We start from the raw sequence: 72,089 nt of genomic DNA on the forward strand, positions 1-72,089 counted from the left end.
TATTGCTATTTTATGAAATAAAACATTTTATCACTTTTCTTTTAAGAGGAACTGTCACTTGCCAGGTTTTTAATACTATGTTTACTTATCCCTATATTTAACAAATATGTATTTGTGAGGTGTAAAAAATAACATTAATTGTAGACAAGCACACCCCTTTTTCTTGCAACTGTGTGCCTCAATTTTAGCTCCCTGTCTATTATTATATTACGCTCTGTTCTTTGAACCTGGCGGTCAGCATAGAGAAAACATACGGAAAAGAGGAGAAATTAAATAATGTTTCTATTTCTCTTCTTCATTTGTAATGCTTGCAAAGAGAATAGAAGCAAGCAGTTGAAGAAGACATACGTGCCCTGTAGAGGGTCCAGAAATTATTTACATTTCCTCTAGTGTAGACTTGGCCATATGAGATAGTTGTTCAAAATGTGATACAGATGCTCCTCGCTTACCTACCGGGTTCCATTCTTACGACCCAGTCGTAACACGAATTGGTCAGTAAGTGAGGTGCATGCGCAGCATTGCAGGTCTATGTTCAGGGGAAATTTCCATGAGCGTAGACATACGCATCAGAGCAGGGAATCCTTCAAATCTATGTTCGGGGAAAATTCCCCGAACATGGACCAGCTCTTTAACGTGGGGAATCCGTTGAATCCCCATGCTAGAGAGCTGGTTGTAAGTGTGAGTCGTAGGTTGCAAAGTGAGGAACATCTGTATGATATACAATTTTGCTGATTTGACATTCTTCTTCTTGTGTTTGTTGTTTTTGGATTATTATTTTCATATTGACCCAAATCTAACATCAAGTGTTGTTTTCATTGTCTTGATTTAATATACATTTGTTATAATTATTTTTCAATTACTGTGATTATACCCATATTTTGTGTAACCTAACATATCCAATACCCCTTAAAGCAAACACAGTACTCCTCCATTAGTAAATACACCGAGGATGCAATAAAAGGCAGCTCTTGGTCATATATTAAACATGAGCGTACTCTGGAGTCCCTTTTAGACAAATAGAAACCGATCTGAGATGGTATAAGTCTAACAGACCAGCAGTTGGAAAACACAGCTCCATATTATTGTTACTGGAGTCTTCAAGACACAGTATCCAAGATCACCGTTGGTGACCTATCATAAGCGGCTTTCAAAATGCCATGCAGCACTTTATACATCCAGCCGTAGTAGTGCAAGGGTCATCGTTACCAGATAAGACATCCTATTCTTAGCTTAGTTAACTGATTACCTGAGGTTACCATAGTATAAACTAATAGAATAGACCGGGAAAAAAGGGCAGAGTGTGTATTCTGATAGATGTGCATATTTCACAGTCTCGTGTCTCCCTAAGTTGGCTTGTGGTGGGTTTTCTAAACCAGTTTCTCGACATGTCGTATGGGTTCCCCATGAAATGTTTCTGCAGAATTTCAATTCATGTTGAAATCCAGAAATGAACAAGATTTGGTTGGACATAATGTCATTAGGAGTTAAAAGCTGAATGAAGGTGGGCACTGCTTAGTTAAAAACAAAACAAAACAAGCCTCTATCCTTCAGTTAGAAAAGTTGCGAAACAATATTCTAGGTCTAGGATGTCCTCCAGTAACAGACATTGTGTACAGAATGTAGATGCCTGCTGTGTGATACAAAAAGGACAGGTCATTTGATTGAAAAGTATCCACAGAAAGATAAAACAAATACCTACTGAGAAATGCACTAATGTCAGCAGTCAAACATGGCAGAAGACAGGTCAAGATAGGGACACAATGACAGTTACAAACAACAAATACTACAGTGACAAGGGCTCACAAATGTAACTTAGAAAGTAACAAGCTGCAGTAAATGACTCCAGTGAATGAGACATATCAAAATACTTTCCTAATTCCCCACTCTGAAATTGTATTTATTTATTTAGAAATCTAGAAATTAAAGAAAAGATAACTAAATAATTGGACTCAGTTAGTCTGCTTGCCTTCTGTTGAAAAAAGCTCAGACTTTAGTCATTTTGTTCATTCATTTGCTACTTACGATAACCTTGTGTCTCCAGTTCTCCTTAAATGTATTCTTAGAATGCATCCTTATAAACGTTACAGGCATCCTCCATATTTGTGGAGATAAATATTATTTCCTAGCTTTGCCTCTAAGAACTACTACCAAATTTGCAGCAGTCTTGCAATGCTATTTAATAAACTTAAATATGTTTGAATATATCCCATCTTTTATTATGCATAGTTTGATTACACACTGATATGGATATTCACTAAAGCGAGAATCCAAAGGGAATTTCTCATTTAAATGACCACTAAATCATCTAAATTAAGTGGTCAGGGTGCAATGGTTCGTCATTTTAATCCTTTTTAAACTGCTATGCTTACATTGCAGGGTTAAATCCACGTCAAGTGGCTGTCTTTCTGATAGGCACTAGAGGTGCGTCCTCCTCCAGAACCCAGTGAAATTCGGTCTTAAAAATAATTGCTGCTGATAGCAACATTTGATTGGAGGTGTGCAATGTTTGGACGCACATTCAATGGATTGGAGGAGATCTCAGATGATGTCAGCTTGGATGCTGACATCCGCAGAGGAGGAGCTGAAGGTAGCAGCGGTGGAGTCAGGGGGTTGGAATGCAGGTGAGTAACAATTATTTACCTATATTTTTTTAATGCCAAAGTTGATTGGACAGAAGGGAACCTATAGTCCTAAAATAATAATTGTTACTTTTTTTGGTTCCCTTTAAGGTCAATAAAGCTGAACAGAAAACAAGCCAGCTATGCAGTGATAAGCTGAATGCAGAGTTCAGAGAATTCAACAACTGACCCACAAGCAGGATGTGGTCCAGTCACTTACCTATCTCCACCCCTCTAACCACCCATGGGAATCCCTGTAACGTGGCAGAGCTGTCAGTGTTCTGTGCGATGCTGTGTGCACATACTGACATCCTACACAAACAGAAATACTGATATATACAAATTCTGACATTGCTCACACAAACACACACATTCATCACAAGTTTCTCACAGGTTTGCTGAACGCACAGTAGGAATGGCATCAGGTGGATCAGGCACACGGCCAATGAAGCCACTTCAGCCACTCCTCCAGTCCACGTCACGTATGTAGGCCAGCGATTTCACATACACAATGCATATACCTACCTGAATTTGAACTTTATGGACGACACCGCAATAGACAAAGTTATTTAAGCATTTTTCACCCCATCTGCATCCTTTCATTCAATGTCATATGCAAATCTATGAATGAGGTACTCTTTGACCCACATGTATACATGACATGACTCACGTAATACTTCATTAGCCATAGTGTCTGCTTGCTGTGTTTCATTCTGGATATAGTGTGATTATACAGGTTTTTTGTGTGCACTTTTTTTCCTAGGTTCACCTTATGGTTCATCCTGCTTTGATTTAATCTATGTACTATTCATTCAGTAAATATATAAATAAAATACTGAGTGCCACACTCAACTAATGAAGCTTATGGAATCAAATGCACTGCGTCGTTTTTCACCTGAAGAAAAGTGATTAGTAAGCCAAAAGATCAAGGTACATTAAAGAACTATGACCTTCACTCACAGCGGGAAATGTTAGGGAAGAAGGGCCTCAAATGATGCATTATACAAAGGGGAGGTTAATTATGGCAACAAGGTGAATTATGACATGGGTGAAATACATTTCTAAATTGTGGGAGTCAGAAACATGAGTACTCAAATATACCTCAATGCATTGTCAGAAGGCCTACCCGCACTTCCCTACCTAGACTGATACTTGCCAAGAAATGATAGGCATTGTGTATTGTGAAGATAATGAATAGACAGACAAAAAATAAATAAATATATATATATATATATTTTAAATTTTTATAATTCTTTATTTATATCTTTAGACATATTATTGAGGCATGAGTTGGACATAAAAATGTGCCATTATGTTCCTATCGTCTAATTGTAACATTCCAACTCAGGGTCAAATCTGCAGAGTAATGGCTGTCAAACATTAATAATTATTTTCTCTTTCCTCTGCGCTGTACCTTACAACTAGTCACCAATTCAACAAGCATGTCAACATCTCTTCTATTAGTAATTAAAATGAAACTAGCACATAGTCAAATAGAAGCCTATAAAAAGCAAAGACTCTTATCATGTATTGGCCAGTCCGCAGGTAAGGGAAACAATACACCTTTAAGTGACTTGAGTGGTTATCAGATTGCCATCGGGACACAGCAATCATGCTGTTTAATTTCTATAGCACATGTGAGCAGAGCAAGGTGTACAGTACCAGCCTGTGCTAAAGGCTGCTCTTGTCTCCTTCTGTTTGACCAAATTGTTGACTTAGGGCGGAGTTACGGAGTATGAGATGTGTGTAACTTGTTGCCGCAGTTCCTGATAGCCATAAATCATAACTTTTGTTACTGGCCTCTTTGTTTCCGTCTTTTTTTATTTTATTTTTTTTGTGCCTGTGTCCAGGTGTTACTTTTATAACCATTTTTCTATATTGGATTATTCATTAGTTAACAAGTCATTACCGGAGAAGTAGGGTGTAAAACTCACCAATTTTATAAGACAGTCAGAGAACTAACCTTTCAACTTGTTAAGTGAAAGCACCAAACATATATTTTTCAATTCTTTATTATTATTAAATCCAGGGCAGATTTACTATAGTTTTCTGCAATAAATAGTGAGTTGCTGTGAACTGAGTTTATTACAATTTTAAACATAATAGGTATGTTGGGATGATCTTTCTAGTTCAGGGGGAAATCTAAATCATTAATGTAAAATAAAATGTACATTATACGATGGTTTGAGTATTGAACACACAACAACAAGTGAATTTACAACGACAAGCAAGACATAAATATATATAACTAGATGTTTGAGGCAGGGGGTATTACATTTTGGAATAACTGAGTAAAATACAAAACACCAAACAATGGTACAGTTCAAAATTACAGTCTGATTACATTTTTACTTATGATAGTCACTCACAATATTAAGAGACCTTAAACTTGGCTCTTGACATATACTTTGGTGCCCCTAAAGGAAACAACCATCATCCCTAGTTTGCATTAATTCTTCACTTATTAGAAATGCAGGAGAGATGTGAAGGAGACAAAACCAACAGTGTGTCTCTTCAAAATATTATTACATTTTCCCACTCACATTTTTAAGAGCGGTAATTGTGGCTCTGGAGAGAATCCTAATATACAAATATAATACTACGAATGTAATAGTCATACAGGGAGGTACAGTCCCTTGGTGTTACCATCCAATCAAGTGTTGTGGATGTTTTAGGTTTAATGGCTTTAAACCAGGGGTACCCAAAAGGTAGATCTCCAGATGTTGTAAAACTACAACTCCCATGATGCATTGCATGACTGATACTTTAAAATGACAAAGCATCATGGAAGCTGCAGTTCTACAATATCAGGGGGTCTACCTTTGGGCACCCCTGCTCTAAACATTGAGAGAGCCCATTTATATACACAAGACAATCAAACTGTTCTTTGAACTTACTACACCAGGAGTATTCAGCCTTTGGCACTCCAGATGTTCTTGACTACATCTCCCATAATGTATTGTACAGCAACAATGCTGGTAAAGCACGAAGGGAGATGTAGTTTCTAACATCTCGAGTGCCTAAGGTTGCCTACCGCTGATCTTACCATTATTTGCTCTGTGTCTTAGATTTTATTTTCTCACTGTCATTGATACATATAGGGACATAACTTTACTATATTTATTTTATTTCATTGTTGGTCATACTGCCAGATTGTTATCCCATGGTATTTTGTATATCCTAAAAAATACTAGATGAACAATAATATGGAAAAAAAAATCTACCCATATCAATGACAATACAATTTTTACTAAAGAGAGAATTGTTGGGAATTCACATTGAATTCAAATTAACTTTAGGACCAAAATAGCCAAACTGGAAACATAGCTGATATGGAGATTTTTTTTTAGTTCAGGTTTTTGGCCGTAAATGTAAAAATTTCATTTTAATGAATAACCCTGTATGTCTCCAAACAAATTGTGCAAAATCTTTGTTTTTTGTTTGTTTCTGACATTCAGTGAAAAATTTCACATTTAGGTTTGTAGGAAATGTCATTGTAAACTATCAATCTATTCACTGTGAGCAATTGTAGAGAAATTCCTCTCCCCCTTCTTTTATTGTTGATCTTAGTGCACATCCTGAATTTTTGGTTTCTGGACCAGAGAAAATTTAAACAGGCACATTAGACAACAATCCAAAAGATCGGACCCAGAGAGAGACGCTGTCATTTGAAAAAGAGGAAGAACAGGATAGACAAAAGCAAACAAACAAAAAAACAGAACGGTGAGAACAGTGTATGATGACAGATCACAAAATGACCACCCACATAAATATCCAACAGGATGTCTATCACCAATCACTTCCCAGTTCATTTTACTGGAAATCTTGCAATAAGCCAATAAGCTTTTCCTGTTTAACATCACTCAGAATTTTTATTCTGGAGGAGGCAGTTCGGGTTGAGACAAAATTTAAGGGAATTTGAGTTGAGGTTTGGAAAATGTTGTAAAAATTAAAAAAATGTCTCAACAATACTGCCTGGGTTACTAACAATTAATGAGTACTAGGAATTATCAAGACATGATTTGCAGGCAGATGGAGAATCGTGGCATGTACCGGAAATAAATGAGAAGAGCTTTGAGCATTAGCAATATGGGGTCAGTTGCTGGAAGCGAGGCTTAAGTAGTTTACAGTATGAGGAGTGGCAATCAGTTTGAAAAGAAGACTGAGGTTAAAGAAGCACTTTGAAAGGTTGCTAAATGAGGTCTGGTTACTATAATAGGATGGGTTTGTTGTTAAAGGGTTACTCCAACCACCATGACTACTTCTGTGATTTGAAGAGGTCATGGTAGTAGGAGTCTGTATGTGCAGCGTTTCGGCTTGAAACATTGTATATTCAGAGAACTCTGTTCCGGACTACCAAATTACACTTCTGTGTATATTTTACATGTCGTCACCGCACACTGTACGATGGCAACAGACACAATAATCTTCTTCCTTACAGGCAGGAACGCTTGCACGGGGTAGATCGCTTTCGCCTGCGCTCACTCCACTACTTATATAGCTTCATTATATATATTTTTTCAATCCTTCCCTTCCTGCATTCCCTCCCCCTCGCCTTTGCTGGATCAGAGCTGGCAAAACGATCCAATCACACGATTGTTTATGAGAAGCCTGTGAGTAGACCAGTGCTGATGGCAAAGAAAAGAGTGAGTTTGGCACCAGGAGGTTCGCCTGGCACTGGATTACACTTTTATTATATGTATTAAGGGGGAAACTATTGCCAATGGTTAGTTGGGCATTGTAATACTGATAACTTAATCTGACCTAAAGGATTGGAGTAACCCTCTTTAAAAAGTATAGGTTTAAGTTGCTGAAAATCAAGGAATACGGGAGAGTGGTACAAATAATCAGAGATGATGGCAGACATGCGGGAATCGGTACTGTGCCATGGATCAGAAAGTAGATAACTGTGCAGAGGAATGGCTGGAGATGGATAAAATGCATCTGGTGTAAATTAGAGGGAGGAATTCAATCAAATTAAGATTAATAGAAACAGATATTGTAAATGCTTGCTGAATGTTATTACTCTTAACACTAAGAAAGCGGCTGAATAAATTATCCATTTTTTACACATTGAATTGTGATTTCCAGAATTATACTTTGACTAAGCACTATTATGCCTGCAAGTAGTGAAACATACGGTATCTTGTAGCTGATTTATGAGAAATTGTCAGCTAGCCTGAACCTAGTGCTTGTGCGTTCAGTGTATTAACACTTCAGAGATGAAATCTATCATATCTGTATAAAACATTGGGATATCCTTTGTTAGTGAGAGGAATGAATTAGTAGGTATCGGTGTATTTACTACTACTGAGTTGTCTGGGACAACAAAACACTCCAACAACTGGTAGTTATTCTTCACGTCAAATGTTCTTTTCACACACACAATAGACACAGTGAATGACATGCTTCTTTGTTCTTTGAGGCTTCCTTTACAGTGTGGGAGAAGGGGGCTGTCATTTTCATCCAGTTTGCAATCGTTCACAATGGATCTTTCGTGGCGTATAAGGAAGTTATGTGGAAGTTTACTGACTAAATATAGTTTACGCTGCTTTACACTACAAAACAAAAGTCAAAATACGTATACATCATTTTGATATAAGGACCTTGAAAATAAACTGCACTGCAAAGAATAATAATCCGAGAGATCTCTAATCCCACTAATACTTCTCTTATGTTCATATATCTATTAGTTAGAACAAAGTAGCCATGCTGCTGAGATGTTACTTTTATTTATCAGTTGACTCCCACTTTTTATTATAAAATATAAATATCTTCAATCTACAACTAACTATTCAAGGGCTGGTTACAGGAACACTCCATGAGTCAGAACTACTATAACACACTATAGTGGTTATGGTGCCAGAGGTGTCCTACCAACCCCACCCACCCTTGTAAACAGCCACTGCAGCCGGAAACTCTCAGCTTTAAACTTAGCCCAACGGTACAGGGCTTAGCTAATTGGGATCATGGGCTGATCCTAAACTGTAGGCCAAGTAAAAATTCAATCTTCACTAATATGCTATATGGACTCTCAAGGCTTGCAGTGGCAAGTAACTTTTAAGGCCCGACTAGTAGTGTAGCACACATTTTAAGCCCTGCATAAACTTACTATAACACTTTCAATTTGACTAATGGGTAGTCAAGATGTATTAAATGTAGGTAGTTTTTTCTTTTTACCTTGCTTTTGTGACCTGCCAGTATCAATCACCTTGACTCTAAGCATGTTGAGAGGCGGTCAACAAAGCGTCAACAAAGCATGCTAAAATGAAAGTACATAGGAAAACGTCCAACCTGTTTATGCTGTTTACTGGATCTTGACGCACACCAGCCCTGATAATCATTCTACATGACTCAACCATCAGAAAATTCCAGTTTCCTAATTTTTATTGTGTCTAACATAAAATGTACTGAGCTGAAGTGCTGAGAGAAACGATTAAACAGAAAAAAGGTCAGTAAGTTAAAATAACATAAGCTGGCAATGAAATGTTATATCAAAACATGACAAAAGACAAAGCCCTTCTCAGCTCTCAACGGAGTGTCTCGCTAAACCTCAGTATAATACACTTGCAGGAGCAATTGGCAGCAAATAGGTGTAACAAGAGGTAATAAAAGATGTATTGTATTGTTTACCATCGCATTAGCGGCTCAGAATCAGTTGCACCTTTAATAATACTAATGTCAACATATAAATGCCAAAATAAAATAAAAAATAAACAGGTGTTATATGTATTTTAAAAAAGAAATAAAGTTGTTCTAGAGTAGAAAAAAAATCAGATATTCATTAATGATATATTTGATCACTTAATATCCATTTTTCTTACAATAAGATTTATTTTTTCATACATAACTTTTCCCCCAAGGTGAATCAATGATCTCAGCGCAAAGGCTCTTGATCTTTTTTTGCCAAGGATCCTTCCAATCTTAAAACATTAAGCTGAGTTCTTCTAGTGCAAGTTAATTCGTAGTAAAATAAATGTTATCAAACACATTTATGAGCCTATTCTCAGTATCACAGGGCTTGCAGTGTCGCAATGCCACTGTAGAAACCAATTTGCTTGGAGCCTAATCATTATGATGAGCCTGTAGCAACTAACAGGGATCCATTTTTGAGACCGTAACTAGTAGCTATGACAGTTTGGCTTAGAACTTACTCCTAACTTTACCAAAATCATTAGTTGATAAATAGATTATTTTTTTTACCCATATAAATAATTAAATAGTGTATGAAATGGATAAAATGTTTTGGGTCTAAAGAGATTCTACTTCTAAAAAAAGTTGAGATCCTCATTTGAAAAAAATGTCTTCTATATGTAGTGAATTACAACAGAATTGTCCAGATTTCTAAATCAATGCCTTTTTAAAAAAAATATTAAAAAAATGCTTATTTTGTCTTTTGGGGAGTGATGATAATTGCAGGGCCTATAAGCATTGGTTAAAAAAAATAAAACGAAATGCAGGTACAAACTGCATCTAAAAGTTAAACACCCCTGAATAAAACAATGAAGATCAGCTCAAATCAAAATGGACATGCTGGACATCATGCTAGTGAACTATTAGTTCTATACCCATTCAACAGCAGATTAATACAGGGACAATACTAAATATAAAGTGAGATTGCAAGCCCTTTTGAGCTGGGCCTTATTCACCTCTTGTCTCTGTTATATTGCATATGTAAATTACTTGTTGTTAACTATCCCCATTTTATAAATTTAAAAATTGCTGCGGAATACGTAAGCGCTATTTAAATGCTAATAATTATAATACTAAAGCACTTGATGTTATCTGAATACTTTTTTTTTTACAATTCTTTATTTTCGAAGTGCAGATTATATCAAACATTGCTCATAATGCCACAACAGCGAATATAGGCTGATCATCACATATGCCAACATGACATAGCTTAATTGTACAATTTAATTTTTATAACATGTTAAAACAGAATATGCCGGGGGCGGGGCCAAGCCAGCAAGCAGAGCGGACGCACAAAGATGAGCTCCCGACGCACAGACCCGATTCACCATGATTACTCGCCAAAATCGAAACAATTTCCCAACCGGGTTCCGATACCTGAATCAAGGAGGACCTGGTGACAAGCCCGACACCTTACACGAGTATCCAGGAAATCGGGAACCCAAGATGGCAAGCCGTGGCTTAAAGGCAGCGGGGGACGGGAGAGACGGCCGCTTTCCCGGCCACCGCACTGGAGACCCACGAGCACCTTGCTCCCCCCCCCCGGACCGGTGGGGGTTATCCCGGTCCAGCCATGAGAGGGCACACACGAACGGAAAACCAACTGGAAAAAACATGCGAGCAGCGAGACGAGGCGCGGACCCGCAAAATGGCCGCCGCCACGTGTACTCAAGCCAATGCACTGCCTAGTCTCGAAGACAGGCTGGAAGCTATACTGAATGCCTTCTGGAAGAAACTGGCGCAGACCCAAACAGCCAAAAAGGCCCCTCGCCAGCCAGTCATCCACTAGCCCCGACAGGCACTGAGGAGCCGCTGGACGGAACAAAGCGAGGGAGGAGAGCGAGAACTACCCCCCAACTTCTGAGCCGTAGACCACGCATCGAAGGCCGCCCACCTGGTTCCCGACGCAGGCGAAGAGCCCACGCACATGGCCCTCTATGGTCCGTGCCTAAAGGACACTACAAGGGGGTCCATGCACGGCACACAACCAGCAGGGCTAAGTTGGTCACTCAGCGCCCCACCCACCGACACGCTAACGAAGCTGCTACAAGTGCCCTGACGGGCTTCGACTCGGGGCCTCGGGGAAACAACCAAACATCAACCAACCAAACCAACCAAACATCAGGTCGGCGCACCGACGAAATCATACGCCCACCACACAAGGTACCCACGACAAGCTGGAGAGTTGCTACGGAGCCCACCTGACCCCCTTGCCTGACAGCGGTGCCGGAATCTCACTGAGCCAGGACTGTGGAATTGGCTGAGGTCTTGCCCATAGACTCTGAGCCCAATATTTGCTCAACTGACTCACGAGGCTGTCCTGTAGTGCCTCACATTCGCATACCCTCTCACTGACATTTCTAAACCTTATAATCTACTAATAAGTTTTACATTTTGAAATCCATAGGAGTACTCTAACTAAACGCTTAATCCTTCCTCTCACGTGTACCCTATTTCCAAATGTTTTAGCCTGTATAACTTAGTAACAATGCACGGGTTTATAGTTAATCTATAATCTATAACCCTACTGCAGCACACACAACCGCACTAATAATAACCAATGCTTGATTGTTTATAAGTGACTACATACCATCTCTCCAGTTAAAATGTTTAAATGTTTCATTGTTAGGCATCCGCATGGTATTTTCTTAATACTTAAAAGCATTATTGTTATCGTTTTTTTTTATTTTTTTTATTTTATTATGCCTAAGTGACTACTCCTAGTACGGACCTGGGCATTACCTAGCCTACCTACCTGCCCGCATATGTATAGCCATTAGCAGTAAGAGGCAGGGAAATCCCAGTGGAATCTATAAAGCAGAGGCTAGCTACTAGAAATCAGCTGGTTTACATTTAAGCGACTACACCAAAGTTTACTTTGCATTACTTATTGTTTTGTTTTATTCATGCTTTTACTCGACATAACTTTATTGCAAGACTCAGGGCCTAGGATGTGACGCAGGCAAGAATTAGGGCAAATATCATTGTCAGACACCTGAGCTTGTACATGCCTGTAATTATTATTTTTTTTTTTTTTAATGTCAGTTTGCATATCCGCTCCTGTCTACTTTTCTACGCTGCATGTTGCGTGTTCACTGACATAGCTATTACTTCGCCTGAAACCAAGCTTGTATGTTAAAGATAAAAAATTGTGCAGTTGTAACTTATGTTTGCTATACCAGAACCGCCGGCACCTGCTGTTGTGGCAGTACCGGCAAGTTTGTAATTTCTATGCACACCAAAATAAAGAATTTAAAAAACAAACAAAAAAAAACAGAATATGCCACGTTGGAAAAGAGTGACTGTTGCATTGTAGTGACATATCGATGCTAAGTAGGGGGTTTAAAATCGGGTGTGGGGATCTCAGTGCTGGGTATGAAACCCAAATTGAGAAGGAAGAACTTGTGGATTAGGCTTGTGCACTGAGGATATACCGGGCTGCAAGTTGTGTGAGCTAGCCTTAGGGGTAAATATGCGGAGTGTCATTAGGCTAAGGGGCCTGCCTGTCCATATTATGTGAGGACGGGCAAAGCTGCAGTGTGCAAAGTATTGGTGTTGATTAGTAGCTCTGCATTCTCTACAATGTGTAGTACCCCTAATGTGTGGTTCCCCTAACCAAGGGGGAAGCGGAGGGAGGGGAGGGTATAGTTACTCGCCATGTGGGGGGTGGGCTAACGTGTATGGTTTTTCACAGATAGTAAGCTCTAATGGCCCTTGTACGGAAGGGTGATGTGCCTGAAAGACAGGTGCAGTACAGGGGTTAGTACCGGAGGTGTCTATGCAAAAAACAGGCAACATGTGTTACAAACAATAACTTTAGCATTGCTGTGACCGCTGTAGTGGTCAAAAGGGAGCAGTTCAACCTCTCGTCGTCTTCAGGTAGTCGCAAGATGTTGCTCTCTGGTTCTCGGGACAAAGTGCACTATGCTGGAGGAGTCCTAGGTCCAACCCTGAGTGTGGGGTGTAGAGGCTGCATTTTAGTCCGGCAGACCCATGGTGGTCAGTATAGTTGGTGCCACTGCCAGTGAGTGGAGGGTGAGAGTGGTCCCGTTGTGGGTCACCAGCAGGGTTCCCAGTGCCCATCTGCAGCTCGTAATTGCTGTGTAACCGGGGTCAATGTCTTTCTCCACTGGAGGGTAGCCCATGTCAGATTCTGATTAAAGGATAGTGCCTCCTCGAACAACAGCGGTGACTTGTCCCTGAGAGCCGCCATGATGTGCTCCTTGTCCTGTGATGAGATGCAGCGCAGGATAACATCTCTGGCTGTTTGTGGTGAGAGTTTGACAGGGTCAGCGGCCTGATAGATACCATCAATGGTTTCTTTCTTGCTAATGCGGGGTGCAGTATAGTCACCAGTAGTCTCCTCACATATTTCAGTAACTCTTCTGTTGCAATAGCTGTGGGGATATCGCGGATTTTAACATTGTTGCGTCTATATCAGTCTTCCAGGGTTGCCATTTGCCGTGAGAGGGTGTGTTGCGCCTTTTGTAGCTGGTGTATGGAGCTGTGTGCATTGGAAAGGCCGACATTCACCTCCACTATATCTTCCTCCACGGCCCGCACTCGATTATTGGTGGTTTGTATTTCCATCTTGAGGATCGCCAGTTCTGAGGTAAGCATTTTATGAAAGTCTTGCAAAAGAACTTTCAGGTCATGTTTTGTTGTGGGAGCTGAGTCCTCCAGGGGATCAGTACTGGCTGGTTGTGTGATGTGGGAGTCACACTGCTCTTGTTGCTCGGGTTGTGCGGGTACTTCCCTTGTAGTCAAGGCCTCCGTCGATATCGGCACTTACCGCGCTGGCTCCTATGTCCCTGCCTTCTGCTGGAGTTCCAGTTTTTTGAGATCTGCGTCCCATTGCTGGCATTGGATCTGTTTTCTCAGGCTGTGAGCTGTTTGTGTGGTCGGGCATGTATGCTCCGCCGAGGTTCACGTGAGTTAGGCCCCAGGCTTGCATCTCCGTTTGAGTGCTTTGGTGTTTTGAAAGAAGGGCATCTATCGATGCAGGTGTGTCCCCTGATTCTTTTGGGGGGTCGTGGGAGTTTAGATCGGGTGTTGGGCAAAGGATCTAGGCAAGGCTGAGAGAATTTGCTCGGGAGCCACCATGTATGACGTCTGGTTAGCTCAGCTGCTGGCTCCGCCCCCTATCTGAATACTTTTTAATGTCATAATTAGACATGTGTACAGTGCAAAATAATTTGGTTGACCAAATCATTTTTTTTTTAAACTAGTTTTAGTTTGACCCTTATTCAGTTGTAGATTAATCTTGTCCTAAAACTGTCCATAAAAATATTTGTGAAAATCATTCAGTCAAACAAAAAGGCATCCTTTTGAAAAACCTTAAAAATGTTTGTATTTGTGATCATCCGCTAACCTGATTTCGATTATATGGATCAGACCGATTGCAATATGTGATATATGAAGACAACACTGCAATAGGCTGTTTATTACGCTAGTAAACCCAATGTACCGCAGCTTAAGGCTGTGCTCCAAAACCAATTCGCAGAAATAGAAAAGTGGATAGCGGATAACAAACTCTTCCTAAACACTGACAACACTTTTACAATGATCTTTGGAACTGTACCTAAATTATGTAATCTACACTCACAGCAGTCTGCTCGTTTAAATATCTAGGTATGTTGCTAGACCCCAATCTATCCTTTGGCCTTCACATTTAAAAAATATATTCGAAACTTTATCCAAAACTTTATCCAAAACTAGGTGCCCTGTTCAGAAACAAATCCTGCCTAAGCCCTACAGTAAGTGCAACAAATGCTAATGCCGGCAGTGGCGGATCCAGGGGGGGGGCAACGGGGCAATTGCCCCCCCCGAGATTCTCCCCTGCCGGCTAATGCAGGGCTGACATTGCCCAAGTGCCAGCCCTGCATTGTGCCTGCAGACCGGGGAGGGAGATCAGTGATCTCCCTCCCCGGTCCGCAGGCACATTACTGACAGCCGACCGGCAGGGGAGGGAGAGAGGACCCGGGAGCTGTAACCAGCAGCTCCTCCGGGTCCTCCTCTCGCGAGATTTGGAGCGTTGCCGCGGTTACCACGGCAACGCTCCAAATCTCGCGAGAGTGAACTCTAGCCCTGGAGCGCGGGCTAGAGTTCACTCCTACCACTGGGACCACCAGGGAATCCCCACTGGGACCACCAGGGAAAGAAAGATGTCCCCCCTCCTCCCAGTAAAGGTAAGAAGGGAGGGGGGACATAAATTATATATTAATTTAAATTAAATGTAAAAAAAAAAAAACACACACACATTAAACAAAAAAAAAGCCCCCCTCCCCCCTATCCTTCTTCTACACACACATTTCCCCTGCCCCCCATATACACACACATTGCCCCTGCCCCCCATACACACACATTGCCCCTGCCCCCCATACACACACACACATTGCCCCTGCCCCCCATACACACACATTGCCCCTGCCCCCCATACACACACACATTGCCCCTGCCCCCCATACACACACATTGCCCCTGCCCCCCATACACACACACACATTGCCCCTGCCCCCATACACACACACACATTGCCCCTGCCCCCATATACACACACACACACACACATTACCCCTGCCCCCATACACACACACACATTGCCCCTGCCCCCCATACACACACACATTGTCCCTGCCCCCATACACACACACATTACCCCTGCCCCCCATACACACACACACACATTGCCCCTGCCCCCCATATACACACACACATTGCCCCTGCCCCCATACACACACACATTGCCCCTGCCCCCATACACACACACACATTGCCCCTGCCCCCCATACACACACACACACACACATTGCCCCTGCCCCCCATACACACACACATTACCCCTGCCCCCCATACACACACACACATTGCCCCTGCCCCCATATACACACACATTGCCCCTGCCCCCCATATACACACACATTGCCCCTGCCCCATATACACACACATTGCCCCTGCCCCCCATACACACACACATTGCCCCTAGCCCCATACACAAGCACACATTGCCCCTGCCCCCCCATACACACACACACATTGCCCCTGCCCCCATACACACACATTGCCCCTGCCCCCATACACACACACACATTGCCCCTGCCCCCCATACACACACACATTGCCCCTGCCCCCCATACACACACACATTACCCCTGCCCCCCATACACACACACATTGCCCCTGCCCCCATACACACACACATTGCCCCTGCCCCCATACACACACACACACATTGTCCCTGCCCCCCATATACACACACATTGCCCCTGCCCCCCATATACACACACATTGCCCCTGCCCCCCATACACACACATTGCCCCTGCCCACCATAAACACATTGCCCCCACATACACACACTGCCCCACATACACACACTGCCCCACATACACACACTGCCCCCCATAAACACACTGTCCCCACACACATACATTGCCCCACACACACACTGTAACTGTCACACACACATACTGACCCACACACACACTGCACCCCTGACATATACTGCCGCCCTCACGTACACACTGCAACCTTCACACACACACACTGCTAATACACTGTCCCCCTCACACACACACACACTGCACCCCTCACACATTGCACCACTCACACATACCACTGCTCCTCTGCCCTACTACAGCCCCATTTCCCAGAGGACCTCAGGTAAGTTGTCAAACAGTTCTTAAACAGTTTGACTACTTACTCTGGGAGGGGGTCTTGGCATTATTGGCACTATAACCACTACACTGAGCTGTAGTGGTTATTGTGTCTGGATTATTTATTTAAATAATCTACAAGTGCCCCTCCCGAGATCAGGCTCTGGATCCGCCACTGAATGCCGGTCACTGATTATGGGGATGTAGTGTATGCACCCGCACCGCAAACCCACCTTAATAAACTTAATATGTTATATAATTCGTTCTTCTGCTTTGTACTAGAATGTAGTTACTTTACCCACTACTGTGACATGATAAAAGGGCTAAACTGGCTGTCGCTGAAATCCTGACGCACTCTTCATCTTTCCAGCCTTGTGCATAACAGGTTTTCTGGGAAGCTCCCACCCTACCTCAGTAGAATGCTCTCCCCGGCTTTTCCCACCTCTTATAACCACAGATCCAGTACTAGCACGATATTTAGCATACCGCAATACAAAAATAAAGTGGCTCGATCCTCATTTTCCTACAGAGCACTGCAATTATGGAATAACCTCACGGACACAGTCAAATCTTCTTTCATAAGAAATATATGGCAACACAGAATGCACCTGTCATGGTTGATTATTTTTATTACCTGTTATGTGTTAAATATATATATGTGTGTATATGTGTATATGTGTATAAACAATATACAAACTATATATATATAGTTTGTATATTGTATTTTTGGTAATATTGTATCCTATTGTAACAATGCAATGTTTTGTGGACCCAGGACATACTTGAAAACAAGAGAAATCTTAATGTATCCATCCTGGTAAAATATTTTATAAATAAATAAATATATGTGAATACACTCATTAGCCACAACATTAAAATCGTGTATGTCCCCCTTACTATGTTTCAAGGCATGGACTCCACAAGACCTCTGAATATGTCCTGTGATATCTGGAAAATACAAAAAAATTATAGTAATATCGCACCCACAAATAAAGAATGCAGATTAAATAGTATTTATTGTTAAACTAATTGTTATATTAAATCTGCCAACAAAATAGCAAAGGGTCTGACACTGTCTACAGTGCCAATCCTGTATCAGATAAGTGTCAAGAAAAAATACATTATAATACAGCTATCACACAGATCACATTAAGGTATGTCCACACAATTTTATTCCAACTCTATATATACTCGAGTATAAGTCGAGTTTTTCAGCAAATTTTTTGTGCTGAAAAACCCCAACTCGACTTATACTCAAGTCAATGTCTGTATTATGGCAATTTACATTGCCATAATACAGACAGGAGGCTGTGTAGGAGGGGGCTGGCAGAGAGCTGTTACTTAGCTCTCCTGCAGCTCCTGTCAGCTCCCTTCTCCTCCGCGCTGGTCCGGTCAGCTCCCCTGTCAGCTCCCAGTGTAAGTCTTGCGAGAGCCGCGGGGTCATAGTGCTTAGTAGCATAGGCGTGCGCAGCCTATTGCATTAGGGTGTGCACCCTAAAGCACAAGCACACGCGGCGTATATATATATATATATATATATATATATATGTATATGTATGTATGTATGTATATATATATATATACACATATATACACACACAGACACAAAGCTGTGTGTGTGCTGTGTGAGGGTGCTGTTAGTGTGATGTGTGTGTGAGGGTGCTGGTAGTGTACTATGTGGGTGAGGGTGTTTGTGTGTGCGTGCTTGTGAGGGTGCTGTGAATGTACTGTGTGTCAGGGTGCTGTTTGTGTGTGTGTGTGCACTTGTGAGGGTGCTGTAAATGTACTGTGTGTGAGGGTGATGTTTGTGTGTGAGGGTACTGGTAGTGTGCTGTGTGTGTTTGTTAGGGTCCTGTTTGTGTTTGTGAGGGTACTGTTAGTGTGCTGTGTGAGTGTGAGAGTGCTGTTTGTGTAATGTGTGTGAGAGTGCTGTGTGTTTGTGAGGGTGCTGTGTGTGTGGGTGCTGTGTATGTGTGTTGGTGCTGTGTATGTGTGTGGGTGCTGTGTGTGGGTGCTGTGTATGTGTGTTGGTGCTGTGTATGTGTGTGGGTGCTGTGTGTGGGTGCTGTGTATGTCTGTGGGTGCTGTGTATGTGTGTGGGTGCTGTGTATGTGTGTGGGTGCTGTGTATGTGTGTGGGTGCTGTGTATGTGTGTGGGTGCTGTGTATGTGTGTGGGTGCTGTGTATGTCTATGGGTGCTGTGTATGTCTATGGGTGCTGTGTGTGGGTGCTGTGTATGTGTGTGGGTGCTGTGTATGTGTGTGGGTGCTGTGTATGTGTGTGGGTGCTGTGTATGTCTGTGGGTGCTGTGTATGTCTGTGGGTGCTGTATGTGTGTGGGTGCTGTATGTCTGTGGGTGCTGTGTATGTCTGTGGGTGCTGTGTATGTGTGTGGGTGCTGTGTATGTCTATGGGTGCTGTGTGTGGGTGCTGTGTGTGGGTGCTGTATGTGTGTTGGTGCTGTGTATATGTGTGTGTGGGTGATTGTGTGGGGTGGAGGTACATTACTCAATATCCCCCCTCCCTTCTTACTTTATGTAGGGAGGGGGGATCCTTCCTTGCTGCTTTCCCTGGTGGTCCAGTGGAGGTGGGGGCAGATCAGTTATCCCCCCTCCCTTCTTACCTTATGCCTGGGAGGGGGGATCCTGCTGCCGCCATCCATCCCTGGTGGTCCAGTGGAGAGTGAAGTCTAGCCCCGCAGGGCTAGAGTTCACTCACGCGAGATCTGAGCGTTGCCGCGGCAACGCTGAGATCTCGCGAGAGGAACCCGGCGGAGCTGCTGGCAAGAGCTCCGCCGGTCCTCTCCTGCCTCCCTCCCTGCATGTGAGCCGGGGAGGGGAGGCTGAGAGCAGAGCCGGCGCTCGGATAGCGCCGGCTCTGCATGAGCCGGCAGGGGAGATCCTGAGATCTCCCCTGCCGGTCTCAATACATAGGCGTGCCGCGGGGATTAGGGTGTGCCCAGGCACACCCGGCACACCCCGTGCGCACGCCTATGCTTAGTAGTACCTGGGAGATGGCGTTTCTGTGAGAGACCGATCTAAGTGCACAAGACTGGTTTGAAAAATCTACATCCACGGAGCGGTAATAATCAACTCTCCAACATACTCTGTTTTAATCACGCTTTTACTGTGAATCTTAGAAATAAGCTTCACCATATTTTATTGTAAGAGTTCTTCTTACGGGGGATTTTTCATATGGGAAATAAAGTTGTAACTATACTATGCTATGTCAGTATCTTTTCTATTTTAAAGGTTTTGGATACGTATAAGGATACATATGTGCTACTGTTACAGCAACTAATCCCTACGGATTTATGAAAATACCCACAAAATAAGACTGGATTTGGAACTCTTAGACATTTTCTGTGCTGACCCCAAAGTTTAAAGATAGGGGTACATTCACTAAGCGCTGATACTTGGTTTATTTCATTTTGTGTCTTATAAGATGTTTTAAAAACTTGGGAAGGTTTTTTATTGTATTTAGCAGCTTTTTACATTAACTTACTTGTGGATAATAGAATTGGAGCATTGACTTAGAAATTCCACTAGATTATTTTTGATTTATATTGCGCTCTCTATACCTTGTGTTGTGATATTCAGTTTATATTCACTGAATTTAGCCCATTTATTTTCTTTTTATGTTGGCTGGCCGTTTAGCTCTCCTACAGTACTATAGCAACACTGAAACAGTCTCTGAAAAATAAGTTCAATATCAAATATTTATCAGTTTTAAAAAGTGATGGTTAAATTCTGCCAATATTTACAAAAATGTCCCTTTTAAAAGACCACCAAATTTATAGTGGTGGGTAAATTCACATGGAAAAAGCAACAGGTGAAAAATTCCAACAGTTTTCATAAATTCCACCAATAATTTGCTGCTAATTATAGATAAAAGTGTCAGCAACAGTTTCATAAATATCCCTTATAATGTCAAATAATAAGTGTATATTTTTATATAAAATTAGTATAAAGCAAACACAACAACAAATACAGTCACGTGAATATTATCAAACAACAAAATCAGCTGTCTGCAACCCACTGCTGTTTCCTACCCAGCAGTGTTATCTAGATCACAGCTGGATTGGTGTCGAGGTGGCTCCTCTTCTACCATGTAGGGAGCTTTGTGCTTCTGCTGACCTAAGATAACAACTAAGAAGCTAAACACTAGTTTAGTGATGAGCTTATTGCAAGTTTGATTATAAAAGCTTGAATAACTAAACTGGCTAATACGTAAATCTAGACATACCCTTCCCCCTTATTGCCTTGTTTATCATGAACTCTCTGAGACGTTCCATGTCACCTGAGCATTCCAGGTCCCCACGCCATCTCCAACTCCGAGCATGCTTCCAGCATGTTACTTTATGTCCTCCGTGAGCGTCATCTTACAAAGCTCCTTGATTAGAGGATAATCTTGCATAACCCATAAAAAATAGACTCTAGAAAAAAAAATTATTTGTTATCAGTAACTATAATTATGATGTTTGATAATTATAATAGATTATATATGATGTTTAATAATAATAATAATTCCTTGAAACTGCATTGCATTGTATGTTCATCTCAGGACATTAATGAAACTAAGCGAAATCTCAATGTACTCTTCCTGGTAAACACTTTCTAAATACATATAGTGGTTTAGAAAAAAAACAATAATAAAGTACCTCCCTGGAAATCTTAAGGAAGGGAGGACATGACTGCTGGCAGGGATAAGGGGTTGGGTTATAGGGGATACATTGTGGCACATGGGGGGCATAAAAATGGGGAAAAATGGGAGGGTACTCACCAGTTCCCCGGGCAGAGGTGTAGTGCTACTAGCTTCCCCTGGAACTGTTTACAAAAAAAAAAAAAAAAATTATTACACGAATTTTACCACAAAAAAAAAATTTTTTTACAGGAGTTTGGAATACTTATCCTCTGCTTCTGTTTACTTATCTTTCCCTCATCTGGCATCGGGAGAATGGCTGCAGCTGTTTCCAAGGACGATGTGGTAGCCTTATTACAGGCGTACCTTGAATCCCATGGCTCCGGTGCGTTGCAGGAGGTGTTAGCCGGGGTGGATAACCGCCCGGCTCCTGCTGCTGCTTCAGGGACTTCGCTCCAGGCTGATGGCGGTAGGAGAGCCAGGCGTTCAAAGCCTCCTACGCGCCTGTCCCCCAGTCCGGTATCCACAAGAAGAGGTCGTCAGCGGGGTGAGCGGATCGGCACCGCGAGGTCTTCCCCGGTGAGAGCTGGTCGGAGATCGGTGGAGGCCATCATCGTTGGTGGACAAGATGGCGGCGTGGCGGGAAGATCTCGTAGCCCGCCGTCTCTTCCGGTCCCAACGGCGGGAAGAGAGAGGTCACCGGAAGTGAGTGCACGCGTCGGCATGCGTCAAGGCGCCGGACGTCATCACCAGGCGCAACCGGAAGTGACGCGCCCCGGCGGCGCACGGGACCCGGAAATTACACGTAACGTCGGCGCCCTGTCCGGAACACGGAGTTCACAGGGCGCCGGACGCAGAGGATGGTCGGCAGGGAGGAGAGGAGACATCAGGACCGCACAGACAGCCGGAAGCAACCCCCATCACCCTGAGGCAGCCGGTTTCGGCGAATTTCACCTGGAGCACAGCTCAGGTCCTGCTGCAGATGTCCCCAGGAGGTCTTGGTCTGATTCTGATTCGGCAGTGGGTATCCGATGCCCGGTTTCCTTATGGGAGATCGATTTGGAGGATTGAGAGGCTTGGTGTCGGACTCCTTAGTTGACTCTTCCTGGAAGGCATATCAAGCCGTCTGGCGGACATGGCTCTCCTCATTTTCGCAGAGCCTGGTGTTGGGGTCGGAGTCCGGGCGATTGGAGGCGACTTTAATAATGTTGGAGTCTATGTTGGCGCAGGGTAAGTCTTGCTCGGCGGCCGAGAAGGCATTAGCCGCCCTGTCCTTTCTGTGCAGGTTTATGGGTTGGCAAGATGTTTCTCGGTGGTTCGGAATTCAGCGAGTTATCCGGGGTTGGAGACTTCGGAGGGTCCCAGACCGCCGCCGCCGGGTGTCTGCTGACTTGCTGGGACGGATTCATGGGGCTCTGGAGGCCGTTTGTTTCTCAGATTACGAAGCCGCTTTATTTCGGGTTGCGTTTTCTTTTTGTTTTTTTGGAGCACTTAGAGTGGGTGAGTTGGTTGCTCGCAACCGTAGGTCGGTTGGGCCTCTGCTGTTGTCGGATATCCGGTGGTCCGAGGACTCCGTAGACGTTTTCATAAGTCGTTCCAAGACGGACCAGGTAGGTAGGGGTTCGTGGGTACGGATCGGGGCTACGGGCGGCAGGTTCTGTCCAGTCCGTCTTTGCTCAGCCTATTTGCAGATTAGGCCGATGGGGTGTCTCTCCTTTTTGATTCATAGGGATGGGTCCCCCCTCACTCGTTATCAATTCTCAGCCAGGTTCCGTGCTGCCTTGGTGGCATGCGGGGTGGATCCTCGTCATTACTCTGCTCACTCTTTCCGTATAGGGGCGGCCACCCAGGCTAGTTTGTGGGGTTTCTCAGACGCAGCGATTCAGCGCTTGGGTAGATGGGGTTCACGGCGCTATAGGTCCTATGTCAGACCTCATTTACTATAATGCATTTTCTCCGTAGGTCCTCGGCCCCGCTGCATGTGGATTCTGGGACATTCCTACGTATATTGGGCAGCGCGGCGAGCTGAGGAGCGGCCCTACGGGAGAAATTTGGGGGTTTCCTATGAGATGGCCAGGGTAAGGTGGAGGGGTATTAGGGGTATGTTGTGGCAGCAGCTGTATGCCGAATGCGTATCCCTTCGGAGGTACGTGTCCGGGCCAGTGACTCTGGTGCTTCATGCAGGGGGAAATGACCTAGGGCGCAGTAGGTCAGTGGACCTCCTGCATGCGATTAGACACGATCTGGCTAGGTGTATGGCTCTGTTCCCCGATTTGACCCTTATTTGGTCGGACATAGTGTCCAGGCCGTGTTGGCGTTCGCTGCCTCATGCCAAGGGTGTTGAGCGTAGTAGGCGGAAGCTGAACGTGGCCATTGGTAAGTTTGTCCGCCGGCTGGGCGGTTTTGTAATTAGGCACAGGGAGTTGGAAGGGGACAATTCCAACCTGATGCGAAAGGATGGGGTTCACCTCTCCCTCATAGGGTTAGATATCCTGAATGCGGGTCTGCAGGCGGGTATTGAGGAGGCGCTGGCTGCGGGGGGCGCGGTTCCTTCCAGGGGAGCAGGTAGGGAGGAACCGCGGTGGCGGTAGTCCTGGCCAGCGAAGAGGTTCGGAGGAAAGTGCCCAAGCGGCTTGGGGAGTCGCAGCCTGCTGAGAGCTGATGGCGGGGGCAGGCTGCATCGGACTCGTGGGATTCATTTGATAGAGCTGTCTGTTGGTAATCCCCCAACAGCTGACAGGTTGTGGACGCTGGTGATTTATGTGAATTTTGTTAATAAAGCTGTGGCCGTTGCCCTTACCCATACAAAAGGTGTTGTGTATTTATTGGGCAACGGGTGGTGGGAGTTTTGGTCCGGGTCAGCAGTCAAGTACCTCCCTGGAAATCTTAAGGAAGGGAGGACATGACTGCTGGCAGGGATAAGGGGTTGGGTTATAGGGGATACATTGTGGCACATGGGGGGCATAAAAATGGGGAAAAATGGGAGGGTACTCACCAGTTCCCCGGGCAGAGGTGTAGTGCTACTAGCTTCCCGCCCGCCCACCCAAAAAGTGTTTATGATGGTGTTGTTTTGGTTGTGTGCTGTTGTTTTCTTTGTTTTGTCACAGCTCGCGGTAGTCCTGGCCAGCGAAGAGGTTCGGAGGAAAGTGCCCAAGCGGCTTGGGGAGTCGCAGCCTGCTGAGAGCTGATGGCGGGGGCAGGCTGCATCGGACTCGTGGGATTCATTTGATAGAGCTGTCTGTTGGTAATCCCCCAACAGCTGACAGGTTGTGGACGCTGGTGATTTATGTGAATTTTGTTAATAAAGCTGTGGCCGTTGCCCTTACCCATACAAAAGGTGTTGTGTATTTATTGGGCAACGGGTGGTGGGAGTTTTGGTCCGGGTCAGCAGTCATGAAATATATTGCTAAAAATAAATTATCCTAAAGATGAACAAATGACCTACAGCCCAACTTTTCTATCCATCCCCTGCCGCCGTGACCAAATGGGAGCTTAATCAAAGGAAGGGAGGGTGGGACAGGAACAGTAAAGTGAGGATTAGTTAAGATGGCCCCCCAATCTAAAATGGCGCCCATATATACTTCCATAGCCAAAACCCCTCCTCCAATTACTCCTAGCCAATCACAAACATTAGCCACATTCTATGCCTGTCTCATAGCAATGTCAAGGCCCATTCTCCTTAACTACACTGCTCCTTTGAGCTTCAGTATATATGTTGTTGGTGTAATTTGTGGGGGGAACCTGCCTTCTGCTTGCTTGGCTAAGGATTGCTCCTCTGTCGTCTTATTCCTCTTTTTGTCCTGTCTGTCTGTCCTCCCACATCTGCAATATTATGTGATCAGAAGCCCTATTGATTTTATAGTTAAGAGGCATCACACCTGTGGAGGCCTACTCTATTTATGTGGATTTGTTGACACTTATCTCCCCTGAGAAGCAAATCTTGAACATAAAAGGTTTGGGGAAAAGATCCCATAAAAATCTTTACTCCTGTTGGGTTGCTGGTAACTTCCCTTTGATATGACACAATCGATTTAATTATTATAAATCTCCTAGAATTGAAAAGGAGAGTCATTTCAATGGCCTCTTACTTTGTGTCTTTATTGTTCTAACCAAATGGGCATCAAATGGATAGATAAAGTGTTATTTAGCCATTAAACATAGTAACCAATGTTGGATCCTAGATGCCAAGCTGCTAACTGACACACATTATCTAACCCAGTGCTGGGTAAATGGTAGATCCCCAGATGTTGTGAAACTGCATCTTCCATGATGGTTTGCCATTCTAAAGTTTGGCAAAGCATTAAGGAAGTTGTAGTTCTAGATCATCTGAGGATTTACCGTTTGCTGAGGTAAGCGGAGTCTAAGTCCTGTTTAGGCAGCCATCTTGAAGGAGTAGGAAGACGTTTTCAGGTAAGCATATTGTTTAATCTATATATATATATATCTATCTGTTGGTCATTTCCATTCAATGTCATTCATATTTATTTGTTTATTAATTTATTGTTTTGTAAATTTGCTTTCAAGGGTTAAAACGTGATCTGAGCAATCAAGAAGCCAGGGAACCATTGCTTTTAAAAATATTCCTGCTAGAAATTAATGTTGCTTATAAAATTATTATTATAATTATATAAAACTGCATCCTCATGGTTTCCAGAAATTCTAGGCTGGTCCTTAAATATGTCATCCTAGTTTCTAAACTATCAATATCTATCTGTCTACCGCAAGATTTATTATCTAACAGGTCTTATTTAGTGCTCTTATCTAGAACTCTTTACAAAATTAATTAAAATACAATCACCTCAGAGCAACATAAAGGTATATATTTTCAGCAATGGAACAATTTGAACTAGCCAAATAGTAATTTATTTTGCCTAAATATGAGGGTAGGAATGAAACAGCCCATTTCATACCCACCAGCAGCTGTTGCAGAACTACAATGCCCATGATGCTTCAAAGCATCAAGTTGTAGTTAGCTAGAGATCTATCCCTTTGCCTTCCTGCTCTGCAGTATATATTTCAGTTTTTCTTTTCAGAGGAAAGGCTTGTGTATTTATATATTGTGCTGGGTGTAATCTTGTAATCATACTATTTGTGGTTATGCAATTGGAACATCATGTATAATATCACTTTGTCATTGGGTATAATACTTCAAACATGTTCTGCCAGCGACTTACATCCACCTCAGATATCCCTTAATAACACCTGGCATGCTATTTGTAATTCAAGACGTAAATCGTTTTTTCACCTCTTTCTGTGCCATCCTTCGAATAATCCATAAATAAACAGGTAATTATTTGCTTGGGTGCTGCTTAGCTGGTAATCTCAAGTAACCCATTGAGTGCTGAGATGTGACTAACATGTTGATATTGAATGGGTTAATGTTAAAATGATATTACTCGGCTAATATAAAATACATAGGCAGTCTGGGTTTGTTAATGCAAGAGGCCCATTTTCTCTCATATTATCCTCTTTCCATGATTGTTTTTTACCAAATAACCATACTTGGTGTCAACGCAAGCACCACACTGCATAGGGCTAATGAGAATCTGTGATTGGGAACAAGATTCTATTTTTTAAAACCATCCCTTTTCAATTCTGCATCACTAAACGTCATCTCTTACAATGTCATACCTCCCAAGTGTCCCTATTTAGAAGGCATAGTCCTTATTTGTGTACAAATCTTTTTCACGCTAATTTTCTGTATTTTATAGGAGCTCCATATTGTAGGTGTGCCTTTGTGTATAACAGAGCTCCACATCAATAATACTACCAGTAATGTGTCATTAAACTACAGACAAATATGTTTAGAACTCAGTTCTTGTTCTAAATAACATTTTTGTTCCATAAATGTTTATTAGTACGTCATTAAAAATTTCTCAGAACAGGTGTGGGGGGCGCTCACACACCTAAATTAAAGTGTCCCTCTTTGTCCAACTGAAGTGTTGGGACATATGTAATGTTCCAGAACAATCGTTCACCATTACCTGTTAAATAGAGTGGTAAAAACAGGAAACCAGGCTGCATGTTTTCATTTAAAGGGACACTCCAGGCACAAAAACAACTTTATCTAAATAAAGTTGTTATGGTACCAAGAGGACTCTGGAGGCACGCTTACCTCAAGGTGGTCTATAAAAGTTGTCTCCAGCAGCGACGTCCACTCTCCCTCAGGTGGCACCCGGCTTTTGAATTTTTAGATTCAGGAAGTGTGGAGTGCAGCCGGGCAGGGTGGCGCTAATTGTCTGAAAGTGATAAACTGACGCTCTCAGTCAATCAGTGATCCCCTTTCACTAAACTAGCTTGGAAAAGGTACGTTTCATTCTAAGGCAGTTTAGTGAATGGGCAGTCCCTGATTGGATGAGAGCATCAGCTGACAGCTTTCAGCCAGTCATCGGCCCACCTGCCCGGCGGCACTCCATGCTACCTGAATCTGAAAACTCAAAAGACGATGCCGGGAGGGAGAGTAGATATCCCTGCTGGAGGCAGCATTGAGGTTAAACTGTTCGAGAACAGTTTAACACCTTGACGTAAGTGTGCCTCCAGGGGGCCTCCTTACACAATAACAACTTCATTTAGATTAAGTTGTTTTGGTGTCTGGAGTGTCCCTTTAAGGGCTCTTATATCAGTCAGTTGCTCATACTAAGCTTAGATAACAAATGATAAAAGTCTTAAAAACCTATGAAATAAAGGCCCACTGAAAACCTGGGACATAACAGCTATCAATAAAAAATAGCACTTAAAATACTGTTTCATATACTGTACGGAACATTACTGTCATAGTGGTAGAAGCACTTTACATTGAAGGTTACTTGTTTGTTGTAAAAACCTTGAAAAATAACTTACAGACCTCACCAACTTATGAGCCATGTCATGTTCTTTCCGCAGGATCCATTTTTGTCCCCAGCAGTCACATCACCTGACCCACCACAATGTGTGTGGCTTACACAATACCAACAGCATCAGCCTCTTCCTTTCCAAACACTATGATACATAGAGATACTTGCAGTGAACTGTAGTAGGTTTGGTGCCTGGAGTGCCCTGGCACCCCCAAATGTAAGTAAGTCAAATGTAATGTTTTGACTTCTAATCTATGGCCCAACAGGCGCCACACCGTGCCTGTCTCATTGTCTTCTTTCTGTGCTTCCTGTGCTAGGTGCAATTCCGCTTCATCGGCTAAGATTGTCGCTCTGCGTGGCTCAGCCCAGGTGGAGAGCTTCCTGCTTCAGAAGAGGCAGAGAGCTGCACTTGGCGGACCCCAGGTAAGAATTATAACAGTTACCAAATGGTTGGCTACTTACATTGGGGGTAGCACTGCTGGCACCATATGCAGGACAATGCACTGTAGTGGTTATAGTGTTTGGAGTGCTCCCTCAAAACTTGAACATGAAGGAGTAAACGTAATATAGTCTAAATGGAAGAAACTTGGATCACCCATGATTCACTTTGAATTGCGCACGTGTGTTTCCTGGTACAAATGTCATACATTCTATACACCTATGCAGACAGTGTTAGAGTAAACACCAGCACAAGTCACCTTCTTGGGCCTTGGCAGCTCCTTCATTGAAGCATTTGTTTACTTTTTAACAGGGCACTTGTAAATAATTTCAAAGAAAACCATCACCAGGTAGACAATGGGATGGATGTCACAACAGTAGTTTTGTGTGCTGAAATGTTTGCAAACATTTGGTGGAGTACTACAGATCACATTTCTAAACTGTGAGCTTTGCTATTTGTTTAAAGTGGGGGAAATTAGTTGTTTGTGCCTCGAAGAGTGGTTTAGCGTTGTAAAAAATAGAACCGTTTGTTTTCATTTGTTTATATTCTACTCTTTTGTGCTTTCTGACATGCTACTATTTAGAACCGAGTCTTCTTTACCATGCCTAAAAACTATAGCTTTATTACGATTAATAGCCTTACTTTGGTAAAGTTGTTTGTTAAAAGTGACAACATATTCCGTAGCGCTGTACAATGGTTGGATAAGACATAAAAGTAACTGCAATTAAACAGTGTTGGCTTACAGGGACAAAATGTGATGAGAATCCTAAATGAGAGAGCTTAGAACATAAAAAATATGTGTGATATAGTTACCCCTTTCTTCCTCCAGCACTCTGATACAGGAAGCAGGTCTCATCCTGTGGAAGTGTATATACAAACTGTGAAGCATTAAAGGGGCATTCCAGGCACCAAAACAACTAAATCTAAATGAAGGTACATTTCATTCCAAGTCAGTTTAGTGAATGGAGAGTCGCTGATTGGCTGAGAGCATCAGCTGACTGCTCTCTGCCAATCAGCGGTGCCTGTGCCTGTGCCTGTGCCTGGCGGCACTCTACACTTCCTGTATCTGGGGGGGAGTGGATATCCCTGCTGGAGGCAACTTTAGGATGAAACCGTTCGAGAACAGTTTAACCCCTTGAGGTAAGAGTGCCTCTGGTTGTCTCATGGCACCATAACAACCCAATTTAGTTGAAGTTGTTTTGGTGCCTGGAATGACCCTTTAAGTAATGCCTAAGTAATAAGTGCAGTGGTTGCTGGGAGTTTTTTTAATTTATATTGTCATTGAAATGTTAGCATACAACAGACATGTAGCAGTACTAACATGTAACTGCCTTATAGTAAATCACTATAAAATAAATTCATAATGAGAACTTGCATGGATGAATGTAATAGTAGGCATGGCATCAGCACGGAGACACACTTAGCTAAAAGCCCAGTTTGCAATGTCTTGAGAATCACTAGGCATCAAACTATGTAGGCCAAATAACATAAAATATCATGAGGAAAGATTATTAGCTGATAACAGGCTATAACTAGCAGACATATTACTGTGGCATAGAACCGTACTGTATGAGTGAGCGTTAATACATAAGGTGAGTAAACAATCACAAGACAGGCTTATGGATATATGGTTTAGAGTCATATCATATGCATAATAAGATAAATCATAAAACGTAAAAGAGTATAGATGAAGGAAAGTATATAGTGGTGATGGGCCCCAGAGCTGGAGATTCTTAACTTAGTGGATTGAAAAATAACTTTAGCCGATTCCTGATCTTAGAGATGACCTCCAATCAGCATCTGAAACACTGGATGGAATTTATTCAGAGAGTCTCGGTGCATCCCCCGAGGGGTGCATGCCCAGACCAAGGTGGGGCTCACACATCTTGGTTTCCCCAGGGCCGGATTAAGAGCACAGTGGGCCTGGTGCTGACAATTATAATGGGCCTAATTACAGAATCTTATCGACCAAAAACACAAAAACAGTCATACCTCCCAAGCGTCATGTATCTGATCAGGGCCGGATTAACATAGGGGCTGATGGAGCTGCAGCTCCAGGCCCAGGCCCATGGAATAGGCCCATTGATTTAAAAAAAAAAAAAATTTTTTTTTTTTTTTTTTTTACACACTACTCTTACGTTTGCCACCTGACTGGTATTTTACTGGCACAGCCGGTATTTGAGGCTGCCTGACCGTGCCAGTATTGCAGTAATACCGGAAATACAAATGCAGATATTTTTCTCAGAATAAATGGAGATTACTCTGCAATACCAGCACCGGCCAGTAGGGGTCACTGTGTGTGGAGAGAGGCAGGGATAGGAAGTTACAGCATATCCCTGCCTCTCTCTACTACTCACTGATCCGTGGGGGAGCAGCTACACAGAGTCCAGAAAGCAGCTCTACAGTAAGTGAGGGATGGGGGAAAAGGCAGCAGGGACACATGGAGACACTGAGACACTAGGGGACACATGGAGACACTGAGGCACTAGGGGACACTAAGGGACATATGGGGACACTGAGACACTAGGGGACACAGACACTAGGACACATGGGGACACAGACACTAGGACACATAGGAACACTGAGACACTTGGGGACACTGGAAAACATAGGGACACTGAGACACTAGGGGACACTGGGACACATGGGGATGCTGAGACACATGGGGACGCTGTGAGACATAGGGACATTGGGAGACACTGAGACATTGGGACACGGAGACACTATGTCCCAATTTCTCCCAGTGTCCCCATGTCCCCCAGCCAGTGTCCCTAGTGTCTCAGTGTCCCCAAGTCTCCCAGTGTCTGTGTCCCATGTCTCTCAGTGTGCCTAGTGTCCCCATGTGTCCCTATATGTCCCAGTGTCCCCATGTCTATCTCCACAACTGCCCCATGTCTCCCAGTGTCCCCAAATGTCTGTCTCCCAGTGTCTGTGTTCCCATGTCTCTGTGTCCCTAGTGTCTTAGTGTCCCCAAATGTTTCAGTGTCCCCATGTGTCCCAGTGTCTGTGTTCCTAGTGTCTCAGTGTGCCTAGTGTCCCCATATCTCCCAGTGTCCCTATATGTCCCAGTGTCCCCATGTCTATGTCCACAACAGTTCCCATGTCTTCTAGTGTCCCCAAGTGTCTGTCTCCCAGCCAGTGTCCCCTAGTCTCCCAGTGTCCTCTAGTCTCCCAGTGTCCCCTAGTCTCACAGTGTCTGTGTTCCCATGTCTCTGTGTCCCTAGTATCTTAGTGTCTCAGTGTGCCTAGTGTCCCCATGTCTCCCAGTGTCCCTATATGTCCCAGTGTCCCCATGTCTATGTCCACAACTGTCCCCATGTCTCCCAGTGTCCCCAAGTGTCTGTCTCCCAGTGTCCCCTAGTCTCCCAGTGTCCCCTAGTCTCCCAGTGTCCCCTAGTCTCCCAGTGTCCCCTAGTCTCCCAGTGTCTGTGTTCCCATGTCTCTGTGTCCCTAGTGTCTTAGTGTCCCCAAATGTTTCAATGCCCCCATGTGTCTGTGTCCCTAGTGTCTCAGTGTCCCCATTTCTCCCAGTTTCCCTAAATGTCTCAGTGTTCCCATGTCTGCCAGTGTCCCCATGTCTGTGTGTTCCCATGTCTCTCAGTGTCCCCAAATGTTTGTGTCCCCATGTCTCTCAGTGTCTGTGTCCCTAGTGTCTCAGTGTCCCCATTTCTACCAGTTTCCCTAAATGTCTCCCAGTATCCCCATGTCTGTGTGTTCCCGGGTCTCTCAGTGTCCCCATGTCTCTCAGTGTCCCAGGGTCTCTCAGTGTCCCAGGGTCTCACTGTATCCCCAGTATCCTAGTGACATGGGGGGACACTGAGACATTGGGACACTGGGAGAAATGGGGACACTGAGACACTGGGAGACTAGGGGACTGGGCGACATGGGGACACTGACACTGTGATACATAGGGATACTGAGACACTGGGTGACTTGCGAGACTGAGACAATGGGAAACAGGGAGACATTGGGAGCAATCCATCTATACAGCAGAATCAAACTGTGAGTAGTTTGTTGGTGATTTTACAGAATTTTCTCTGATGTCACTCCTTGTGATTATACAAATGATTAAGGCTGGTATTTTTTCCCAAGAAAGGTGGCAACCCTAACTACTCTTTACATACTTTTGCTTAAAGGAGCACTATAGGGTCAGGAACACAATCCTGTATTTCTGACCCTATTATGTTAAAACCACCACCCTGGCCCCTTCTTGCCTCCCTAAGTATAGTAAAATATAACTTGTATTCAAGTCTGCAGCTGCTGGCTCTGCCTCTGAACTGACTGTCTGCCGACATCATCAGAAGTGGTGGTCTGAGCAAATTACAATACATGCCCATAGGATTGGCTGAGAGTGTCAACTAGGCAGATCAGGGGCAGAGCCATCACAAGTCCAACATAGCCCTGGCCAATCAGCATCTCCTCATAAAGATAAATTGAATCAATGCATCTCTATGAGGAAAGTTCAGTGTCTGCATGCAGAGGGTGGAGACACTGAATGGCAGTGCTGCACAATAGGCGACCATAGTGTCCCTTTAAGTTTGGGAGCTTAAGAGGGATGTATGGGAACAAAACTTGTGTGGACTGGCTGACAATAAAATTAGTTTAGGTAATGCAGACGTTGGTCTCTCTAACACTGTGGCATGTCCCCTTTCTTCTACACTCACTACATACACCTTTTCTCTGTCTCAGGAATTTCTGCCTGCTAGTAAGAAGGTAAGGAGACAAGTGGACCAGTGAGTGCTAGGGGACAGTCCTTAGAAAGCATGGAGTGAGTGCATCATTAGACACATTTATGTCAAGCTCAGGGTGCTGCCTGCATAGTATGCCCTTAGTTGGACAGCCTGCATGATTGGCGGGCAGCCTGACATGCATTCATGCCAGGCTGTCCTTCAAATTCGTTGGACAGACATGCCCTTTTTGGGCATGTTCTCCCCTTTTGGCAGGTCTGGTTACGTGATTTGCACCAGTGGCCCACCCTTTTACCCCACCCATTGACTTCCTGCTTCACTGGACACTGTGAGGGTATGGATTTACTTGAAAGATGAAAGCATAAATTAGAGAGAGATTAGCATAGAGTATGTGTTTTCTTATAGCTGAATCCTATGAGTTTCCCTCCAAACACCATCTCCATCAGATACATGACGCTTGGGAGGTATGACTGTTTTTGTGTTTTTGGTCGATAAGATTCTGTAATTAGGCCCATTATAATTGTCAGCACCAGGCCCACTGTGCTCTTAATCCGGCCCTGTATCTGATGGAGATGGTGTTTGGAGGGAAACTCATAGGATTCAGCTATAAGAAAACACATACTCTATGCTAATCTCTCTCTAATTTATGCTTTCATCTTTCAAGTAAATCCATACCCTCACAGTGTCCAGTGAAGCAGGAAGTCAATGGGTGGGGTAAAAGGGTGGGCCACTGGTGCAAATCACGTAACCAGACCTGCCAAAAGGGGAGAACATGCCCAAAAAGGGCATGTCTGTCCAACGAATTTGAAGGACAGCCTGGCATGAATGCATGTCAGGCTGCCCGCCAATCATGCAGGCTGTCCAACTAAGGGCATACTATGCAGGCAGCACCCTGAGCTTGACATAAATGTGTCTAATGATGCACTCACTCCATGCTTTCTAAGGACTGTCCCCTAGCACTCACTGGTCCACTTGTCTCCTTACCTTCTTACTAGCAGGCAGAAATTCCTGAGACAGAGAAAAGGTGTATGTAGTGAGTGTAGAAGAAAGGGGACATGCCACAGTGTTAGAGAGACCAACGTCTGCATTACCTAAACTAATTTTATTGTCAGCCAGTCCACACAAGTTTTGTTCCCATACATCCCTCTTAAGCTCCCAAACTTAAAGGGACACTATGGTCGCCTATTGTGCAGCACTGCCATTCAGTGTCTCCACCCTCTGCATGCAGACACTGAACTTTCCTCATAGAGATGCATTGATTCAATTTATCTTTATGAGGAGATGCTGATTGGCCAGGGCTATGTTGGACTTGTGATGGCTCTGCCCCTGATCTGCCTAGTTGACACTCTCAGCCAATCCTATGGGCATGTATTGTAATTTGCTCAGACCACCACTTCTGATGATGTCGGCAGACAGTCAGTTCAGAGGCAGAGCCAGCAGCTGCAGACTTGAATACAAGTTATATTTTACTATACTTAGGGAGGCAAGAAGGGGCCAGGGTGGTGGTTTTAACATAATAGGGTCAGAAATACAGGATTGTGTTCCTGACCCTATAGTGCTCCTTTAAGCAAAAGTATGTAAAGAGTAGTTAGGGTTGCCACCTTTCTTGGGAAAAAATACCAGCCTTAATCATTTGTATAATCACAAGGAGTGACATCAGAGAAAATTCTGTAAAATCACCAACAAACTACTCACAGTTTGATTCTGCTGTATAGATGGATTGCTCCCAATGTCTCCCTGTTTCCCATTGTCTCAGTCTCGCAAGTCACCCAGTGTCTCAGTATCCCTATGTATCACAGTGTCAGTGTCCCCATGTCGCCCAGTCCCCTAGTCTCCCAGTGTCTCAGTGTCCCCATTTCTCCCAGTGTCCCAATGTCTCAGTGTCCCCCCATGTCACTAGGATACTGGGGATACAGTGAGACCCTGGGACACTGAGAGACCCTGGGACACTGAGAGACATGGGGACACTGAGAGACCCGGGAACACACAGACATGGGGATACTGGGAGACATTTAGGGAAACTGGTAGAAATGGGGACACTGAGACACTAGGGACACAGACACTGAGAGACATGGGGACACAAACATTTGGGGACACTGAGAGACATGGGAACACACAGACATGGGGACACTGGCAGACATGGGAACACTGAGACATTTAGGGAAACTGGGAGAAATGGGGACACTGAGACACTAGGGACACAGACACATGGGGGCATTGAAACATTTGGGGACACTAAGACACTAGGGACACAGAGACATGGGAACACAGACACTGGGAGACTAGGGGACACTGGGAGACTAGGGGACACTGGGAGACTAGGGGACACTGGGAGACAGACACTTGGGGACACTGGGAGACATGGGGACAGTTGTGGACATAGACATGGGGACACTGGGACATATAGGGACACTGGGAGACATGGGGACACTAGGCACACTGAGACACTAAGATACTAGGGACACAGAGACATGGGAACACAGACACTGTGAGACTAGGGGACACTGGGAGACTAGAGGACACTGGGAGACTAGGGGACACTGGCTGGGAGACAGACACTTGGGGACACTAGAAGACATGGGAACTGTTGTGGACATAGACATGGGGACACTGGGACATATAGGGACACTGGGAGATATGGGGACACTAGGCACACTGAGACACTAGGAACACAGACACTGGGACACATGGGGACACTGAAACATTTGGGGACACTAAGACACTAGGGACACAGAGACATGGGAACACAGACACTGGGAGACAGACATTTGGGGACACTGGGAGACATGGGGCAGTTGTGGAGATAGACATGGGGACACTGGGACATATAGGGACACATGGGGACACTAGGCACACTGAGAGACATGGGACACAGACACTGGGAGACTTGGGGACACTGAGACACTAGGGACACTGGCTGGGGGACATGGGGACACTGGGAGAAATTGGGACATAGTGTCTCCGTGTCCCAATGTCTCAGTGTCTCCCAATGTCCCTATGTCTCACAGCGTCCCCATGTGTCTCAGCATCCCCATGTGTCCCAGTGTCCCCTAGTGTCTCAGTGTCCCTATGTTTTCCAGTGTCCCCAAGTGTCTCAGTGTTCCTATGTGTCCTAGTGTCTGTGTCCCCATGTGTCCTAGTGTCTGTGTCCCCTAGTGTCTCAGTGTCCCCATATGTCCCTTAGTGTCCCCTAGTGCCTCAGTGTCTCCATGTGTCCCCTAGTGTCTCAGTGTCTCCATGTGTCCCTGCTGCCTTTTCCCCCATCCCTCACTTACTGTAGAGCTGCTTTCTGGACTCTGTGTAGCTGCTCCCCCACGGATCAGTGAGTAGTAGAGAGAGGCAGGGATATGCTGTAACTTCCTATCCCTGCCTCTCTCCACACACAGTGACCCCTACTGGCCGGTGCTGGTATTGCAGAGTAATCTCCATTTATTCTGAGAAAAATATCTGCATTTGTATTTCCGGTATTACTGCAATACTGGCACGGTCAGGCAGCCTCAAATACCGGCTGTGCCAGTAAAATACCAGTCAGGTGGCAAACGTAAGAGTAGTGTGTAAAAAAAAAAAAAAAAAAAATTTTTTTTTTTTTTAAATCAATGGGCCTATTCCATGGGCCTGGGCCTGGAGCTGCAGCTCCATCAGCCCCTATGTTAATCCGGCCCTGAGCCCAGGAGGCAGCTATGGTCATCTTTTCCTCAAGGTTTATTATTAAATATAACAAATATTTTGGTGTAAAATGCCTGGAAGGTGAAACGTAATTAGTAATAATAATACCAATTAACAAGAGATAAAGATTTTTTATGGATTTGTAAAAATCTATTCTTTATTTAGGTACAGGCATTAAGATAATACACTGATAGTTGATAAATACATGTCAAAACAATGCGTGCAGAGGCCTGCATATTTTACCATGATAACAAAACAATAACATAAAATACTTTAACAATTGCGTTTTCAGTAGATAGGTTTATTTTGCAAGGTGCACAGTTGATTGGATTTTAGGTTTATTTTGCAAGGTGCACAGTTGATTGGATTTTAGGTTTATTTTGCAAGGTGTGCAGCTGATTGGATTTTGTTTTGTTTTAATAAAAAATGTTCTATCCAAATTTCAGCTAACTTTTTCAAAATGATGGCCTTGATTTAATATTGTTGAAAAGGCTTTTCAAACGATTTAATATTTTTGGATAAACTGATAAAATGATTTAATATTAAAAAATAATATTTAAAATGTGGTAATATTCTGATAATATATATATATATATATATATATATATATATATATATATATATATATATATATATATATATATATATATATATAATTAGAAAAGTGTAAAAGTTTAGCCAAAAATAATAAATCAATTAAAATGTTATCCAAAATATTAAACCAAGGCTAAAAACTTCACATTTATAAATGTTAGCATCAAATCACGTGGATATTTCTGTGAAATATATTTCTTTTAAATATTGTATTCCAACATCTCTTCTACCCCGTGCTATTGTCCAAATACACATGATTTACCAAGCTTCTATTTATAAAATAAATTCCTTGAATCAGGCAAGTTGAACGCCATAATAAATAATGTCTAATTTTAGAAGGAAGCTGTTTACTTAATGTATGCTCTATGATTTCTTGTTTTCTAGTGGATAATAAATGAATGGTGATGTGACACAGCATTACTGATTGATGTCTCACACCCTGAAGTCTGTCTCCTTCCACTCTTAGACAGCAATTTGATTTGAAGGCCTCTAGAACAAAGTTAAAACCTACAAAAAAATGGAGAAACCTTACATCAATCATCAAAACTATGTTGTATTAAAGTAGCATTCCAGCCTAGATCTGACCTATCATTATTTTTTTAGACATTTTTATAATAAAATTTAAAAACATGCAGAAAAATTGATTAAAATAATGCAAACAAGTTCTTCCTACAAAAAGCTAACAGTTAAACTACAACTCCCAAGAAATCGAAGTCACATAAAAAATGTAAATACTGCAGGATGGAAGGGAGAGCAGAAAATGAACTGTTATTGAGCAAAACCAATAAGTACTAATAGTATGAAAAAAAGCACATGTCAGCAATTCAAATTTTATAACATGACAGGAGGCTTCGTATTTGCTTAAGTCTCTCTTTACTAGAACTCCACAGCAGCACAGAAAAAAACAACCAATCAGAAAAAAGTTAGGTACTATAAAACTCCCCTCCCCATGCATCATTTCCTCTTTCTTTGCTGCTCCGCACCAGTACAGGTCAGAGTACCACTGCCTCCTGCTTTAGTGGGTGGCTTTGGGATTTATTGCTTACATTCAGTTTTTTAGACTCTATTTTGTAGATTGCACTTGTTTAATTTGGTCATAGATATATTTATCTTCTGTAACCTATGTATTTATTTTCTTGTGAGATTTCTTCTTAGGTATTTATTTATTTATTTATTTATTTAATTTTCTGCCCTTGCTGGATTTTTTCCATCAGGGTGTTTTATATCTTGAGTGATTTATTTGTCCCCTGCAACTTCGCCTGTAGTTTCCTATATATTTGTGGGGGGTCTTTGGCTTCCTTGCTGCCTTTCTCTTGGGCTTGTGTCCCCCCTGCCCGTTTCCCTTGTATTGTGCATGCCGGTTTTTGTTCATGCTGGTGATTCCGCCCTTTTCTGGCGGTGTGTGTGCCGCTCGGGGCGTCAGGAGGCTTACTACATCTGCCTCCTTCGACCCCCGAGCTCCGGGACCGCGGATTTCATCTCCGGCGGTCCCATGTACTTTGCCGGCCGCGGGGGTACTCGCGTGCGCTTCCCGCTAGTACCCAGCGGCCGGATCTTCTTTCCCCACGTGGCCGCTCGCCGCGGCCGCCTCCGCCCGCGGACCTCGTGTGTCCGACCGGGCGGGGGAGATTTCGACCGGGAGAGAGTGCTACCGCGCACCCCCCCCGCCTCCCCCCCCCCCCCCCCCCCCCCGTCGGTACTATTCATTACCTTGCTTGTTGGAGGTCTACCTCCACCCAGTTCGGTTTTCCTACTGCATGTCAGTTTGTTCTTCATTAACTGACTACATGCAGTTTGTGTCATAGGGGACAATGTAGTGATTTTTTCCCTTGAGTTTTTATGTCCAGATAGATGTATGTCCTTGTATATATGTATTTATGTAGATTTGTGTGTGTGTGCATGTGTGTGTGTATAGATGTTTAGCTGTGTATATTTAGATTTCTTGTTCTGGGGGTTCATGCCTATAGGCAGTATACCATATACTGCTCTGTCTGTGACACAAAACTTATTTTACCACTGTAGGCATACTTCATACGCTTACTTCCTATGGGGGCCTGTACCCTGCATGCACCATATCTACTGTATTAGTGGCCTACGTCTGGCCCTTCATCGCATAGTACACCAGGACCTATTATGTCACTCTGATTACTGTGGGTTTAGCTGTCATGTATATCACGGATTGCTGACAGTTGCATGAACAGTGTATATCACAATTGCTGTGAATTTTTCCTGACAGTTTACGTCACAGATCGCTGTGAGTTTTCTACAGCGTATATCACAGTTTTTCTGCGAGTTCGCTATCCGTGTGCTTCGCAGTATATATTTTTTATTTATTTTTGTATTTATTTAGGTATTTTTTTCTGGCCCAGTTATGAGGACTCGAATGAGTCTACTCTGGTTTGGATATCCTGTCCATGGCACATATAGACATGACTGGACCGGGCTCTGACTACCTGGTATGGGAGACCAGTCTACGCTGTTACTATACAATTTAGTCAGGTCCTTGGGGAGAGCCATTGAGTTGGCTACTTAGCCCTACTCCTGGGAGTTTCCATGGTTACAATAGCCTTAAGGGATATGATGTTGCTAACCTATAAGGATGCTAAAACTTTTCAAACAGACCCGTGTGGGCAGGTGCTTACCGATTCACAGTTTTAGGAAAGTATCGCTCAGCGTATCTTACATTCATGGACGTGAGGATCACTGGAACAACTGCCGCGTCTACCCACTACAGCTGGAATACCACGGTTTGCCTGCTGGGCATTTAGGGGCTGCCGGTCCCGGTTCAGCTTACCCGCACGGCATTACACTGTCTAATAGGGTTGGTGTCTAAGGGTCCCATGTCACAAGTTGCCCTGAGGATCTGCAAATTGTAGGGACCTCTACCCGAACGCGGAGGTCCCCGTTGCTCATTCAGTACCCATTGTAAGCGCTACGGAATTGGAGGGCGCTATATAAATACAGGGCTATAATAATATCGTGGTATACACAACCCATTGATTGGCCTGCTATGTCAGTGCCCATAAGAATGGCCTGCTATGTCTGTGCCCATAAGAATGGCCTGCTACGTCTGTGCCCATAAGAATGGCCTGCTATGTCCGTGCCCATAAGAACAGCCTGCTATGTCTGTGCCCATAAGAACGGCCTGCTATGTCTGTGCCCATAAGAACGGCCTGCTATGTCTGTGCCCATAAGAACGGCCTGCTATGTCTGTGCCCATAAGAATGGCCTGCTATGTCTGTGCCCATAAGAATGGCCTGCTATTGTCTGTGCCCATAAGAACGGCCTGCTGTTGTCTGTGCCCATAAGAACGGCCTGCTGTTGTCTGTGCCCATAAGAACGGCCTGCTATTGTCTGTGCCCATAAGAACGGCCTGCTATTGTCTGTGCCCATAAGAACGGCCTGCTATTGTCTGTGCCCATAAGAACGGCCTGCTATTGTCTGTGCCCATAAGAACGGCCTGCTATGTCTGTGCCCATAAGAACGGCTTGCTGTGTCTGTGCCCTTAAGTATGGCCTACTATGTCGGTGCCTTTTGCTTGGCCAACTATTCTGTATCCATTAGTTTGGCCTGTTGGGCCTGCTCTATCCCCTTCTGGCCGCAGGCCTGGGGGAATATCACTGAGGAGAAGCCAGTGCCCACCAGTGACATGGAAAGGGGCGGGTGTCCGGACAAGCACCATTATCATACTACCCAAGAGGACACCAATATACGGCCATCTGAATATGGTAGGTAGGGTGAAGGCCCTAAACCTCAGACTTGAAGGGCAAGTTTTCTTATTAAGACCCCGGACTCACTTCCGCGGTTGCGCCAGTCCGGCGACGGCACTCCTCCGAGGAGAACTTTGCAAGGACAAGGACCGGTACTCAGACACCTTCAGGAGAACGCGGCGTTTTCCTTGTCTTTATCAACTACTCCGGATCTGTCTCCCGGTGTCCATATAACTATCGGTAGTTATTCCTGCGTAAGGTTAGCTCCTGACCCTGTTCAGTGGGGCTTACTTGTCTTGCCTTCCGGCCTGCCTTTTGCCTTCTAGCCGAGATGGAATTTGCGTTCTACTCGCATCTACGTTTTTGTTGTCTTTTTCGTTTTCGTGACTTCCTTTTCCTTTCGCTCGGGTCGTCGAGAGGCCTGACTTGACCTCCTCCGACCTCCCGGGTGCTCGTGGATTGCGGAGAACGTCTCCAGCTTTCCTCAGACTACCAACGGTTCGCCTGGACCCCGCGCGCGCGCACGGGATCCGGACGGTCAGTTGATAGTTTTTTCCCATAGTTTTCCCGTAGATTGCCCTCAGCCTTATGCTGATACTCGTATTTGGTGTACCCTTTAGTTGGTCACCCTGAGTCCCTAGGGACCCTAGCTTGGATCACAGGAGGGTGCGGCCCTCCATCTCTTCAATCCGAGAATATTTTATCTGCTGGAGCAGAGAGCGAACCCCTCTCAGAGACGTTACCGGACACTGATTTGTTATTAGAGGGCGCAGCCCCCCCTCAACCTCAGCCGGAGACTGAGCTGGATACAGGGGTCATGTTTGGAGGAAGCATTCTCATAGAAAGGAACGGTCACGGATGCTGACTCTACTGTTTGGTTATTTACGGGTGCGGCCCGCTCAGGCTATCAGCCGGACGTTAGCACGATATTTGATCACATTAGTAGAGGGCGCGGCTCTCTCATGCACTCGACGCTCTACGGTGCCATCCATTTGTTCATCACACAGGCTTGTACCTGTGCAAGACACCGATGTCTACAGGGAGGGGCGTCCCTCCTGCATTCAAGTAGTTCTGACGTCCATGCTACTGATTTCGATATAGAGGACTGCCTGGTCATGCAAGATATCCATAGGTAGACTGGTTCCCTCTAGTCTATCTCCTGTAATGGAGGGATATTCTCACAGTGGTATAACGAGGGGTGACTCCCACTTGTTTATACACATTCCTGGAGATGGTACGGCTATCGGATGGAACTCAGGTATTATGTGAGTGCAGGTTTGGATATATTCTGCACCATAACTAGCAGAGGATTGCTTTCTGTTTTTGGATATCCGGACCATTGTGAACAACTGCTCAGACAGTTTCTCCCGTATTTAGGTGGCAGGAGATACGGGGACCTTCAGGGAGCAAACGGGCTCTACCTTGCTCGGGTAACAGGATTAAGGAGAGCCTTTTACCCGCTCTGAAGGTAAAAAGCCGTACGTATGGTTCACAGGGTACGACCGGAAACCCCCGTTTTGTCTTGACCTCCCCGGTCCTCAGATCTTGGGATAAGATGGCAGGTCTGCCCCGTCTCCTCGAAACGCATACCGGGTGATCAGGGTTCGGAGATGGAGGACCCTCCGTCTATACTCTAGTTATCCCTCACGGGAGCCATCTTGTTGGATTCGCGCTACCCTACTTTTCAACTATCGTCGAGGAGACCTACGAGACCTTATGGTGGTACCTGGTATACCCGACTCTCACACAGACATCTTTCACTCTTGGACGAGGGCATTTCAGGATGAAAATCTGCGTTCCTGTTTGCACTTCCCATTCCTTTGAGGTTTTCTGGGATTCCCTATTCCCAGAATAGTCGACCACCGTTCCTCCACTCAAGTTCAGTTCGGAACCCTGAACGGACGTCTTCTGGAGCCTTTTCTCTACGGCGCCCGAAGTTTACACGGTCCGTTTGGACTATTGGAATCACTTTGTATACGGCTGGTCTGGCCACACTCTCATTGTGTGCGTTATGAATTTATGCTCGGATGGGTCACCCCACCGGGTAGGACAGGAAGGTACGAAGATCCTCCTCGGCTTCTATTGCGATTTTGGTGGTGGTCTTCGGTGCATTCCTTGAGATTGGAGATCTCCCTGCAAGGCCGCATCGCCGAATGGCCCTGGCACGATCGGTGGAACCGCCTTATGGGTCATGAGTTGAGACTTGGTGTCAGTTTTCTTCTCGCGACCCTAGGTCATAGAGCGGATTTTGAAGTTATACGACTACAGGAATGTGACTAATAGGTCAGCTTGCCAGCTCATGGACCGACTTCTAGGAAACAGTTTGCTACGCCACGTACAATGGATTTACCGACGGAGGGTGCCTTTGTCCGTATTTGAGATACCTTGTCGGTTGGCATCTTCTTTGACCCGTCGGCTGTCATTTATCATATTGGAATGTCCAGTTAGGATTACTCTGATATTTCCTGGAATAATTACCAGCGACACAAACAGCGTTGGATCGGTGAACTGAGCTTTCAAACAGCAAATACGAAGCCTCCTGTCATGTTATAAAATTGTAGATTATGCTAGCTTTAGTGTACCTATAATCTTAATTTTATTAATGACAGGAGGCGAGTATTTCCCACCCATTTTTGTCCCTCCCTTGTTTTATGTTATAGTTTAGATTATCAGGTAGGTATGCAACTCTGTTTGTTGTCTCTGCTACCTGTCGCTTGTTCCTTATGTCTGTTTTTTTCCATTAATAGGGTTGGGATATTTACATATTAGGTTAATTTGGTTGCTACATTGGATATCTTCATGCTTATACTGAGTACATTTCATTGGATAATCAACCTGTTCGATTCTGTTTTTTTATCTCGTTTCAGTTTACAGTCCATCTACACTATCGAGTTTGACGGTTACACTTGGATGGTGGACATCGTTATATTCATCGTATCTAGGACTTCGTTTCATCCCCATGATGTTTCTCTGCCTTTTATTCTGTTTTGTCGCAGCTTGAAAGAGGAAATGATGCATGGGGAGGGGAGTTTTATAGTACCTAACTTTTTTCTGATTGGTTGTTTTTTTCTGTGCTGCTGTGGAGTTCTAGTAAAGAGAGACTTAAGCAAATACTCGCCTCCTGTCATTAATAAAATTAAGATTATAGGTACACTAAAGCTAGCATAATCTACAATTTCTGTAGGTTCACACAATTTGCATTTCCGTGTATGTGTTTAATCTTTGGATACATATTGGAAAAAACAACCAAACAAACTGGAGGATTCTAATATAGCCTGCGCAAAAGCTCTGTTGTGGGCTTTGTCCTCTCTTCCTCCATTTTCCATGGCTGCAAGCTTCCTGTATTGTATGTTGGTGGGTGTGAAGGAGACTATATGCTATGCAAAGGACATACCAGAAGACAAATAGGTCTCTCCACTTGGTGAAAACATTGAGGTTACATGGTGAATACAGGTTAACTGTTACTTAGTTGGGGATTGTGTGGGGGCAATTGGCCAGCACCCTTTCGGGCTTTTTTTTCTCCCTCCACTTCTTCTTTTATTTACCTCTTCTTTAACGTTCACTTCTTTACATGTACAACTTATTCTTTTCAGTTCTTCCACTACTTAAACTAACGGTCCTCTTTCTTCACTTGGGTACCTTTTGACACTAGGATTACTCCCCCACTGTACAGACACCTCTAGCCATTTCTTACACTGTAGAGGATTTGGAAAAGAGATGAAGAGGGGAAGGCAGGGCTTTCATTTGAGTACCATATTGTATTTATTGGGGGGAGGGGCGGTGCATACTTACTTAATACTTTCTAAATGATATTCAGTGCTACCCGACAAAGCTACATATAAAAAAAAATAAAAAAAAAGGTTTATCTTGGAGCCCAACTAATGTGGCACTTTCCATGTGTTCCTCCTTCCTACTTTGACCAGTAGACCCACAAGTCAGCAGTATGTACTGTGCCCACAAAATGTTGATTTAGTCCAGCAGGGTTTGTCACCAAATTTTAGTAATTTTAGTAATTTTTTGTGCAATCCTTTTGTAGTAATTAAAGCATGGTCTTATCATCACCATATTGAGAACAATCTGCATGTTGGGATTTAAGGACCAAGCTATTGCTCTTTTAATTTTTTTGGATTTCGCAGGTCAGTAAATCTCTGCTGCCGAGAGTGGCAGCCTCAATACATTCCCTGTAATTTACTAAATCGCAAATTGGGAAAATTCGCCAAACAATATTTTTCAAGTTTGATTATCTTGGCCTTCAAAATTAGGACTTGTCTAGTTACTATTTAAAAATTTAGCAAATAATACTGCAGGCATACAAATGACATACAATAGTAATAATGGAGCAAACAATAGCAGTAGCACATTATTATAATATTATTATTATTATTATTCTATTATTTATATAGCGCCAGCAAATTCCGTAGCGCTGTATAATCTCTCTTTCAAACCATTGAAGACCTATTATCTAGCAATGTATACTTTAATAATACTAAAAACTATTGTCAGAGTAGTAGTTCTTACTTTTGGATAAAGTAATGAATACATTTTATCTCCAATGTATAGCGTGCAGAGGAAATATTGGATTTTGACATACGTGACATATATTTTCCCCGTATTTTCTCCTTCTCCGTCTATTGGTGTTCCTTATTATTTTGTGCATTCAAAAAAAGCCTTATTCTGTTATTTAAATACTGTAATATGTTATACGCATTATTTCGTATTTTACCTGATATCTGTCAGAAACAAACAGGGTTATTTACTAATGTGAATTCAAACTGAGTAGCCAGACTGAAAACATAGAAGACTTAAGATTATTTTTTCCAGTCCAGCTATTTCAAACTTAAATTTTAAATTCTCACTTTATTCAATATATGAAATAATTAAAAAGAAAAAAAAAAAGATTATGACAAATATTAGCTAGCATTAATGGCTTTAAACTTGCTTGATTATTAATCATAATAATATTTTCGTAAAAAAAGTGATCAATTAAAAACAGGAAAGCTATCTGCATCTATTATGCCATTTTATACAATGTGCAGAGTGCATGTTTTTAGTTTTCTAAGCACAGACACTCAACATTTTTGCAAGATGAGTTGAACTATTAGACCACATATAGTGCTCTTCACTTCTGGGAACTATTGAGCGATATCTACACTAGGATTAAGGTGACTACTATGGGATTAAGGTCCGTCTGTGGTATACAGTAATCTGCAGGGAGAGCTGCAGCACACCCTGGAGGTGGAAGGAGGTATTAGCCGAATTTTCTGTCATTTATTTGCTCCCAGGTCAGCCTGACCTCCTGATGACCCTTATCCTGACCTGTTGCTGGTCACTCTCACCGGGGACATTTGTTTATCTTTTATACTCAAGGCTCCAAACCCAAAGTTTTCATCTCTAACATTTATGTCCCCTTCACTCTAGTCGCCAGTCACAGATTAAACTTCTGTTAGGTTTAACTATGTTTACCAGAGCACTTATAATATACAGCTTCCATAAAACCCATAGCTTCAGCATACTTCAATTCTTTAACTCCCGCATGCTTTCAGTGGCTCCGTACAAATTAGCAGATTGGTGCCTGCAACGAAGTAGAGGGGTGGGGAATCTGCAATAAACAGGCAAAATAAAATAAATGGTGGGTTGATCTCAAAATTATATTAACAATGCCGTCAAAATATATATTCACTATTTTTGTTTAATTAAAAGTAATTTTTATATTTTTGATATAATTAGTATCCGCAATTAAATTTGGATGTTACTTTAGATGTTTCTATATACTTGTGTGTGTGTATGTATATATATTCATAGAAATATAATAGAAATATAAACACATATAATGGAAATATAAATAAATAATATATATAATGTTTGCATTTATTATTAATATTATTATTTTATTTCATTTTTTGTAATGTGTATCGGTGTGCTAAATGAGATCTGCGTTTATTACATTCCCCTCTGAAAAAATTATTGCCTAATATTACATCTAGATTTAAAAACAAAACATATGATATTGTATTTTTGTAAAGTTTTTTTTGTTTGTTTGTGGAGGGGGAGACATAATGCGAAAATAAATATCCAGCACACAGCATATACAGTTTATGTAAATCTGTGGTGGGGGAGCACATTCTGAAGGACAGTATTTGTCTCTTATCAGTCAGCTAAACCAGGCATGGGACAGAATGGCTGCTCTTAAATGGAATGTTTGCAACGTCCCCTAAGAGAGCTGCAGGATCATTATCTAACTTGAGCCTAAATAAACTTTATTGTCCATTCACTGATATGGCTCCCTTAGAGTCCCCAGATCAATTAATCACTGTGTGACTGCCATGACAGTTCATGATCACTAACTAGTAACGCTGTGCACTGACTGTGGATAAAACAGGCTTGAACCCACAAAAATATGCACGGGCAATACATTTAAACAGTGTGGGAAAGCCCGGGACATCAATCAAATTTCTTTTAAATTTGGCATTATTCACCTTAACAATGCTATATTGGCGTTTGACACAAATAATATTTAGTATTAACAGTATTTTCATGAACAAATGCAATAACACGAAAAAACAAAATTAAAAACAAAAATGCATGACGACGTGCATCTTCATGAAGTGACATTGTATCACTTTATAGATATTTAAAGGAGAATGTTTTTGACACCTGTAGGCAACATGATATCACAAAAATGGGCAATCACCATGGAGACCAGTGGAACTAGCAGGCACATTACATGAGGGACACCCCTCTTACATTTCTGGACCACATTCTAGAACAGAATACTTTCATAAATCTCAAACAATATCTCAGTTTTGGGGCATACTAATCTTGTCAGATTATCACATTCTCTAAACTCTGAATTGGGTTGGAATAAAATCCAAAAGGCAAATACAATCTCCGTGTTGGCTGGAGTCACAGCTTGGATATTTTAGCCACAATTTTGCCATTTGTCTTTAAATTCTGTAAAATTTAGAGTCAAGGGAAGGCAAATTAAAATCTTGCTAAAAAGAATAATATTTCGTAAGAAGTATAGCACAGTTATCACGTGAAACACAACAGAACTCTTGTATTAATTGGTGTTCATGAATGCCAAAAAGTAAATAAATAATGTAGATTTTAAATATATATTTTTAAAGAAAAATGTTATTCATGTTTTGCACATATATGGGGAATTGTATAAAGTATTTGATATTATATAGTATCTCCAGTGTTGCAGTTACTTTAATATATTCAGAAAAAAACTTGACCTTAATGGCATGCAGTTGGTGCAAAATAGATATCTCTGAAAAAAACAATGGTCAAATGCGCTCCACTTTGGCAATGTGGATTCTCACCATTTTATCCATAAATCCTACACACGTGATACGCACACACACACATGCACACACCTTTGGTCTTATTTTGCCATTAATTTTTCTTCAATTTTTAGAAGAGACCCACTGCTGGATTTTATTACATGAAAAACATTATCAGTGCTTTTTATCTCCATTTCTTATTATAGTCTATTATGGAATTTGGAGCTAACATTAAATTATCCCAAGTGATCCAAAACAACTCTCAGCTACAAACACAACAAAAAATGAATGTGCAGATGACTGATTTTATTATTTATTAAATGGCAAGTTGGTAATATAGTTATCATTATGTCAGAATTTCACTTTTTTTGCTCTCATTTGATTCAATTTAATTGAATGTAGATCAATAAATCTTGTTTGTAAATCAGTTAGATTTGACAATGAGAAAGGTTATAAAGTATTGTACTTATCCGAAAACACTCAAGAACATAGTTGATAATGTTAACCATATGTACAGTGAGATGTGAATGAGAATAATATTGCTCCTCTTACCGCTAAAGATTTTCTAAGTGCACCATGAATCTTATTGTGAGTTATTGTAATGTCCGATGGCTGTAATATATCTATAGAAACATAGAAAACATACAGTTAATTCAAACATATAGTGAAATACACTGGTCTAACACAGAAACACAGACAAAATACCCTATTTGCTTTACTGTCTCCTATTAACTTAAAAACGTGTGCTTTTCCTCTAACATAACAAATTCACTTTTTAAATTGTTTACCTTGTTGCAGGGGTATTTCTAGGGGGTAAAAAAAACAAACAGGGGCTTCGGCCCAAGGGTAAATTGTATGGCACCTCCCACACATAAAGACATAAACCCCTTCCAAAACCCCAATCTATACCATATCCTATATCTAACCCCAAACTCTAATATGTTCTGTAAATCAAATTATGAATCCATGGCCTCAATTTAACATTTTGTTCAAATGATTTAATATTTTTGTGTTACGCTTTAAAAAAAAAAAAAATTATTTCAAAATACTAAAATAGCAAAAAATATATCAAAAAATATATCACACATTAAACATACATCAATGTTAAAATTATTTTCAAAATATAACATAATATTAAAAGTTTATCCAAAAATATTAAATCATTTAAAAGCGTATCCCAAAATACTAAATCATGGCCCATGTGTTTGAATACATTCAGAGTAGTTTTTGTTTTTTTATATATGAAACTATATTCATAAAATCTACTCCTGCTGTATTAACCCTTCACCCACAGCACTAATCCCAAATTTGCAGCATTACAAATCTGCACCAACAACATTAAAATGAGGCACTACACTAGTATTTACACACGTTATACAACTAGAAGTGTTATATCTCTCATTGTATTGCAGGGGACTTGGGGCTAATAATGAATTGTTGTCAAACTTAGACAGAAGGCTTTTCAAGATAACACACCTATAATGGCCCTGTCTTGTTGAGGTTTTGTAGAGTTTACAAAAAAGAAAATGTAAGTCCGAAATTTACAAATCAAAAAAGACATGCTACTATTTGAAACCATTCTTTTAAAAAAAACGTTTTTTTAAAAACATCTACTCTAGATTAATATATAAAGATAAGAATAAAACTAGCGGGTAATTCTAAATTATAATTATAAATCTAAAGTAAAATTAAATTTCATATATATGTTGTGTGTGATTTAGACTGTTTAGTATATAACATTTTATTTTCCCTCTATGCTGCTAATGATGCATATATTTATACGATATACTCTATCCTACTTCTTTAACCTTTCCATCACATTTTTTTCCTATATTAAACTGTAATCATTGCAGTCTGTCCACGGCAGAGGTGCTATTTTATAAAAAAAAAATTCTTAATGATAATGTGTTAATGAAATCTTCATTAATGCAAAGTGCCACCATGTGGTCAAAAATTGTACTCCTTTGGAGAAAGTTGCAAAACCATAGAAGACAGGATATCCCCATAGTACCTGAGCACCAACATACCCCACAGGGTCCCACAAGGACTAGCAGCCATCTTGGGCGTTAATATAGCAAGCTTCTTCACTTTTCTGGGCTCAAGTCCGACGCCAAACTCCTGCTGACACAGTTCAGTGCTTTCCAGAGTCAGTAGGGGAATTTACCTGCCACTGCTCGATAGTGAGGTCTCCCTGCGCACCATCCGGCTTACTGAAAATCCCAGCCGAGTATACAGCAGGAGCGCAGCTTCGTATCTAGGCTTGAACTGCTCCAGTGCTTGACTTGGAAACAGGAGTGCTGAGCTGGTATGTATAAGTACCAGCATCGGGCATGGAGAAGCAAGGTGCAGAGGCCTGTCTGACCACCGTGTCTGGAGCCAGTGGGATCCCCCACAGGTTTGCCAGTAGGTGTAGAGTAGTTGAGCAACTCTGCCTTTTCGTAATGCGTGTCAGTAAGAGGGTATGCTCCAGCACCCTGCCGCTTAACTCCTCCATCTGTCGAGGTCCAGAGTGCCTCCAGCAGAGCAGATGTCGCAGGTCATGGAGATGCTTCTCTTGGACCGTGGTAACCCCCACCGGTTCAGGGGGGGAAGGGGGGCGATGGCTTAAGCTGTCAGCCGTCTGTGGTGGCAGGAGAGCGGCCGTCTCTCCCATGCCATACTCGTAGGCCGCAAAAAATTATTGAATCAATCTCGCCGGAATGTTGGCTTAAATAGTATCGCCATGAACACCACAATGTCTCCTTTCACCTAGTAGTCACAATATTTGATTAGAACCATGTATAAGCAGATTTTGTGCACAGTGCACCATATAATGCAGAAGCTGCTGTGACTAGTGTCTACTCAACTCAGCGGTCAGGTCCCACCCCCCGCACTTTTGTTTTTTAATTATGCGGTTTGCCTACCATTAATATACTGTGCTTCCCCTGTTATATTTTGGTATGACAATGGTTATTATTATGTACCAAGCTTCAATATATTCCAAAGAGCTCTTGAATGTGTCACATAGACCTAATGTATGATAAATTATTTTTTATTGTAGAACTCCCCAATTATGTTAACTAATAAATGAATACAAGTCAAGTGTGTGTTGCAAAACACTATAAGTGGCTCTCGAAAACCACAAAAGTAAAAACAAACAGATAAAACAAAACAGTGCAAACAAATGAAATATTGTAAGAGGAAAGAGATTTGAATAGTCACAGCATTGTAAAAAAGTACAGTAATACAAATGTATACTTATAGAATCTCATTGATCCAATCCTTACAAGTAAAGATACATATGTTTTATTTTTTTTATCTTTTAAAAATACAAGTTAGAATCACCCAAACAAACTAAATTGTTGATGTTATGGAAATTGTCTGTCCTCATCTCAATCTGACATATCATCTGTGCTTTGCTGGTCTTCTGGCAATTTAAATGGGCAAATTTCATAAACCTCAAAACATGGATCAAGATCTTCTGAATCAACCATGTAGCCCAACTGTGATCCATAATATTCACATCTGATGACTGGTCTTGTCAAACTCAAGTAGTTCTCATGCATCCAGGAAAGATGCCGCCGTGGCCTATTCCCATTTAGGAACTGTGCTCCATGCCCATGTACGAGCTCTAACATAAAATTGAGTACATGCGCATGATTATTCTAGAAACGTCCTGTTAGTGCCCTTTCAGCCAATTCCAGTGTATTCCCTTAAAGCTGATTTTGGTTAGCTGTGCATTGTCTTAAATCTGACTATTCTCCATTTTAATCTTTCAATATTTTGTATTTGAACTATATGACTACTTCTCACTGGCTAGTGGCTGCTCTCCTATTTCAGTTTGTAGCCCAGACTGGTTCGATCTTATGCTTCTGCTGGGTTAAAGGTCACTGCCAGCATACACCACAGTTTTATGTTCCACTAAAGTGCGATGAAGCATGGCTATTAGAAGCAAAGACACTAAATGTTATCACAAAGAAGACTGCGGCTGATGCGTGTTTTTTGTTCTTGTCGATGTATTGTGCTTGACACAGTTTTCGAGCATACATTCATTTTATATAAAAACATTTGTTTTATACACTGTAGAATACCCCAGCTCTTGTATTCTTTGAACCTGTAGGAAAGTATCAGAGTTACGTCTTGTAACTGTGTAGCGGACGTTTAGATTGTCTTGGGATTAAAATCAGAGTGAATCAATGGTCTCCACTTAATATGTGAGCAATTCACCCTAATTTTATTACTGATTCATTTAGCCATTGTGCAGTGTAAAATCCTTATATGTGGCCTTCAAATTTACAAGTAACATTATTTTTTTTTAATTTCCATTTTCTATAGGATCTTTAACGTCCCTGTAAAATAAAGTCCTTTGCAAGATTTTTGCACGTTATACTGGAGTCTACAGTTCTTTTTTGGTCATTTACACAGGTCTTTTAATATGCCACAAACGTTATTGCTTCTTTACTCGTGCCCTGATTGAGCAGCGAATGAAACAGGTAGCAGCCCTATTCTCTAAAATTTTTATTGACAGGAAAACAATTAATACTGGTGTTTTATGAGCAGATAATGTAACGTGCTATGGCCCAGTGCTAATCTATAGCTGTTGGCAAATTTCCAAAACACCGAACTAACTCAAGCCATAATCAGGGTACAGGAAGCAGGAGTGATGCTCTGGTATAATGCTCACCCAAGATTCATTACAAAAGACTTGTCACCTGTGGTTTTGTTATTGAAAGTTATGAGGTGTGACAGCGGTTAAACAGATTTTATTTATGCACAAGGATATAAATTAAGCCTCTCTTCACCTAGAACACTGGCTGTATTGTTATAAACCAAGTTGAACGCTAACTCTTATGGAGTGATGATTTGGCAATCGAGGCTGCTGAATCTGTGACTGTATTACAAAGTGAAAGAAAAGATTAGCAGTCACAGCTTCTCCCTTACTGCATTACCTTTAAACAGCAGGTGAGACTTAACGCATTCACATGGCAGCTTACAATTAAAACATTATGTATGAATGCCGCCATTGTGGTGGAAATGCTGCCATATTGAATGGGATATAGCAATAAAAAGCTCAGAAAAAGGATTAGCTGATGGCACACTTTATTTTGATTTTCTATTTTCAATGCAATGCGTTTCAAAATATTTGTTTATAAATATTGATTTTCACGCCTAAAAATTGTCCTGTCCTTTTTCTAATATGTTTGAGCTCTAATTTGCCTAGTCAGCTCACACCAGAACGGTAAATAGGGAATTATCACTTGTTTATTTTCCCATGAATCATCTCTTCTCTTGTTCTTTTTCTTTTTCTTTTTTTTTTTGGCGCCATAGGTGAAACTCTGAGTCCTAATGTCCGTAAGATAATTTGGACAAAATCTAATGCACAAGTCAAGTACTATAACAGCAAGATTTACTAAATTATTCATTTGATGTAAACATATGTAATTAATAAAACACTTTACAATCAGTATAAATATATGTATAAATGGCAATAATAATAATAATAATGATAAAAGTAAATTGACCCGCTAGTTATGATCCTGAACAATTTAAAGGGGCACTCTAAGAGTCTCTGGGTGCTGTTCCATGGTTCCTTGTAAAAACATATCTGGGCGCAGTTTGACCAAAATTCGTCTCTCCCTGTAAAGCCAGAATCCACCCTTCCTCGCCTTCTTAATTACATTGTGCAAATGTAAAATTTTAGAATATATCAATACTAAAACAAACAGGAGATATATCAGGTGAACAACACACGCTGCAAAGTGAGCACTGCAAGGTGTTGGCAATTTATCCTGAGTTAAAAGAATGGAAAAATCAATACTCCAGGGTTCAGAAATTGTGGAATCTTTTACATATTGCCTGTGAGAAACACAGCCGTGACCTCAAATAAAGTTAATGCTTAACATGTTTATTTTACTGTATTAGCACTGGATTCAGCTCAATCAATACCTGGGTCACTAAGTCTCCTTCTATAGCCCAGCACAGGCAGAGTAAGCACAACGTGGATAAAGGCATCTCTTTCCTGGTTACTTACAAAATGTGAAACAAATTCCTGTTACTGGCACAGTCACATATGAGAACTTTGTGCAACTTGGGACTGGGTTGTGCTATTATTATTCTCGTAATATTTTTTTTAATTCTTCACTTTTTTATTTTTTTAATTTACATTTTATGTCTAAACATACCATGCAAATGCATTTAAAGGAACAATCCAAGTATCAAAACCACTAGAGCCTGTTGTAGTGGTTATGGTACTGTCAGGCTATGGCGGTTATTCCCAATCAAACCATTTTTTTATAGTTTTAATAAAACTCAGAGCCGCCTGGTCAAATGCAGCCAGGGCCAAATTTACATGTCAGGTGCCTGTAGGCACAAATTTCTATGGCGCCCACAGCTCCACTCTCCACTCCCAGATAAATTAAGTACAAGTGAATTTATTAACTGGACATTGCAGGCGTGAAACAGAAATAAACATAAATGACAACTGCAATGCATGAATGTATGTATGCATATTTCTACATTTTATGTGTTGTGTTTGTATCTGTGAGTATAGTGAGTGTATGCAGCCGTGTATATGCGTGCAGGGATAAAGATAATGTTAGAAGTGGTTAGGGGGGTTTATGGTTAGAGGGAAGTGAAATGGGTTAGCATCAGCGTTAGAGATAACGTGTGTTTCGTGTTAAGTAGATTACAAATTTGAGAGGTGTCAACATTGTAGTTTAAGGCTTTTTGGGATTATTTATGTTAGGGTTAAAGTGGGGTTACATTTAGATTTGGGTACAGAGTGTGTTTTAGGATTATTAAGATTTGTTATAGTAACCATGGGATTTATGTAAAGTGTTTATTGTCACGTTTAGGCTTTGAGTGCTGAAATTTGGGACTAGGGATTCGTTTTCTTTAGGTTTGGGGGAAAAGGGGTGTTTAGGGCATGTAGAGTTTGGAGGATTATTTTCAAAGATTGATATTAGAACTGCAGGTGTGGTTATACAATGTGCATCACTCAGAGCTTCCCTGCTTCTTCTGCAATGCATTTCCTGTGCAGGAAGCTGTTAGTTCCCTTCCACTTCCGGTCCAGCCTCACATACAGACACTGAATAGGCTCTGACTATTGAGAAATATGGCCCTTCCTGCAGCCCAGCCCCTTCCTTGATGTATTAATGCAGAATTTGCACTTCTACTTTAGCAATATGAATGTTGTCCATCTTTGGATGACAAGGATAGGCTGAATGTCACCTTTTGGTACAGAACTAAGAGATTGGATCCATAGTCTGTAAGTACCATACCCACTACAATGAGCGGTAGTGGTTGTAAGGCTTAAACTTTCCATTAAACCCACAGAGTGAAATGCATGGAGTCATGGAGTCAAAGAACACATCCCAGAGCATTATTAACTTAACTACACTGCACTCATGAGCAGGGACATGTATTGTGCCCAGGCACACACTAACACACCCGCCGAGGCCAACAATCATCCTCACTGGCCTGCCACCCTAATGCTGGAGAGGAAGAGGGAGAACTTGGTTCTCAGCTCCTTTTAGTTCTAGTATATCAAAGCATTGCAGTATGTTACCACAGCAACACTCATATACTTTCCCCAGTGCTGTCTGGAAGGAGAAATCTGCACCTGCTTGAGGTAAGACAAGGTGCATCTCCCACTGGATCACCAGGAATCAGGATTACCTCTTCCTAGCCCAAGGTAAACCATATGAAGAAGAGAGTAAACTTTAGTTTTTGTATTTTTTTGTAAAATAATCTTGCCCATCAGCCCCTTTTACACCACTTTAGCCTATCACTCCACACTATAGCCTCTATCTCCTCCACAGAATTTAGCCCTATCCTCATTCTCTACAGCCTATCCTCCCCCATACATTAATACACTTTTTCCCCACACACACTGCAGCCCCCATTTACCCCACCCTAAAGCGCCTTTCCTCCAATACACTGCAGGCCCAATCTCCACCCATACATTACAGTGCCTATCTCCCATGCACCCGCACCCCCTTACAATGGCCACTCTGGGGGAGTTCTATAGATCTGAGTAACAAGTTAATTATTGGAGATTTTAATTACCCGGACATAAATTGGGACAGAAGGACTAGTAGCACAGCAGAGGGAATTAGGTTTTTGAACTTGCTAAATGACACCTTCATGTCACAACTTGTACAAGCACAAACTAGAAAGGAAGCTTGTCTGGACCTGGTTCTAACAAACAACGTTGATCTTTTGACCAACATTCAAGTAAGTGAGCACTTGGGAAATAGCGATCACAATATAGTGTCCTTTGAAATAAACTCAAAAAAGCAAAAGCACATGGGGTATACTAAAACATATAATCTTAAAAAGACCAATTTCAATAAGTTAAGGACAGCTTTACAATATATTGACTGGCATAATTTTTTTAGTGAAAAGAACACTGAGGATAAATTGAATATCTTCAAACAAATATTAGAAAGGTACATTTCTCAGTATGTACCATTGGGTAATAAATATAAAAGAAAAAAATTTAAACCAATGTGGCTTAGTGGGAAAATGAATCAAGAAATAAAAAATAAAAAAAGGGCATTTATAGCCTTTAAATCGGACAAATCAGAGGCATCCTAAAAAAGATATAAGGAAACCAATAATGTGTGCAAAAAGGTGATTAGATTTGCTTAAACTACAAAACGAGAAATTGATAGCCAATGAGAGCAAAACCAACCCCAATGCATTTTTAAGTACATAAATTCAAAAAAACAAAACAAAAAATAAAAGTGTAGGTTTACTAAAAACCTGGATGGGTGTGTTAGTTAATGAAGAACAGGAAAAGGAGACATTTTAAATAACTATTTGTCCTCAGTATATATTAAGGAAGAACCTATGGCTATAGATATGCAAATGATTGCTGCAAAAAAAACCTGCAGAAAACTTGTAGATTGGATAACTCAAGGTGCTTCAACAACTCATGAAAGTTAATATAGAAAAGCTCCAGGGCCTGACGTTATTCATCCATTAGTAGTTAAGGAACTAAGTGTGGAAATAAGTAAACCTTTGTTTTTAATCTTTCAAGATTCTTTTCTTTCAGGAACTGTACCGGAGGATTGGAGGAAGGCAGATGTGGTTCCTATATTCAAAAAGGGTTCAAAATTCATGCCTGGAAATTATAGATCTATTAAGGGATAATATTCAATAATTCATTGAGAAGAATGTGGTAATCAGCAAAAATCGGCATGGATTTATGAAGCATAGGTCATGTCAAACTAATTTGATTGCATTCTACGAAGTAAGTAGTAGTATAGATCAGGGTGTTGCAGTGGGTGTGATCTATTTGGATTTTGCCAAGGTGTTTGATACAGTTCCACACAATAGATTAGTGTTCAAACTCAAAGAAATTGGTCTAGATGAAAATTATTGTTCTTGGGTAGAACATTGGCTAAATAAAGAGTACAGAGAGTTGTCATTAATGGTAAATTCTCAAGCTGGAAAGAGGTGCTTAGTGGTGGCCCTCTATTTAACATATTTATAAATGATCTTGAAACAAGCATTGAAAGTCATGTTTCAATGTTTGCAGATGACACAAAACTCTGTAAAGTATACAATGTGAGCAAGATATTACTTTGCTGCAGAGGGATTTAGATAGACTGGGCGACTGGGCACTCAAATGGCAGATGAAATGTAATTTAGAAAAATGCAGTTATGCACTTCAGGGTTAAGAATGCACAAGCAACGTATACCCTAAGTGGTAGTAAATTAGGGAAACAACACACAAGAAGGATTTGGGAAATGTTATAGACAACAAACTATGCAACAATGTGCAATGTCAATCAGCAGGGGCTACGGCCAGTAAGGTATCATCATGCATAAAAAGAGCATTAATTCTTGGGATGAAAATATAATTTTTCCTATTTATAAATCACTGGTAAGACCACATCATGAAAATTCTGTGCAATTTTGGGCACCTGTTCTAAAGAAGGATGTTATAGCACTCGAAAAGTAAAAAGGAATGGAAAAGGAATGGAACATTTTAGCTATGAAGAAATGTTAACAAATGTAAACCTCTTTAATTTAGAAAAATGTTGCCTCAGAGGGGATATATTCGGCGCCAATACAAACCATTGTGTGGAAATCTATTCACAAACAGGACTGTACATAGGACACAAGAGTGTGTCATGTGTTTAAACTGGAAGAAAGAGGATTTAGTCTACAGCAAAGGAAATGTTCTATTTTACCATAAGAACAAAAAGGATGTGGAATTCTCTGCCTGAAAAAGTGGTTTTATCAGAGTCTGTGCAGATGTTTAAACAGCAACTAGATGCATACTTGCAAAAACATAATATTCAATGACATCATTTTTAGGGTAATTGCTTCTTGATCCAAGGATAAATCTCTGGGGTCAAGAAGGAATTTTTCCTAGTTTGTTGCAAAATTGGAAGTGCTTCAAACTGCATTTATGTTCCCTCTTTCAGATCAACAGCAGAAAAACAAATGTGAGGAAGGCTGAGCTTGATTGTGGTGGAATCTCGGTAAAAATAAATTTAGTAAGCCGAGATTACCACGTGGCATGCGTACGTGCATATACTGACGTATCGGTCGGTCGGTTGCACGTGGTAAAGATATGATCAGTAATGTACGGAGCATGTGCGAGAATACAGGATGTAGTATTCCCCTCCTCCATTGTGCTGGACAGGCCATGCGGTCAAGCAGGAAGTTAATTCTTATTTGTTTTGATTGGTTAAGAGAATGTGCGGGTGGAGCTTAATATGGGAGGAGTTATGTGCCTATATAAGGAGCCTGCACTATTGTCCAGGGCTCAGAACTTGCTGTATTTTGGTGACATTAGTCCCTCTGAGTCCCGATCGGTGAACCGAATAAAGAATCTCTTCCTTCCTGAAGAAACCTGTGTCCATCTCTCTGTGCTTGGCTTCCGTCAGTTTCTCCGGTATCATTTGGTGCATTGGCCGGGAAGCTCTTCGTTCAACGGTAGCTGAGAAGCAGAGGCGTGAGACGGTCTATCTTTGCCCACGTTCTCTACGGCTGCACCCCTGAACTTCTGCGTGGACCTCCCTTCATCTCGGCGCCACTGGTCTGTTGTCCAGGAGATCATCGGCCTCTACGTAGTAAGTGCTGGAGTAATAGTAATAGCAGAGGAAGTGTAAGAGAAGACAGATACTATCCCGCAGCGCAAAGGTCCCGCGATAGAGAAGATAGGGACTTTGTAGGATTGGCCGACACGGTTATGGAGAGCTATTGATACCGACCGGGCTCCATCCCCCTTGGTCGAGCGGAGCCTATGGTCGATGTATCAATAGGGGGAAAAAGGAGTGCATTCATGATTGACACTGGTGCTGAACATTCAGTGGTGACTGACCTAGTTGCTCCTCCATCTGGAAGAATTATTACCGTAATAGGAGCAACTGGAAGAAGTGCTGCAAAACCGGTTCTTAAAAGTCGACTCTGTACATTGGGAGGCCACGTAGTAAAACATCAATTCCTTTACATGCCTGAATGTCCAGTCCAATTGTTGGGACGTGATTTGCTATCCAAATTACAAGCGCAGATTACGTTCCTACCAAACGGAACAACCTCCCTAAAGTTTAATGGACCTTCAGGTATTATGACATTATCCGTACCAAAGGAAGAAGAGTGGCGACTTTATACAGTGTTGACTAGCCAAAACCCTAAGAGTGATGAATCCTTATTCAACATACCAGGAGTTTGGGCAGAGAACAACCCACCAGGACTGGCCCGCAATATTCCACCTATTCGAATTGAACTAAAGCTTGGGGTTTATCCAGTGAGCCTACGGCAATATCACATCCCGCAGAAGGCTAAGAAAAATATTCAATCTTATCTGGATAAGTTCATACGGTATGGTATCCTAAAATTCTGTACTTCCCCCTGGAACACCCCATTGCTGCCTGTTCAAAAGCCCGGTACAGATGAGTATCGTCCTGTGCAGGACTTGAGAGCAGTCAATGATGCGGTTGTCAGTATACACCCAGTTGTGCCCAATCCGTATAACCTGCTTGCTTTAATTCTGGGCGGGGCTACCTATTTTACAGTCTTAGACCTCAAAGATGCCTTCTTTTGCCTCCGAATTGCTGCAGAAAGCCAATGTATCTTCGCTTTCCAATGGGAAAATGCTGTAACGGGCTCGAAACGCCAGATGACTTGGACAAGACTGCCCCAAGGGTTTAAAAACTCACCTACCCTATTTGGTTCAGCTCTGAGTCAAGATCTACTGGATTTCAAGTCCATCCCAGGAGAGTGTGTATTATTACAATATGTAGACGACTTGTTGATAGCAGCAGTCACAAGAGAAATATGTCAGCAAGCAACACACGATCTACTACACATTCTCTGGAAGGCAGGATACAAGGTGTCTAGGAAGAAGGCTCAGTTGTGTCTGCCAACTGTCAAATATCTGGGATTCCATATCTCTGAAGGTCAAAGAATAATGGGGCCAGAGAGAAAAGAAGCTGTGTGCCAAATACCAATACCCAAGAATAGAAGACAAGTGCGAGAATTCTTGGGGGCAGCAGGCTTCTGTAGGATATGGATTCCCAGTTATGCGATATTGGCGAAACCTCTGTATGCAGCTATCAAGGGTACAGAACACGACCGCTTCCTATGGACTCAAGAACAGCAAACGGCATTTGAAGATGTGAAGAGGGCTTTGATGAGTGCCCCAGCATTAGGTCTACCTGATCACACACGACCATTCTACCTGTATGTACACGAGCAAAGAAGAATGGCTGTGGGAGTATTAACACAGTACTTGGGATCATGGCAAAGACCTGTTGCCTATATGTCTAAGCAACTGGATGCAGTGGCCAGCGGTCTTCCACCTTGTCTAAGAGCCGTAGCTGCAGCCGCCCTGCTGGTAGCTGAAGCCGATAAACTCACTCTGGGTCAAGAACTTTATGTACGAGTCCCACATGCAGTACAGACGTTGTTGGATTACAAAGGAAATCATTGGTTTAGTAACAGCCGTATGACCAAGTATCAAGCAATCAATGTTGTGTGAAAACCCAAGAGTGCATTTAGAGACTGTAAATACCTTAAATCCAGCTACCCTTTTGCCGCAACCTACTGAAAGTCAACATGATTGTTTGGAAGTGATGGATGAAGTATTTTCAAGTAGACTAGATCTTCGTGATTTTCCCATCCAGAACCCCGATGTCCAATATTATACAGACGGCAGTAGTTATGTGAAAGAAGGGATTCGCTATGCAGGATATGCAGTAACGACGATAGATAAGGTGATAGAAGCTCGGCCACTGTCAAAAGGAACATCAGCACAAAAAGCAGAATTGATAGCACTGACACGAGCGTTACAATTGGCTGAAGGTTTGAGAGTAAACATCTACACGGACTCCAAGTATGCGTTTTTAACCACTCATGCCCACGGAGCTTTGTATAAAGAAAGAGGACTATTGAATTCAGAGGGCAAAGAAATCAAGTACGCAGCTGAAATACTACAACTATTGGAAGCAGTATGGGAACCGAAAGAAGTCGGTATTATACATTGTCGAGCGCATCTGAGAGGAGATGGTGATCGGAAATCGGATGGCAGATAGTGCAGCTAAGCGTGCCGCTGAATCAGGAAGACAGGAATATGTGGAACATATAGCTGCTCTTATTCCAACTCCACTGTCTCAATGGACTCCAGTTTATACAGCTCAGGAAGAGGAGTGGTTAAAGACTGAACCTGGAAAGTATTTGGAGAACAAATGGTATCAGTTAGAAGATGGGAGAATAGTTATTCCAGCATCACTAGCGGTAGAAATTGTTCAAAATTATCATAATGGGACGCATTCTGGAAGAGATAGTACAGAAGAATCTCTCAGAAAACATTTCTACATACCAAGATTGTCCAACTTAACTCAAGCCATTGTACGAAGATGTGTAACGTGTGCTAAAAATAATGCAAGGCAAGGACCAGTAAAGCTACCAGGAGTTCAGTATATGGGGGGACTCCCTATGTCCGATCTACAAATTGACTATACAGTAATGCCTAAATCTGGTGGACATCGCTACCTACTAGTAGTTGTGTGCACCTATTCAGGCTGGGTAGAAGCATGTCCTACTCGTACAGAGAAAGCAGGAGAAGTTGTGCGATTCCTGCTACGAGAAATAATACCCCGATATGGACTACCCTGCTATATAGGATCGGACAATGGTCCAGCCTTTGTTCATCAGTGCCTACAACAACTGACTCATATGCTTGGTATAAAGTGGAGACTTCATACGGCATATAGACCTCAGAGTTCTGGTAAAGTAGAGAGAATGAATAGAACTATTAAGAATCAGTTGGCAAAGATGTGTCAGGAAACCCAGCTTAAGTGGAACGTCCTTTTGCCCATAGCTCTGTTGCGAATTCACAGTACACCTACCAGAAGGATGGGTCTCTCCCCTTTTGAAATCATGTATGGGCGTCCACCTCCCGTACTTGGTAACTTAAGGGGGGATTTGAGTCAGTTGGGAGAAGGAATTACCCGGCAGCAGGTTGTAGAGTTGGGTAAGACTATGGAGGAGGTACAGAAATGGGTACAAGATAGATTACCTGTGAATATTTATCCCCCTGTTCATAGTTACCACCCAGGAGACCAAGTGTGGATTAAAGAGTGGAATAATGTACCGTTAGGGCCCAAGTGGAGAGGTCCTTATGTTGTTCTTTTGTCTACCCCTACAGCGATAAAAGTGGCCGAAGTGACTCCGTGGATTCATCACTCCAGGGTTAAACCAGCAGCGGTAGATTCTTGGCAAGTTACATCAGATCCAGAGAATCCCTGCAAGATCCGGTTAAAACGCACGACTCAGTCGGAGTGACGAGGAAACTTGTGGATTACAAATTTTATTGTTTCAGAGATTGGTAAGTGAGTGTTTTAGACGGCCATAATAAAGCCTGTCCGCTCACCGACGTGTGATTTAAAAGTCAGGAAAGTCTCGAAGGGACCCCTGTGAAGACGAGCAGAACTCCATTCCCTGCAGCCCTTACATCCTGGAAGCTAAGGTGCCATCGCACGGACGAAGATTGAGGATGCAGCCGACGAAAGATGTGCTTGTGATAATGTTTATTTATATATGTTTTTATATTCAGGAAGGTAGAGGTACCGACACTCCTAGCTGTGAGGTATGCATTAAGACTACAAGAACAGGTAATCATATTTCCCAGACCCTAATTTGGCATTCGCAATATGAATGTAAAGGAGATGTGTCTAGGTGTAGATACTTAAATGTAGAGTATAGTGTATGCCATTTGGGAGTAGGAGGAACCTAAGTGCTTCAACCCAGAGTATCAACCCCGTACAATTTGGTTGACTCTCAGGAATGGAGATCCTCAGGGGACCCTGATAAATAAAACAGTGTTAGAATCCGTACATTCTTCGGGTGTTCTGCTATTTGATGCATGTAAAGCAATATCAAGTGGTAGAAAGCCGTGGAATGTATGTGGGGATCTTAGATGGGAGAGAACGTATGGGTCTAATGATAAATATATATGTCCCAGTAGTAAAAATAAGTATGTGAGTCCTAGATGCCCAAATAGAGAATATAACTTTTGCCCATATTGGTCTTGTGTGGGGTGGGCAACTTGGGGACAGACAGCAGACAAGGATATGATTGTTACTAAGTTGCCTACAAATCCATACTGTAAGTCTATGGAATGTAATCCAGTCCATATTCTTATAAATAATCCTGACCAATTCTTAGATAGATATGGTAATTTATTTGGGTTTCAAATATACGGGACGGGTTTAGACCCTGGGACAGTATTGTTTATAGGGATAGAGACCGATACGGTAACCTCCCAAACTCATCAGGTATTCCATTCGTTTTATGAAGAGATGAGTATAGATAATAAGATCCCACATAACGCTAAAAACCTGTTCATAGATTTAGCTGAGAGTATGGCCTTGGGAAGCAAAGGAGGTAATGTCCGGTTCTGAGGCAGTTGAACAATTAATATCCTCACAAGCCGATTATCAGATGAGTGTTAGAGGTAAATCTGAGTGGAGATTAAAGACCTCCATCATAGGTTATGTTTGCATAGCAAGGAAAGGAATGATGTTTAATACTTCTGTAGGAGAGTTAACTTGTCTAGGGCAAAAAGCTTATGATGATGATACAAAGAATACAACTTGGTGGTCGGCTTCAAATGTCTCAGAACCATCTAACCCGTTTGCAAGATATGCCAATTTAAAGGACGTATGGTTTGATTTATCTATCACATCTAGTTGGAAAGCCCCAGCAAATTTCTACTGGATCTGTGGTAAGAAGGCCTATTCGGAGTTGCCACAGGACTGGGAAGGGGCATGTGTGTTGGGTATGCTCAAACCATCCTTCTTCTTGTTACCTATTGAAACAGGTGAGACTTTGGGTGTTAAAGTGTATGATGTGAATCATAGGAAGAAAAGGGGACCCATAGAGATAGGCGCCTGGGAAGATGATGAATGGCCTCCCCAGCGTATTATAGATTATTATGGGCCAGCCACGTGGGCAGAGGATGGTACATTCGGATATAGAACCCCAATTTATATGCTCAACCGCATTATAAGGTTACAGGCGGTGGTTGAGATAATTACTAATGAGACTTCACAAGCGCTCAATCTTCTAGCGAAGCATAATACCAGGATGAGGACAGCAGTGTACCAAAATAGATTAGCCTTGGATTACCTATTGGCAGTAGAGGGAGGTGTATGTGGGAAGTTTAACCTGAGCAATTGCTGTCTTCAAATAGATGACGAAGGGCAAGCAATAGCTGAGCTTACTAGCCATATGGTTAAACTAGCGCATGTGCCTACTCAGTTATGGAAAGGGTACAATCCAAGTAGTTGGTTTGGTAACTGGTATGAGCAGTTTGGAGGGCTTAAGGCATTGGTAGGCGGAGTCATACTGATTTTAATGTTGTGTCTGCTCCTGCCTTGTCTTATTCCCTTAGTAGTTAGGTCTGTGCAAAGCCTGATAGAAAATATAACAGAAAGGAAGGCTGCAGCACAGATAATGGCCATATATAAATATGAGGCTCTAAATCAGGGAGAACCAATGCAGGAAGAGGTGTGCTGAGAGATTCACATCATGGAAAAGTCTGGTCTGGTTCATGGTAACCTGAGGTGTATGCAAACCAAGGTTAAGTGATGCCTCAAGTAATTGTGAAATATCAAGAGGCATCAAAGGGGGGAATGTGGTGGAATCTCGGTAAAAATAAATTTAGTAGGCCGAGATTACCACGTGGCATGCGTACGTGCATATACTGACGTATCGGTCGGTCGGTTGCACGTGGTAAAGATACGATCAGTAATGTACGGAGCATGTGCGAGAATACAGGATGTAGTATTCCCCTCCTCCATTGTGCTGGACAGGCCATGCGGTCAAGCAGGAAGTTAATTCTTATTTGTTTTGATTGGTTAAGAGAATGTGCGGGTGGAGCTTAATATGGGAGGAGTTATGTGCCTATATAAGGAGCCTGCACTATTGTCCGGGGCTCAGAACTTGCTGTATTTTGGTGACATTAGTCCCTCTGAGTCCCGATCGGTGAACCGAATAAAGAATCTCTTCCTTCCTGAAGAAACCTGTGTCCATCTCTCTGTGCTTGGCTTCCGTCAGTTTCTCCGGTATCATGATGGACATGTCTCTTTTCAGCCTATGTAACTATGGATGTGTGGAAATGGGAGAAACATGGGGAAGGATAATCACCACCAGGGCCGCCATCAGGGGGTAACAACCATAACGGTTGTCACGGGCCCGGCGGCCCTGGGGGGCCCAGCCGCCCGGGCCTCATGTGTGGGGCCCATCGGGTGGCCCACACACTTAGGGCCACCCGATGGGCCCTATATTTTCATGGGCCTGGTCAGCGCTGTGGCAGTGGTATAGCATGACCAGGCCCCTTTAAAAAAAAAAAAAAAAAAAGCAGCCGCAAGTGCTACTGGGAGGAAGTGGTCACTTCCTCCCAGCTCACTCCGTGCGGGAGAAGCGCGAGCGCCAATGAAGAGGGAGAGCCAGGCAGTGAAGAGGGAGCCGCGCCAACTCCCATCATCCCCAACCACCCTCCAGCAAAGAAAAGGTAAGAGACAGGGGGGTGGCTGGAAAATTAGTTGTGTGTGTCTGTATTCATGTATGTCTGTCTGTCTGTCTGCATGTATGTCTATCTGTCTGTATGCATGTATGTCTATGTATATCTGTCTGTATGTATGTGTATGTATGTATGCATGCATGCATATCTGTCTGTCTGTATGTCTGTGTATGTCTGTCTGTATGTATGTGTATGTCTGTCTGTCTGTCTGTGTATATATGTCTGTCTGTCTATGTCTGTCTGTCTGTCTGTATGTATGTAGGCATGTCTGTATGTCTATGTATGTATGTCTGTATGCATGCATGTCTGTGTGTAGGCATGTCTGTATGTCTATGTATGTATGTCTGTCTGTATGCATGCATGTCTGTGTGTATGTATGTCTGTGTGTATGTCTATGTATGTCTGTCTGTCTGACTGTATGCATGCATGTATGTCTATGTATCTATGTCTGTCTGTATGTATGTCTGTGTATGTATGTATGTCTGTATGCATGTCTGTATGTATGTCTATTTATGTATATATGTATGTCTGTATGTCATTATATATGTATATATGTATGAATGTATGTCTGCATATCATTATGAACGTATGTCTGTGTGTATGTGTGTATGGATGTCTGTATGCATGTATGTCTGTCAGTATGTCTGTATATGTGCATGCATGTCAGTCTGAATGTATGTATGTATGTATGTCTGTATGCCATTATGCATGTATGTCTGTGTATGTCTGTATGCCATTATGAATGTATGTGTGTATGGATGTCAGTGTCTGTATGTCTGTCAGTATGAATGTATGTATGTATGTATGTATGTATGTGTCTTTATGTCTTCATGCATGTGTGTCTGTATGTATGTTAGTATGTGTCTGTCTGTCACTATGTATGCCTGTGTGTATGTCTCAGTATGTATGTGTCAGTATGTATGCCTGTATGCGTGTATGTCTGTTTCAGTATGTGTGTCTGTTAGTATGTATCTGTGTCCTTTTGTATCAGTGTGTGTGTTTGTGTCTGTATGTGTATTCCTGTGGGCGGTATTTGGAGGCGGACCCAGTAGGCGGTATTTGGAGGCGGGCCCCAGGGGGCCCAGACCCTGAGCTGAGTTAGGGGCCCCAAAATTTCTGGTGGCGGCCCTGATCACCACAACAACACTCCACTGATCTGGCCTTTATGGCAGACTAGACAGACAAAAGCCTCTCCCCACCACAAGGAACATGAAAGTCTGCTTGAAATTTGCAAAAAAAGCGCCGAGAGGACTTTTGTCAGACTGTGAGAAACTAGTTCTCTAGTCTGATGAAACAAAGATTGAACTGTTTGGCTATATGTTATAGCATCTTGTCTGGAGGAAACCAGGCTCATTACCTTTGCAATACCATCCCAACAGTGCAACATTGGGTAGGAAGGTTTCAGTGGCGGTGACAAGTGAGAGGCTTGTCAGGGTTTGAGGCTGAATGCAGAAATATCCTTAATGAAGACCTGGTCCAGAGCGCTCAGGACCTCACACTGGGCCAAAGATTCACATTCCAGTTGGACAAGCACACTAAGCACACAGCCAAGACAATGCAATAGTAGTTGAAGGACAACTCTGTGAATGTCTTTGAGTGCCCCTGATAGAGCCTGTACTTGAACCCAATAAAACAACCCGGGAGACACCTGAAAAGGGCTGTCCGCAAAGGTCTCCATCCAACTTGACAGAGCTTGAGAGGATCTGCAAATATGAATGGCAATAACTACCCAATCCCAAGTGTTCAAAGCCCAGAAAGCCTTGAGGCTGAATTATCCTGATGATAAAGTTACATGAAGTGAGTTGGTGGGAGTAGGGCTGTATTTGCTGCAAGGCAAACAACGCATTTGGCTAGGGCAGCACTTTCAGGGGGGTGGCAAAAAACGCCGCCCTAAGTGCCCAGGCAAGTGCCTTGTTTGCCCTACATCCTGGGGGGGAGCAAGAGGTGGTCGGATTGCTCAAAGTGTAGATGGGCGGCAAGGGAGCGCAGTCCTCTGAGCTATTCCTGCTCTCTTGCATGCCCTTCTATGATGTCGGGAGCCGGAATATGATGTCACTCCAGGCCCGGCGGTGTGCAAGGGAGCAGAGCAGGAAGAGCTCCGTTCCCTTTGCCACCTCCATTAAGCGCCTGCCTGCCCAGATGAGGCCGCCCAGCCCTCCGAGCCTGCAGAAGCCAGCAGCCCCAGGAGTCTGTCTGGCCAGCCAGAAGCCCCAGCCAGCAGCTCCAGCAAGGAACCCTGCCAGCAGCCCCAGCAAGGAGCCCAGCCAGCAGCCCCAGCAAGGAGCCCAGCCAGCCCAGCAGCAGGCAAGGACAGGATCTACTCCAGCTCTCCCAAAGGTAGGGAGGCTGGGTGGATTTAAATAAAAAATAATAAATGGTGAGTGCATGAGAAAGTATGTGTGTGTGGCTGTCAGTGAATGTGTGTATCTGTTAGTGTGTGTGTCTGTGTCTGTCAGTGTGTGTGTGTGTGTGTGTGTGTGTGTCTGTTTGTCAGTGATTATGTCTGTGTCTTTCAGTATGTCTGTGTCTGTCAGTTAGTGTGTCTGTGTTTGTCAGTTAGTGTGTCTGTCTGTCAGTGAGTATGTCTGTCAGTGAGTGTGTCTGTCTGTCAGTGAGTGTGTGTGTCTGTCAGTGAGCATGTGTGTCTGTCATTGTGTGTCTGTCAGTGAGTATGTCTGTGTCTCTCAGTGAGTATGTCTGTGGCTGTCAGTTAGTGTGTCTGTGTCTGTCAGTTATTGTTTCTGTGTCTGTCACTGTGTCTGTCTGTCAGTGAGTGTGTATGTGTGTGTCTGTCTGTCAGGGAGTGTGTGTATGTATGTCAGTGAGTGTGTGTATGTCAGTGTGTGTGTAGCTGTCAGTGTGTGAGTGAATAAATTTGTGTGTCTGTTAGAGTGTGTCGAATCAGTATCTGAGAGAGTGTGCCTGTCAGTGTGTGTGTTTGTGTCAGTGTGGGTCATTTAAACAGTGTGTGTGCCACTATGTATCTGTCAGTGAGTGTATGTCAGTGCATGTGTCAATGAGGGCGTGCATCTTTCAGTCAAAAAAGTGGACTTGACACGAAGTGGTGATGCAAATTTAGATTAGGGGTGCCTAAATTTAGTCGTGCCTAGGGCAGCACAAATCCAAGATACACCACTGGGTGGGAGCCAGGTGATTGTTATGGCAGTTTTGGTGCAAGGTATAAAGATGAGATAATGGCTTATCTGCAAATGCGTTCTTAACCTGCATCACACATAACATGCCCCATCTATTACACACTACATGTGTGCATCCACATACTACATCTCACACACTACATGCACGCATTCACATAGTGTATTAATGCATATATGGGGTGAAATAAGAGTGCTTGACCATTTTGCACCTACAAACTCCTGTAGGATGTAAAACTGGGCTTAGTTGTATTTAGTCTGTCTATACATAAATGTGTCTTGTAAGTGCACACGTGTAGTATGTATTTAGTACTATGCACCAGATTGCCCTACTTGTGCTTATAAATGTAGGGAAGTGGATGTGTGAAGGAAAATATTTGTTGGTGTATGCGATGATTTAGTCCTGGGTTGGTGTAAATTATCAAGCAGTAATCCAGCCTCTGACAGAGCATGTAAGGAGTGGGAGTCCTCAGGTTTTTAAGTGTAATATAATTTTGCCCATCCACACATGAGCAGAATGAGACTAAGCATTGACTGATGGAAATTAACGCACTTTTATGGTTAATTAAAGTTCCTGGTGCCTGTCCCACTTATGACCACACCACATATGCAATTACACTCCAATTCCTATCCTGACCAGTGATTTTATGAACCACCTAAAGTGAAAAAGACAGAAAAAAGACAGAAAGACAGGCAGATGGATAGATAGATAGATAGATAGATAGATAGATAGATAGATAAAGAAGATAGATAAAGAAGATAGATAGATAGATAGATAGATAGATAGATAGATAGATAGATAGATAGATAGATAGATAAACAGACAGAGAAAGAGATAGTCAGGGGATATGTGATTTAGCAACACATAAATAATTATATAAAAAATAGAAATATAACATTAACAAACTAAGTTGAGTCAAACTAAACTTACAGAGTGACTGCATAAAAATACAACCATAATTTTGTCGTGAAATACACTTAATGAAAGCCGACTGGGATCATTTGCTGGCTCTGAGATTGCTTACACCAGTTTCTGCACTATCACCTCACGTTATCAGGGAAAGCTTAATCGAGTTTACTGTCATATAGGGCGGAGATGAGACATTTATATAATTATTAAATAAGCAGTTGAGATAGCCAAAGATAGTGAGTGAAAGGCTAACCATTTACTGTCTTATGAAATGTTGCGTTAAATCAATTTTATTTTATTTCCATTAAAACTAGACAAACCAGTGCTTGGGTGTATATTCTGTTTCTGTTCCTGCTGTGAAACAGCAATTAAATGAATTCATGAAGATCTGAGGTGACATCTTTATCATACCTCATAAACCTTGATTGACTGCTCAGTGATAAGGCCTGTTTAAACTGCCACACACATGATAAGAAACACAGAGTCCACTCAGACCCTAGCTGCAGCATGGGCTAATGAGTCTTCACAAAGGACAGATATATTGGGTAAAGCAGATCTTGTAAACAACTCACCCTCTGTCCCCAGTTTATTTGTATGGAAGAGACACAATCTGTGCGTAGTGTCTGCTCGTCCCCACTTCTAAGGAATTTTACAGCAAGTCAATGTGTCTGAGTAGGAGTCTTTGATTTATTTATTTTTCTCCAAGCATATCTTTTGGATATTTGGCAGTTTGACTATTGGCAATTATTAATAGTACAGTGGGGCCTCGGTTTACGAATTTAATGCGTTCTCCGGGACGTTTCTTATTAGGACATAGGAATGCATTGAAAACCAATTAATACATTCCGGAGGTCAGAAAAAAGTCAAAATGAGCTGGCATGGAAACCAACCCACAATGCAGAACACACAGTAAAAGGCATGCAAACCACGGAGCTCAGCTCCCTACCTTTCCACCGCTTGAGAAATGCACCAAAAAAGTTCCAAAAAGTCCCAAAACCACTGCAAAAAAATTCCAGAATGGCTCCAAAACTCAATACAAAAACCGCTCCAACGCCTCCACACTCGACGCCACGTGCTACCCACAGACTCCGGCGTGCACCAGGGCGGCGCTATAAACCTCCCAGGTGCAATGCATCCTGGGGAAACTTGCTTTGTATTGCGAAAAAAAATTGTAAACGAAGG

The sequence above is a fragment of the Pelobates fuscus genome, chromosome 4, assembly GCF_036172605.1.
Source record: "Pelobates fuscus isolate aPelFus1 chromosome 4, aPelFus1.pri, whole genome shotgun sequence".
NCBI lineage: Eukaryota > Metazoa > Chordata > Amphibia > Anura > Pelobatidae > Pelobates > Pelobates fuscus.